Raw genomic sequence first — 72089 nt, 5'->3', positions numbered from 1 at the left:
AAACTTTGAGGCATTACTTAATACTCTCAAGCTCCCCTGCAGGATCATCTTTGCTGGACTTCTTCCCCTTCCCTGTCACATTCGATGACTCTCATTGTACTTGTGAGAAAATTAAAGCCCCAGAGTAACTTACCCCAGTTCACAAAACGGTAAGTGCCGTAACCTAGATCTCTCTGAACTTCACAGGCCTTCTTAAAGGTACGTTAAGCCATGAGAAGAAAGTAATATGTTGTTCAAAAGAAAACAAGGCCTGGGATTATCCCTCCAACACACAATGTATGAAATATTTGTACACCTTGTCTTCCTTCTTCCAAAGGGACTTTACTTTAGGAAACTGTAGACTTAGAGAAAAAGGCTTCATTAAGGAGTAAGATATTTTCCTTCTGTAAAGAGGCTTGCTTAGGAGTCCCTGGGAGGTACAAATGATTAATGAACTCGACTGATAACTGACAGATTGGAAGTTTGAATCCACCCAGAGGTGCCTCAAAAGAAAGCCTCTGGGGTTCCTCCAGTTTCTGTCAGACCAGTAAGTCTGGTCCTTTTTTGTGAATTTGAATTTTGTTCTACATTTTTCTCCAACTCTGCCTGGGGCCCTCTATTGTGATCCCTGTCAGAGTGGTCAATGGTGGTAGCAGGGAGCCATCTAGTTCTTCTGGGCCCAGGCTGGTGGAGGCTGTGGTTCATGTAGTCCATTAGTCCTTTCCACTGATATTTTCCTTGTATCTTTGATTCTCTTCATCCTCCTTTTCTCTGAATGTGAGGGGACCCATAGTTGTATCTTAGATGGCCACTCGAAAGCATCTGAGAACCCAGGCACTACTCACCAAAGTAGGAGGTAGACCATTTTCTTTATGAACTATGTTGTGGCAATTGACCTAGATGTCCCACAAGACCATGGTCCCCAGCCCTCAGCCCCAGTAACTCAGTCCCTCAAGGTGTTTGGATGTGTCTAGGAAGCAATATGACTTTGCCTTGGTCAAGTTATGCTGACTTCCCCTGTATTGTGTGTTGTCTTTCCCTTCACCAAATTAATACTTGTCTACTACCTAGTTAGTGATTTCCCCTCCCCAACCCTCCTCTCCCTAGTGACTATCAAATATTGTTTTTTTCTGTGTTTAAACTTTTCCTTGGTTTTTTTTATAATAGTGGTCTCATACAAGATTCATCCTTTTGTGATTGACTTATTTCGCTCAGTATAATGCCCTACAGATTCACTCATGTTGTGAGGTGTTTTCCTGATTCATCATTGTTCTTTATCAGTGCGTAGTATTCCACTGTGTGTATGTAACATAATTTGTTTATCCATTCATCTGTCGATGGGCACTTAGGTTGTTTCCATCTTTTTGATATTGTGAATAATGTTGCAATGAACATGGGTGTGCATATGTGTATTCCTATTATGGCTCTTATTTCTCTAGCATATATTCCTAGAAGCGGAATTGCTGGATCATATGATATTTCTATTTCTAGCTTTTTAAGGAGGTACCATATCGTTTTCCATACTGGTGGTATCTTCCCACCATCAGTGCAAAAGGGTTCCAATCTCCCCGCAACCTCCCCAACATTTGTTATTTTCTAGTTTTTTGATAAGTGCCAGTAATGTTGGGATGAGATGGTATCTCATTGCAGTTTTAATTTGTACTTATCTAATGGCTAATGATCTCAAGCTTTTCCTCATGTGTCTGTTAGCTACCTGAATGTCTTCCCTGGAAGTGTCTGTTCATATTCTTTGCCCATTTTTTAATTTGATTATTTGTCTTTTTACTATTGAGGTGTTGAAGTGTTCTATAGATTTTAGAGATTAGACCTTTGGCGGATATGTATAGCCAAATTTTTTTTCCCAGTTTGTAGGTTATCTTTCTGCTCTTTTGTTGAAGTCTTTTGATGAGCATAAGTGTTTAATTTTTAGGAAATTAAACAGTTATCTAATTTATCTTCTGGTATTTTGTGCATTGTTAGTTATGGTTTGCACTGTATTTCTGCTATATATTAGCACCCCTTGGAAACCCTGGCAGTGTAGTGGTTAAGTACTACAGCTGCTAACCAAGAGGTCAGCAGTTCAAATCCACCAGGCACTCCTTGGAAACTCTATAGGGAATATCTACTCTGTCCTATAGGATCGCTGTGAATCTGAATTGATTCGAAGGCAGTGGGTTTGGTTTTTGGGTTTATTAGGGCCCCTAGCGTTGTCCCTAATTTTTTTCCATGATCTTTATCATTTTAGGTTTTATATTTAGGTCTTTGATCCATTTTGAGTTAGTTTTTGTGTATGGTGTGAGGTATGGGTTCTGTTTCACTTTTTTACAATGGACAACCAGTTTTGCCAGCCCCATTTGTTAAAAAGACTGTCTTTTCCCCATATAATAGACTTTAGTCTTTTGTCACAGATCAGCTGACCACAGGTAAATGGATTTACATCTGGGTTCTCAATTCTGTTCCATTGGTCTATGTGTTTGTCATTGTATCAGTACCAGGCTGTTTTGACCACCAGGGCGTATAGTAGGTTCTGAGATCAGGTAGCGTGAGGCCTCCTACTTTGTTCTTTTTCTTCAATAATGCTTACTTATCCAGGGCCTCTTTCCTTTCCATATACAGTTGGTGATTGGTTTTTTCATCTCGTTAAAGAATGCTGTTGGTATTTGGATAAGGATCGCATTATATCTGTAGAAGGCTCTGGGTAGAATTGACGTTTTCACAAGGTTGAGCCTTGCTATCCATGAGCATGGTATGTTTTCCCGTTTATACAGATCTCTTGTGGTTTCTTCCAAGGCTGTAATCTTTCCAGAAGCATACCGCCACAGCTTTCTCCTGCGCAGTAGCTGGTGGGTTTGAACCACCAACCTTTTGGTTAGCAGCCAAGTACTTAACCACTGCACCACCAGGACTCCTTCTTCACAACTTACTTAGATGTTTTTACATCATTATATTTGAACCAAAAAATTTCGCTAAAGCTGAGTCGTTATATTGAAACTCTATACTAAGCACTGCAATAGGATTTGACGATATTGTTATGAACAAGACAGGTGTTATGGACTGAATCTTGTCCCCCCAAAATATTTGTTGATGTCCTAACCCTTATAGTTGTGGACATAACCGCACTTGGGCATAGGGTTTTCTTTGTTGTGTTAACGAGGCTCTATCAGTGCAGGGTGTGTCCTAAACTTAATGACTTTTGAGCTATAAAAGAGCATATTAGACACAGAGAAAAACCAGCACAAGTGGGGGAAAGGTAGGTACTACATGCAAATCACCCAGTAACCAAGTAACACCGGGGTCAGAGAAGCTGAGACAAGTATCTTCCTTCAGAGCCTACACAGAAAGAGGCTTCCATTAGAGCTGGTGCCCTGAATTCAGACTTCTAGCCTCCTGAACTGTGAGAAAATAGATTTCTGTTCTTTAAAACCACCCACTTGTGGCATGTCGTTACAGCAGCACTAAGAAACTAAGACAACAGTCCTCTGCAAATTTATGTCCACTGAGATTATTCCTCGAGGTACTGAAGATAGGATAGCCTTTCTGTTATTACATGTGAAGTAGGGGCTCCACCTTGCACCATGCTGTGTGTAACAACAGCAAAAGTAGGCTCTCTTGGTGCAGTTCCTTAGGTTCCATGTTTAATTTCTTTCTCCAAAAGTCACAAAAAAGCACAAACCTGTCAACTCCAGCCAAGCCCCAGCCATGCTCTTTTGCATCCTCCTTAACTACTTATTTTCTGTGTTTACACCTGGACTTCTCGGCTTCATGGAGGACAAAAGTATGAGTTAAATGATTAGCCCAAATCAGAAAAGACAAAGATTCCATTAGGAAGTCATCAGCAGAACCAGAACAAAGCTGAAAAAATGATCTGGTTCCTCTCATGTTTTCAATTTACTGCAAGTGCCGTGAGTTTTTTGTTTTCTAATAACAATGATAAGCCTTGGGTCCTTCCTAGTTGCCTTTTTCACTGATATTTTAAACAGAAACACAACACCATCTAATAATAATAATAATTTTTAAAATTGACTACTGCTTTCCAGGTACTTGCATGGCATATGCATTCCTATTTAAATATTAATTACTTAGAAATAAACAAAGGAGCCCTTATGGCACAATGCTTAAGCACTGGGCTGCTAACTAAAAGGCTGGTGGTTCAAACTCACCCAGTGGCTCTGCAGGAGAGAGACCTGGTGATCTGCTTCCGTAAAGCTTACAGCCAAGAAAACTCTGTGGGGTGGTTCTACTACATGAGATGGCTATAAGTCAGAATTGACTGGATGGCACCCCACAAAAACAACAACAGAAATAAACTTTTATTTTTTTCAATTTAATGTTACAGCAATAAAGTAAGGAAGGCATCATTGTCCTGATTTTACAGATAAGAAAATTGAAGCTCAGAGCGTTTAAGTAACTTGCCCAAAGCAACACAGTTCTGTTTATTTCCACTATGCAAAGCCCCAAAACCCACTGTAGCAGTCAATTCTGGCTCATAGCGACTTAGTAGAACTGCCCCATAAGGTTTCCAAGGCTGTAAATCTTTGCGGAAGCAGACTGCCCCATCTTTCTGTCATGAAGCGGCTGGTGGGTTCAAATGGCCGCCCTTTCAGTTGGCAGCCGAGTGCTTTAACCACTGTACCATCAAGGCTTCTATGCAAAGCCAGTTGTAAATAATTTTGATTGAATGGATATTTTCATTTGCTTTCATTTTTCTTACTTTCCTATGTATCCCAGAGGGTATTTCCTTCCATTGTTTATTTTCTATTTTATTCTGCCCCAATGAAAAGAAAAATCAAAGAAAATCTGCTTTGTTTTTTATTTTTGTCTAAGTATATAAGATTATTTTGAAATTAGGTTATAAGGACCATAACATTTTAATACTGTCCACTTTGCATCCATAATCGGACAATTATAGAGAATGCTCCTCTATTTCTGTTTCATTGGTCAGTAAATTACCTTAATAATTAATTATTTTTGCTCTTTGGTGAATTAGTGGAAGCATAAAGTTGCCCCAATATTGTGGCTGAAATTTCTGGTGAGAAATTGAGCTCAATCTCTTTATTATTGATAATAATAATATAACAAATATTTATATACTGTCAGTTTCATATTCAGTTAAAAAAAAAAAAAAGAAGACCCTTTTCTTGAAGCATTAGCCTATAAGCTGTATGGAGGAAGAAACCATGCCTATCTGTGTCATGAATCTAGTGCAGTGCCTGAGACAGAGTAGACCCTCTGCGCTCGGTGCTGAAGGAGAGTAGAAAAGGTAAGCAAATATATCTAATACAACGTGAAAGTGGTTAACTATACATGTGAAAGAAGTGCAGAAGACTGGCACAGAAAGCCAAAGGAACTGAAAATAAAATTATCTTAAAAGACTTGGTTAAGATGAAGGTGGAGCCCTGGTGGCACAGTGGTTAAGAGCTCAACTGCTAACCAAAAGGTCAGCAGTTCAAATCCACCAGGCGTTCCTTGGGGACACTATGGGGCAGTTCTACTCTGTCCTGTAGGGATGCTATGAGTCAGAATTGACTCGATGGCAACAGGTTTGGTTTTTGGTTTTTTTCTTAAGATGAAGGTTGGACTTACTATTTCATAATAGTCTTGAGCTCATTATGAAATTTCTCTTTCCACATCCCTTTTTCTATAAAATGGGAGTTATAGGATCCATTTGTTGTGAAGATTCATTGGAAATCCATTCTCTTAAAATTGGCCTATAAGACTGGATTCAAGATGGTGGCCTAGTCAGACACACCAAGCATTCCCGTATAGCAAAGACCCAAGAAAAAAGTGAAACAGATACAGACGACAACCCTGGAACCCTGAGCATCAAATGAAAGGGTGTAGAATTAGATCAAACAACAACTGGAAAAATAAACTGAATGACAGCAGTGGACAGGGAGAGACACAGAGTAAAGGCGCCCTGCCAGACAGCCCAGTAAAGTGGGGCCATTTTGAGACAAAGCCAACAGTGACCCTGGTTGAGAAGCATAGGAAGGCAGCATCATGAAAATCCCAATAGAAAACAGAGAAACTATGTCAACTTACCCGGAGCGAAGCAAGGTGAGCAGGACATGAACTGAAGCTAAGGAAGGAAAGTACTAGAAGGAGGACTAGAGCTTCAGGGATCCCACCATACACACACGTCCATTGCAGTATTGTTCACAGTAGCAAAAAGATGGAAACAACCTAAGTGCCCCTCAATAGATGAATGGATAAACAAGTTATAGTACATACACAGAATGAAACACTATACAACAATAAAGAACAAAGATGAATTGGCAAAATGTCTCACAATATGGTTGAATCTGGAGGGCAGCGTGTTGAGTAAAATAAGTCAATCACAAAAGGACAAATATTGTAAGTGACCACTATTTAAAAACTCAACAAAAGGTTTATACACAGAAAGAAACAATTTTTGATGGGGGCAGAGTGGGGAGAGGAAATCAGGAACTGGATAGCAGACAAGTGTTAACTTTGGTGAAGTGAAAGACAATACACGATATTGGGGAAGTCAACACAACTTGACCAAGGCAAAGGAAAACACATAGAGGAACATAAGGCAAAAAAAAAAAAAAAAAAAACAGGCAACCACAGTAAATACTATAGCATATACACCCCTACAACTATAAAAGCAAATAATGACTTACGAACAGATACTTAGACATACATGTGTGCTGAGTAGGGTAATGACGGCATATAGGAATACAGGCATATCTCGTTTTATTGTGCTTCACTTTATTGTACCTCACAGATTCTGCATTTTTACAAATTGAAGGTTTGTGTCAACCCTGGGTTGAACAAGCCTATCAGCACCATTTTTCTAATAGCACGTGCTCACATAATGTCTCTATGTTACATTTTGGTAATTCTCACAATATTTCAAACTTTTTCGTTATTATTATATCTGTTATGTTGATCTGTGATCAGTGATCTTTGATGACACTACTGTAACTGGGGTTGGGGGACACCATGAACCGCACCATTTAAGATGACCAGCTGAATTGATGAATGTTGTGTGTGTTCTGACTGCTCCCTTGACTAGCTATCCCCCCATCTCTCTCCCTCTCCTTGGGCCTCTATATTCCCTGAGACAAAACAATATTGAAATTAGGCCAATTAATAACCCTACAATGGCCTCTAATTGTTCAAGTGAAAGGAAGAATCGCATATCTCTCACTTTAAACTAAAAGCTAGAAATGATTAAGCTTAGTAAGGAGGGTATGTCAAAAACAGAGATAGGCTCAAAGCTAGGCCTCTTGCACCAAGCAGTTAGCCAAGCTGTGAATGCAAAGGAAAAGTTCTTGAAGGAAAGTAAAAGGGGCTACTCCTGTGAACACACGAATTACAAGAAAAGAAACAGACTTATTGCTGATATAGAGAAAGTTTTAGTGGTCTGGATAGAAGATCAAAACAGCCACAACATTCCGTTAAGCCAAAGCCTAATCCAGAGCAAAGTCCTAACTCTCTTCAAATGTATGAAGGCTGAGAGAGTGGAGGAAGCTACAGAAGAAAAGTTTGAAGGTAGCAGAGAGGTTGCTTCATGAGGTTTAAAGAAAGAAGCTGTCTCCATAACATAAAAGTGCAAGGTGAACCAGCAAGTGTTGATATAAAAGCTGCAGGAAGTTATCCATAAGATCTAGGTAAAATAATTTACGAAGGTGGCTACACTAAACAGCAGATTTTCAAAGAAGACAAAACAGCCTTATATTGGAAGAAGATGGCATCTAGGACTATCATAACTAGAGAGAAGAAGTCAATGCCTGGTTTCAAAGCTTCAAAGGACAGGACAACTCCCGTGGTAGGGGCTAATGCAGCTGGTGACTTTAAATTGAAGCCAATGCTCATTTACTACTCCAAAAACCCTAGGGCTCTTAAGAATTATGCTAAATCTATTCTGCCTGTGCTCTATAAATGGAACAACAAAGCCTGGATGACAGCACATCTGTTTACAACATGGTTTACTGGATATTTTAAGCCCACTGTTGAGACCTACTGTTCAGAAAAAAAGATTCCTTTCAAAATATTGCTGTTCATTGACAATGCACCTGGTCACCCAAGACCTCTAATGGAGATATGCAAGGAAATTAATGTTGTTTTCGTGCCTGCTAATGTATGTAAACAACATACATTCCGCAGCCCATGGATCAAGGAGTAATTTTGACTTTCGAGTCTTATTATTTAAGAAATACATTTCATAAGGCTATAAGCTGCCATAGATAGTGATCCCTCTGATGGATCTGGGCAAAGTAAATTGAAAACTTTCAGAGAGATTCGCCATTCTATATGCTATTAAGAACATCTGTGATTCATGGGAAAAGGTCAAAATAATCAACATTAACAGGAGTTTGGAAGAAGTTGATTCCAACTTTCATGGATGACTTTGAGGGGTTCAAGTCTTCAGTGGAGGAAGTAACTGCAGATGTGGTGGAAATAGCAAGAGAACCAGAATTAGAAGTGGAGCCTGAAAATGTGACTGAACTGCTGCAATATCATGATAAAATTTTAAGAGATGAGTAGCTGCTTCTTATGGATGAGCAAAGAAAGTGGTTTCTTGAGATGGAATCTACTCCTGGTGAAGATACTGTGAACATTGTTGAAATGACAACAAAGGATTCAGATTATTACATAAACTTAGTTGATAAAACAGTGACAGGGTTTGAGAGGATTGACTCTAATTTTGAAAGAAGTTCTACTGTGGGTAAAATGCTATCAAACAGCATCGCATGCTACAGAGAAATCTTTTGTGAAAGGAAGAGTCAATTGATTCAGCAAACTTCACTGTTGTCTTATATTAAGAAATTTCCACAGCCACCTCAACCTTCAACAGTCACCACCCTGATCAGCCAGCAGCCGTCAACATCCAGGCAAGAACCCCCCACCAGCAAAAAGGTTATGACTCTCTGAAGGCTCACATGATGGCTATCATTTTTAGCATTAAAACATTTTTTAATTAAGATATGCACACTTGTTGTTTAGAAATAATGCTATTACACACTTAATAGACAACAATATAGTGTAAACATCATCTTTATATGCACTGGGAAACCAAAAAAAATTCATCTGATTCACTTTATTGCAATGTTCGATTTATTGTGGTGGTCTGGAACTGAACCTGCAATATCTTCAAGGTATGCCTGTGTATAGGTTAGACTGTGGATATTTTTACATATGCATTTGTATGTATAGCACATATATTCATTTGTATAATACAGCACAAAGGGGACACAGTTATAGAAGCTCCCTAGACACATCCAAACACCTTGACAGACCAGGTTACTGGGGCTGAGTGCTGGGGACCATGGTCTTGAGGGGACATCTAGGTCAATTGCGACAACATAGTTCATGAAGAAAATGTTCTACATCTTACTTTGATGAGTAGCATTTGGGGTCTTAAAAGCTTTTAAGCGGCCATCTAAAATCCACCTGTCTGTCACATTCTGTCTGGAGCAAAAGCAGAGCAAACAGAATCAAAGACATAAGGAAAATATTAGTTCAAAGGACAAATGGACTACATGAACCACAGCCTCCACCAACCTGAGCCGAAAAGAACTAGGTGGTTTCCAGCTACCAGCACCAACAGCTCTGACAGGGATCACAACAAAGGGTCCTGGACTGAGTGGGAGAAAAATGTAGAACAAAATTCAAATTTACAAAAAAGACCAGACTAACTGGTCTGGCAGAGACTGGAGGAACCATAAAACTATGGCCCCCAGACACCCTGCTAACTCAGAAGAGAACCTACTTCCAAAGTTCACCTTTCAGCCAAAGATTAGGCAGGCCTATAAAATATGCAATAACACAAGTGAGGAATATGCTTCTTAGATCAATCAAGTATACAAGATCGAATGGGCCCAAAAGCAAAGGCAAGAAGGGATAGAAAAAACTGGACAAATGGAAATGGAGAACTTGGGGTGGAAAGGAGAGTCAACACTCTCCATGCTGACACATTGCAAGAATTGCAACCATTGTCATGAAACCATTTGTGTATAAATTTTTGAATGAGAAATTAATTTGCTCTGTAAACTGTCACCTAAAAAAAAATAAAATTAAAAGAAAAAGAGAAAAACCACTAAGCCCTTGGACTTCTCACTCCACCCTCTCCCTCTCTTACCTTCTACCTATCTTCTCTTGCTCCAGCCACACCGTTCTACTGGAGGTTTCTCAAATATGCCCAGCCTCTCTTACCCCAGGACATTTGCACTCTGTTCTCGCTCTTCGGAAATCTCTATCCCCAAATAACCCCATGTTTTGCTTCCTCGTTTCCATGGATGATCTGCTCAAATCAGAGACCTTCCCTAATCACATGTATTATGTAGCAACATCATACCACCAGCCCTACACCAACATTTCATATTCCTCTTGAAAAAAAAAAAAAAAAACCAATGCCATCATGTCAATTCCTACTCTGAAACTTGCTATTGAACGTAGAGTAGCTAAAGTGAATGGAAGAAATGATGAAGTAAAAGAGCTAAACAGAATATTTTAAAGGGCAGCTTCAGAAGACAAAGTAAAGTATTATAATGACATGTGCAAAGAATTGAAGTAAGAAAAACAAAAGGGAAGAACACACTGGATATTTCTCAAGCTGAGAACCTGAAGAAAAAATTCAAGGCTCAAGGAGCAATTTTGAAGGATTCTATGTTTTTTTGTTTTTTTTTTATGAGCAAAATACTGAAAAACACAGGAAGCATCAAAGAAAATTAAAGAAATACACAGAATCATTGTACCAAAAAGAATTGGTCAACATCCAACCATTTCAGAAGGTAACATATGATCAAGGACTGAAGGTACTGAAGGAAGAAATCCAAACTGCACTGAAGGCATTGGCAAAAAACAAGGCTGCAGGAATTGACAGAATACAGTTGAGATGTTTCAACAAATAGAGGCAACCCTGGAAGAGCTCACTCATCTATGCCAAGAATTTTGGAAGATAGCTACCTAGTCAACCAACTGGAAGAGATCCATATTTTTTCCCATTCCAAAGAAAGGCAATCCAATAGAATGTGTAAATTATTGAACAATATTATTAACATCACATGCAAGTAAAATTTTGCTGAAGATAATTCAAAAAACATTTGCAGCAGTACATTGATTGGGAACTGCCAGAAATTCAAGCCAGATTCAGAAGAGCACGTGGACTGAGGGATATCATTGCTGATGTCAGATGGATTTTGGCCAAAAGCAGCAAACACCAGAGAGACCAAGTTATTGGGGCTGGGTCCTGGGGACTATGGTCTCAGGGAACATCTAACTCAATTGGCATAACATAGTTCATAAAGAAAATGTTCTATATCCTTTTTTGGTAAATAGCGTCTGGGGTCTTAAAAGCTTGGAAAGAGCCATCTAAGATACTCCACTAGTCTCACCCCATCTGGAGCAAGAAAGAATGACGAAAACCAAAAACGCAACGGAAAGGTTAGTCCAAAGGACTAGTGGACAGTAAGTACCACAGCCACCACCAGACTGAATCCAGCACATCTAGATGATGCCCGGCTACCACACCAACTGCTCTGACAGGGAGCACAATAGATGATCCTGGACAGAGCTGCAGAGAAATGTAGAAAAAAATTCTAACTCACAAAAAAAAAAAAAAAAAAAAAAAAGGCTTACTGGTCTGACAGAGAATGAAGAAATGGAGATTGGAATATGGCCCCCGGACTCACTTTTAACTCAGTACTGAAGTCACTCCTGAGGTTCACCTTTATTCAAAGATTAGAAAGGCTCATAAAACAAAACAAGACTAAACGGGCACACCAGCCCAGGAGCAAGGATAAGAAGGCAGGAGGGGACGGGAAAGCTGGTAACAGGGAACCCAAGATCAAGAAGGGAATAGTGTTGGCATGTTGTGGGGGTGGCAACAGATGTCACAAAACAATATCTGTATTAATCATTTAATAAGGAACTAATTTGCTCTGTAAACACTCATCTAAAATGCAATTTTCAAAAAAAGGAAATTTAAGCCAGATTCAGAACAGCATGTGGACTGAGGGATATCATTGCTGATGCCAGGTGGATTTTGGCTAAAAGCAGAGAATATCAGAAAGATGTTCACCTGGGTCTTATTGACTACACAAAGGCATTCAAGTATGTGGATCATAACAAATAATGGATAACATTGCGAAGAATGGGAATTCCAGAACACTTCATTGTGCTCATGCAGAATCTGTACGTATACCAAGAGGCTGTCGTTCAAACAGTACAAGGGGATACTACGTGATTTAAAATCAGGAAAGATGTGTGTCAGGGTTGTATCCTTATACTTATTCAATCTGTATGCTGAGCAAACAATCCAAGAAGCAGGACTATGAAGAAGAACGTGCCATCAGGATTGGTAGAAGACTCACTAAAAACCTGCCACATGCAGGTGACGCAACCTTGCTTGCTGAACGTGAAGAGGACTTGTAGCACTTACTGATGAAGATCAAATACTACAGCCTTTAGTATGAATTATGCCTTGCTGTGCAAATGATCACTTTTGTGTGGCCTTTCTCGCCATGGTCTTGTAATTCACACCTAAGTGATTGGGTGGAACTGCAAATACTGTAATTGTGGTCCACTAAGGGAATTGGTCAGTTTTGTCATCCCACTGGGCTTCTAATGAGCCACCCCAGAGACAGAAAAGTGAGGATCCTACCACCACAAAGGAAGAAGATCCAGCACACCCTTTGGGCCCCATACCTGTGCTGAAAACTCCACTAAAAACCCACTGCTGTGGAGTCAATTTTGACTCATAGTGACCCTAGAGAACAGAGGAGAACTGTCCTGTACCATTTCCAAGGAGCACCTGGTAGATTCGAACTGCCTACCTTTTGGTTAGCAGCCGTAGCTGTTAACCACTACATCACCAGCGCTTCGTGTGCTGAAAGGCTCCTGGAACCAGAAGACTGAGAAAGAGAGCAAGCTGTAACCCTGAAGATGGTGAGAAGCAGTGACAGGAGAGACCAAGAGGAGACTCTGCAGTGGGATTCCCGAGCAAGAAAGCTGAGTGCCTGGAATGCCTCTGGGGACTTATTGGCAGGGACTAAAAGAGCTTTGTAACATTTGCCTGAGCAGGTCAGAGGCCTAGGGCCAGAGAGAGGTGAACCCTGCAAGCACAGCTGAAAAAAGAAGTACTATATCCTGAGAGTTCCTGAACCTGAATTGTAACCTGTTACTTCCCTAATAAACGCCATAATCATGAGTACTGTCTGTGAGTTGCGTGTGGCCATTGCAATGAATCATCAAACCCAGCAGAGAAGGAGAGAGTGCCGTGTGGGGGACCGCTGTCAGAATGGTAACGATGACAGGGAGAGGAGGCATGTCTGACTTCCACCTCATAGGAATCAGCCTTAGGCTGTTGATCTTGATTCTCCTTTCCCCTTGTGAAATTAGAGAAGGTCAGACTCTGACCCCACGCCATTTTTACACACCTCAATGTAAAGAAAACAAAAATTCTCCCAACTGAACCAATAAGGATCATCATGATAAACAGAGAAAATATTGAAGTTGTTGAGGGTTTCATTTTCCTTGAATCCACAATCAACACCCATGGAAGCAGCAGTCAAGAAATCATATAACATATTGCATTGGGCAAATCTGCTGCAAAAGACCTCTTTAAAGTGTTAAAAAGCAAGGGTGTCACTTTGAGGCCTAAGGTGCACCTGACCCGAGCCATAGTATTTTCAATCACCTCATATGCATGTGAAAGCTGGACAATGAATAAGGAAGACCAAAGAAGAACTGACACCCTTGAATTATGGTGTTAATGAAGAATATTGAATATACCATGGACTGCCAGAACAAACAAGTCCGTCTTGGAAGAAGTGCAGCCAAAATGTTCCTTAGAAGCGAGGATGGTGAGACTTCATCTCATGTGCTTTGGACATGTTATCAGAAGGGACCAGTCCCTGGAGAAGGACATCATGCTTGGTAAGGTAGAGGCTCAGCGCAATAGAGGAAGGAAGACCCTCAATGAGATGGACTGACACGTTGGCTGCAAAAATGGGCTCAAACATATCAAAGATTGTGAGGATGGAACCAGGACCGGTCAGTGCTTCATTCTGTTGTACGTAGGGTCTCTATGAGTCAGAACTGACTCGACATCGCCTAACAGCAGCAAATAATGGAAATTGGGCTCAAACATACTTACTTTTGTTGGGATGGCATAGAACCAAGCAATGTTTGGTCCTGTTACACATAGGGCCGCTATTAGTTGGAATCAACTCAATGGCACCTAACAATAACAACAAGGTAGAAATGGCATGGACTTTGACATCACAAGATCTAGATTCAATGCCTGATCCTACCAACTGAAGTTGAGGAACTTTGAGTAAAATTAACCCTCCCTGAGTTCTTTTGCTTTCAAATAATAGTAACTATTTTTTTTTTTATTGTCTTAGTGTTTCTGCTACATGTGCACTGTCTCTTTTGTGACAAATGAGGTCATGTACGTGAACGTGCTTTGCAAGCTATTAATCACTAGACAGGCTGGTTGTTGCTATCACAGTTTAGTGGGAACTATAGGTCCTACAGGTTGGCTTAACCTCAAAATATACCACTTAGTCATTCCTACAAAATTTTGACTTTGAGGCATTAAGTTATATTTTGCAAATTTCTTCACAAGTCTGTGACCTTATTTGCTTCAAGCTTTGATAGCTGTCTAGCACATTCACTTTTATACCCAGAGAGTACTTTTCTGGAAGAAACACAAGATGCTTTGTAGACAATGATCTCATTCATTCTTGCAATCTGAGAGTGAAGAAAGAAGGAAATTCTTTTAAGGTTGACAAAATGGAGAAAAGTAGATCAGAAGGCCCAAGTAGATTTCTAACCTGCACATTGACTTCCATTTCCATGTCCATGAAAGGAGGCCTTTTGGCCCTCTCTCTGGCCTGCTCCCATCTCTACCTGGCGTTTATGTCAGGGTTTCATCTAAGACACGTGGGAAGAAGAAAATTTTGTAGCAGAAAAGGAGCTCTAACTTATACCACCATAGCCAAACCAAACCCATTGCCATCAAGTCAATTCCACCTCATGGCAACCCTATGTGTTATAGAGTAGAGCTGCTCCACAGGGTTTTATTGACTTCATGGAAGAAGCTTGTCAGGCCTTTTTCCTGTGGCAGCACTGAGTGAGTTTGAACCTCCAACCGTTAAGTTAGTAGTTGAGTACAAACAATTTGTGCCACCCAGAGACCTTACTTATTCTACAGTAAAGAGGAAATGAAGTCATTCAATCTTGTTGGGCATTTCAGGTAAGGCCATGAAGCCTTCAAATCCTAACAGCTTATCCATACTATTGCACCAAACTACCTCATAGCCAAAGCCATTTGCTTAGATCCTTGGGTAACAAGACGTTGACTTGAGTCTCCAAGAGCCTTTCAGTCAGCTCTAAGATTATAAAAGTAAAAAAGCTTATTTGAAAAGTTCCTTATGAGACTGAATTGACTAAACACGCCATTATTTCTTGAGTTGTGCAAATCTAAGCAGATTCCTAATTGGATCCTAAACGCTAAATCACCCAATCTTTCTTGAATTACAATAGCCTACTTCCACCCTGCTTTTTTTTTTTTTTTTTTCCACTGGGCACTGGGTGACTGGAAAAGGTTATGGAAACATGGATACTTTGGCTCCAGTCAGCTTGACACTTTCTGAGTTGGTATGTCAGACCCAGAAACAGATTGGTGGGAAAGTACTTCCTATCAGAGGCTCAGCAAAATTTGGCCCATGTGTGTTTTTTTCCCCCAAAATAGAACTGTTTCCTTCAGGGAAATCCTAAATTCAGAAAGAGCAAGACATATGAGGAAACAAATGCTTCCTGTAAATGCTGGATTTTGTTTTTCCATAAACATTTACTTTTGTTCTTTTCAGCTTTTCTTTAGTCTTGGCTCTCATCCACCAAGTAGCTAGAAGGACAGGCTTCACCAAGGGCCCTAGTGGCCAAAGAAGTAACAGTGGTTCTATCTCTGCCAATGTCCATGTCCTTGGATGTCACTTAACCTCTCTCTGACTGCTTTTCCTGGTCTCTGAAATCAGCACAACACTACTTGATCTTCTGTAAATAATATAATTAATATGAGGGCAGAGCAAGATGGTATGTAACACAAATGTAAGCTGGAGCCACATTGTCCTTAAAGGGTCAAACGAAATTGCCTCAAAATCTCTGTTACATGGTATCTCACCTGATCTTCCCTGGGATTCTTATATTTCTTGGACAAATTTTCTCCTAGTTGGCCCTGGCTCTGAATTACTGCTTCTACCAAACTACTTCATTCATGGATCATCTTGCCACCCTGTACATGCAAGCCCCTGTCTGTGCTGTATCAGACTTTATGAGACAGCACCCCCGTTCATGCCAAAAAACCAGCCTTGCAAAAAAGAGAACAAACAAAAACAAAAAATGTGTAGAATCAGAGTTCTTAAAAATCCACAGACTAACCCTTCATCAGGAATTTCCCTCATCTTTTTCCCTAATACGGTTTATTAAGGTATTTTGCAAGACAAAAGACTATTACAGAGAAGTATGACACCTCTTAGCCAGGAGACTCGAGTGGCTACCATTAGTTATGTTTCTAACAACTCTGTATATGTTCGGTTGCACCATATTTGAAAACTGTATTTTTAGCAAGAAAATATTTTCCAATAAATTCTTATTTTTTCAGAAGTTTTTATCAGTTGCTATTCTACATGTCTAAAACTTGTTAATAACTGGCTTTCAAAAGAATGATTGTAAAACATCACGAGGTCCTGAAGTAGCTTATCTCACCCAGTTTGTGGAGTCAATAAGAAGGACATATTACTAACAGGAGAAAGACAAGGAAGAGGGCGTTACGGAGAGGGTACAACAATAAACTTCTAAACACCCCCTCCTTTCCCCACTTTCCTTCTTGCAATCCCTTCTCCACAGCGCAGCTAAAAAAAAAAAAAAAGTGATGCAAATCATATCATGTAATTCCTTTTCTTAAATTCCTTCAGTGGTTTCCCATATGCCTTACTCCTCCAGCTCCAGTGGCTTCTCAGTGCCACAAACATATCAAGATCTTCCCCACCTCAGCACATTTGCTCACCCACCCCCATCTCCTCTGCTGGAACAGAACTGCCACTCTTCACATCTCAACATGTCTGACCAATTCTTGGTCTCTTTTCTCCCCTTCATAGCACTTTCCACAACTTGTGATTATTTTATTTATTGTTTACTTTCTTTTTTCTTTTCTGTTTATTCCACTAAATCAGGCAAACTTTCTGTAAATGGCCAGAGGGTAGATATTTGAAGTTGGTGGTGATATAGTTTCTGTTGCAAATACTTAATTCTCCTACTGTAGCATAAAGGTGGCTACAAACAATCTGTAAACAAATTCGTGTGGCAGTGCTCCAATAAAACTTGATTTATCAAGACTAAAATTTGAGTTTCATATAATTTTCATGTACCATGAAGTATTATTCTTCTTTTGATTTTTATTACATGTTAAAATGTAAAAACCATTCTTAGCTTGTCGATCATTCAAAAACTGACAGGATGGATTTGACCCATGTGCAGTAATTTGCAATCCCTGAATTAGATGATAAGCCCCATGAGGACAGGATGAGGTCTATTCACCGTTGAATCTCTAATGCCTAGCACAATGCCTGGAACATAATTGCATTCAAGAAATACATTTTAAATCAATGAAGCAATGATGCCAAGTTCAAAGAAAAAGGCATGAACTGATAGGAAAGCCAAATATGAGACAAAGATAATAGAAAAAAAAACATGAACAGAAAGAAATATTCTGTGCAAAAAATTAAACACAAGTCAATAAATACTATGGCAAAATATGCACGCCCAAATGTCTGTCCTCCTAGGCAAATTGCCATGCCTCCAGAAATAATACGAAAGATCAGCAGATTTAAAGGAGGGTTCAGCATACGTAAGGCCCTATGAGGTTTAAGCACATAGGATGGAGTGTGGTGGGCTTTTTCATGCTATGATTTTGAAACTGGGAAAAATTTGTTTGATGGTGATGGAGGGAGCAAGTTAGTGGTACGCATAACCCAGAGGGTCCTTTAAGATTTGGGTAGCCCGGTGTCTTAGGCTGGGTTCTCTAGAGAAGCAAAACCAGTAAGGCATATAAATATAGAGAGAGAGGTTTATATCAAGGAAAAAGCTCATCTGATTGTACGGGCTGGAATGTCCCAAGTCCTTGGATTAGGACAGAACTGCAGAATATGGTGAACCCAAGATCAGCAGGTCGGAGAGAAGGGCTCTTGCTTACAGGCTGTGCAGGTCAAGGAATCCCCGAGTTCGGCAGACAAGACCACAAGTTTTCTCCTGATTCTCATGCCTGCAGGGGCTGGCAAAACCCAAGATCAGTGGGTCAGGAAGTAGGACTCTTGCTCACAGGCTGTGAAGATCAACAAATACCAAGATGGACAGATAAACTGCTAGCTCAAGTCCCAAAAACCAGAAGCCAGACAAGAGACAGCTGCTGGATCCAGAACAAGGCAATGACCTTGGCAGTGCAAGCAGGAAGGACGTAGATGGCAGAAGGTAGAGAGATGAAGGCTGAGGGGGCAGTGGACCACCACATGCCCCACCCCCAATAGTACCACTCAGCAGATTCTATCATGGGGGTGATCACATATCAAATTTCAACAAGGAAGTGATCAGAACATTATACAACTGCCAAACACTGAGAATCATGGCCCAGGCAAGTTGACACACAATCTTAACCATCATAGTCCACCTCTTGTCAGCTTGGCATCTCTACACATCTCCCCAAACCATTCCTGATCTCTGAGTAAACACAATTACAAAGTCATACTTGCACGTAACATGATATAACTAACACACTAAAAAAAAAAAAAAAAACACACACATACATCCAAAAATGCACTAGCCCCATTTACATCTTATTTTTATAAGAAAACAAAAATATCTGATGCACACATACAAAGCAGAAATACTCATAACAATTACAGTCCTTGTTTCTGCAACTGGTCATGTGACTTGGTATTTAGAACTACCTTCTTCCACAACCTATTCTGTATTCCCTTTGCCCTCAGCAAGCACCTCAGCTGATCATAGTTCTCTGCCTGGTGGGGTGGCCAAAACCTTCATTTTTGAAGGGTCTGGGCTATCAGTAGTCATGTTAGAATTGGGTTGCTGTAGTTTTCCATTGACTTTAATCACAGGACATGGTAGTACTAAAAGACACTGTCTTAGTCATCTAGTGTTGCCATAACAGAAATACCACGAGTGGATGACTTTAACAAAGAGGAATTTATTTCCTCACAGTTAAGTAGGCTAAAAGTCCAAATTCAAGGCATCGGCTCCAGGGAAAGGCTTTCTCTCTCTGTCGGCTCTGGAGGAAGGTACTTGTCCTCAATCTTCCCATGGTCGAGAAGCTTCTCAGGCACAGGGACCCCCAGGTCCAAAGGGCGCACTTTGCTCCCAGTGCTACTTTCTTGGCGGTATGAGGTCTCCCTGTTTCTCTGCTCTCTTCTTTCTTTTGTATCTCGAGATACAAAACACTCAAGACACAGTCCAATCCTGTAGGTTGAGTCCTGCCTCACTAACACAACTGCTACCCATTCCCCCTCATTAACATCATAGAGGCAGGATTTACAACATATAGGAAAATCACACAATACTGGGAATCGTGGCCCAGCCCAATTGATACACATATACACATATTTTTGGGGGGACAAAATTTGATCTATGACAGATGCTGTGAGGGATCTCCTGCATTCCAGACATACTCTTCTTTACCTACATTATATAATATCAGTATGATTTCCTCTTGGTAATCAGGATCAATCACACCAGCCATCACGGTAACTCCCTTCTTCTCCTGTCAATTCAGAGGCATAAGGAGCCCAAAGTGGCCAGGTGGCATTCTTAGTTTCCAGTTCAATGGAATCAGTGATGTGTCTCCAGGTGGGATCATTCCTCCCTTTGGAACTAAGATCTCTAGGCCTGCAGAGCGTAAGGTCATGGGGACAGGAAGCAAAAATCTTGCAAGTAGGTCACTAGGGGTAATAGTGAGTGATGCCACTCCAATTACAATGCCTTGATTTCTGGATCTATGAATCCTGGCTATGGGAGAAACCTAACCTAGGCCCTAGTGCCGTCTAGTCGATTCCAACTCATAGCGACCCTATAGGGCAGAGTAGAACTGCCCCATAGAGTTTCCAAGGAGCACCTGGTGGATTCAAACTGCCAACCTCTTGGTTAGCAGTTGTAACACTTAACCACTACACCACCAGGGTTTGCACCATATATTGGACACTGGTTTAGGGCATATACAGCCTCCTGGAGAACATTGCCCCAACCCCTCAAGATATTGCCACCTAGCTGGCACCATAATTGGTCTTTAGGAGTCCATTCCATTGTTCTATCAGGATGATGGGAAACATGGTAGGACCAGTGAATTCCATGAGCATGGGCCCACTGCTGCACTATATTTGCTGTGAAGTGACCCCCTTGATTAGAGGCAATGCTGTGTGGGATACCATGATGGTGGATAAGGCATTGTGTAAGTCCACAGATGGTAGTTATGGCAGAAGTGTGGCATGTAGGGAAGGCAAATCCATATCCAGAGTAAGTGTCTATTCCAGCAAGGACAAAACACTGCCCCTCCTATGATGTGAGTGGTCCAATGTAATCAACCTGCCACCAGGTTGCCGGCTGATCACCTCAAGGGATGGTGCCACATTGAGAACTCAGAGTTGGTCTCTGCTGGTGGCATATTGGGCACTCAGGAGTGGCTGTAGCCAAGTCAGCCTTGGTGAGTGGAAGTCCATGTTGCTGGGCCCAGACACCATCTGCAACCCCGCCATCGTGGCCACTTTGTTCATGAGCCCATTGGACAATGATAGGAGTAGCTGGGGAAAGATAATTAGTGGTTTCCATAGAACGCATCATCCTATCCACTTGACTGTTAAAATCCTTCTCTGCTGACATCACCCTTTGGTGAGCATTCACATGAAACACAAATATCTTCACTTCTTTGGCCCATTCGGAGAGGTCTATCCACATACCTATTCCCCATAAATCCTTGTCTCCAATTTTCCAATCAAGTTCCTTCCAAGTCCCTGACCACCCAGCCAAACCTTTGGCCACAGCCCATGAACCAGTATACAATTGCACATCTGGCCGTTTCTCCTTCCAAGCAAAGTGAACAACCAGGTACACTTCTTGAAGTACTGCCCATTGGGAGGATTTCCCTTCACCACTGTGCTTCAGGGAGGTCCCAGAAAGGTGTGGTAGTGCTGCTGCTGTCCACTTTCAAATGATGCCTGCATATTGGGCAGAACCATCTGTAAACCAGGCACGAGTTTTCTCTTCTTCAGTCAGCTGGTCATAAGGATCTCCCCATGAAGCCACAGGCCTCTACCCTGATCCAAGGACTTGGGACGTTTCAACCCCTACAATCACGTGAGCTGTTTCCTTGATATAAACCTCTCTATATGTTTTTTTTATATGTATTTATACACTTTATTGGTTTTGCTTCTCTAGAGAACCCAGCCTAAGACATTTGGTACCAAGAGTGGGGTTCTTCTCTAACAGATAAGTAAAATGTGAAAGCGGTTTCGAAACTGTGAATGGATAGAGTTGGAGCAGAGGCAGAGGGCCAGCAGCAGCAGAGAACCTGCAGCAGCGAAGTGAAAGCAACAGAGAACCAGCAGCAGCAGAACTAAGAGACCAGCTCCAGACAGCACCGGAGCTGACCCACAGAGAAAGAGAGCTGAGTGCCTGTGAGTAGAAGGCTTTCTGGCAGAGTGGGGTGCCTTTGGGCACTTATCGGTGGAGGTACAGAGCTTTGAAACACTCGCCCCAGCAGGACAGTTGTGGGTCTTGCCCAAGAGCAGAGAACCCAAAAAAATAGGAACCAGAAGCTGAAGAGACAAGGAATACAAGAAGCCAAGCTGCCTCAGTCTCAAAAGGTATGACCATGACCTCAGGGGTTTCAAAGGGCAGAGCCGTGGCCTCTGGTGTTTCTAAGGGTCGAGTCACCACTCAGATGGACTAGAAGAATGGCGCACTTAAAGCTGATGGAGCACAGTTGCTGCCCCAGTGGGTCTGGAAGGCAGAGGAGACTCCACTCAGAATCCGGAGAGTGTGGCCAATAGCCAGAGTCTGGAGGGCAGGTCCATTGCGTAAATCGTCTTAGAGAACAGAGGGTTATTTTCAAAGCTTTGAGAACTAATGTAATGTGTTCTGCTGACTTGCTTGGTGCCTCGTAGCCCTTCTTTTCCTCCAGTTTTTCCCATTTGTAGTGGAAATATCTAGCTTGTGCCTGTTCTGCCATTGTACCTTTGAAAGCAAATAACTTGTATCCTAGATTTCACAGATGAAAAGGAATTTTTGGATTTTGGACTTGGAGTTAAGACTTTTGCTATGATATGATGGAGTGAATATGTTTTGCATGTTGCAAGGATGTGATTTTGGGGGGCCAAAGCGTGGAATGTCATGTATTGAGCTATGTCTCTCAAAATATGTGTGTATCAATTTGGCTGGATCATAATTCCCCATATGGTGTGATTTTCCTATATGTTGTAAATCCTGCCTCTACGATATTAATGACGGAGAATGGGTGGCAGTTGTGTTAGTGAGGCAGGACTCAATCTACAAGATTGGATTGTGTTTCGAGGCAATCTCTTGAGATACAAAAGAGAGAAGAAAGCAGACAGACAGGGGGACCTCATACCACTAAGAAAGCAGTGCCAGGAGCAAAGTACATCCTTTGGACCCCGGATCCCTGCATGGAGAAGCTCCTAGTCCAGGGGAAGACCGATGAGAAGACTGACAGAGAAAGTCTTGCCCTGGAGCTGACACCCTAAATTTGGACTTTTAGCCTACTTTACTGTGCAGAAACAAATTTCTCTTTGTTAAAGCCATCCACTTGTGGCATTTCTGTTATAGCAGCGCTAGATGGCTAAGACACCTGGGTTCTACGAGAAAAATCTCAGGGTCCAGCTATTAAATAACAGCAATTTAAGTTGATTTAAGGAGTTAAATTACTGATTCAAAAATGTGACTAATTTAAGATCTGTTTTCCAAAACAACTGCACCAGTTTTTAACTTAAATAGCGGTGAATACGGTCTTCCCAGTGCCACTTGGCAGCTATTCTATTGTACATTTGTATGGGTGCGTGTTTTATCCCAATTTACAAGGCCAAAAAAGTTCATTTCTGTTACTCTGATTGCTTTGATTGAGGCTGAATTTTTCTTCAGATGTTTATCATTGCCTATCTGTTTGTTAAGTCCCTTGGGACTTTTCCTGTTAACTTGTGTGAGGCTTTTCTGATGTTATGATGAAGAAAAGATTCTTTAACTGAGGTCCACTGGGTCTGGATAGAAAATGGGGGAGGGAGGGGTGGCATCTGTGAACTCAAATGGGAAGAAATTGTGTCTTTATTTTCATTAATATTTACTGGAAGGTTTCCTTCCGCTCTGAACGCAGCCAACAAACCACGTTAATATTAGCAGTACCTGTGATCTTGCCACCAGTAGACATCATAGGTATTTTCTCATCACGTTACTTAACTCAAAATATAATTTGTGCTCATTACTGCTTCAAAATTGTGGTAGTTACTAGATCTGCTGCTAGGTCATGCTATTTAATGGGATAATTAAGAAGGGTGTATTTTACTACACCACAAATTAAAAAATGTATTTTTATTACTGAATTTCAGTATAATTGGCTTCCTATGTATTTTTTGTTTATGTATTTTATTGAATGAATTTTAAAGCATTATTCTGAGAAGAAGGTCCATAGGCTTCACCAGACGGCCAAGATGGTCCTGGCACAAAAAAATTGAGAATTCCTTCCCTGGAATAATACTCTTTCCACCCCTTCTCTTACTCTTCCTCACTGGGAAAAAAAAAAAAAAAAAAAACCCAACTCATCTGATTCATAAGGAGTTAGAAGAAAGAGAACATTGTCAGCTCATCCCCTGCTCCGTGGTCTGTCTTCATCTTTCTCTATTTCTTTCCCTCTCCCTGTCTCTGTCCCTCTTTCTCTCTGTGTCTCTCTCTCTGTCTCCATCTCTTTGTCCCTCTGCCTGTCTCTGTCTTTCTGTCTCTGTCTCTCGCCTAATTCTCAGTACCTCCTTTTTCACATATTAACAGTCAAACAAACAAACAAACCAGTTGCCATCAAGTTGATTCTGACTAATGGCGGGCGACCCCATGTGTGTCAGAGTAGGCCTGTATTTCATAGGGTTTTCAATGGCTTATTTGTCAGAATTAGGTTGCTAGGCCTTTCTTCCAAGGCACCTCTGGGTGGACTCAATCCTACAACCTTTCAGTTATCAGCCCAGCACCTTAACCATTTGCACCACCCAAGGGCTCCTTTTGTTACCGCAATTTCGCGAGTTAGAGCCGCCTGCCGCAAATAGCCAATTCTTGAGACGGGATGAGGTGGGTAGCATGAGCTTTATTAGATATACCAGTGTATGGAGACAGAGGGGAATGATCTCCTCCTAAAGTTGTCTGTCTCCCCAGACTACCGATGGGTTTGGGTTTTTAAAGGAAAGGGGGCCATAAGTTTTAGGGACTTGTGGAATGTGCGCTCTCTTTCTTCTGTTTGGTTTTGGTGGTCCTATCTCAAACATGTTGATTTTTTCCTGCCATTATCCCATTAGTTCAGGGGGTAACTGGCACCATCCTTTGTCTTATTTGACAGGCTTAGATCAATATCACTTGTTTTCCACAGTCTTAGAGGAAACATTGGTTAACACTTAACCATTTGGGGAGCTAACATCAGGATCTTACTTGGAGGCAGGGATGGGCTAGGAGAGGGAAAGGAGAGAAAGAAGAAAGAAGAGAAAAAATGGCTCGGGTACGGTTCAAGATATGGCTGAGCAGCCTGTTTCACTTTCACATAGTAACCTCTATGCAATTCAAGGTCTGCTTCTGAAGGGGTTTGTTACATATAAGTCTCATATTAATCTTACTACTGTAACCTGATAATACATATTAATGTGTATTATGGTTTGGATGACTCGGTTATTGCTGTGGAACAAGCTACCTCAAAACTTAGTAGCTTAAAACAACAAATGTTTATTATTTCTCATGATAATAGGGACTGATTAGGCATTTCTTCTGAACTTGGCAGGCTGGCTGGAACTGGATGATCTATGATAGCCTCAGTCACAGGGCTGGTGTTTTGTCTGGGACACTGGGACAGCTGGGACAGCTGAAGCCTTTCTCCACATGCCTCTTCCTCCTGGAGGCAACCCCAGGCTTGCTCATGTGATGATCTCAGGGTTCCATCCAGCAAGAGAGGGCAAGCTCCAGTGCGCAAGCACTTATCAAGTATCTGCTGTGCCACATCGCCTAGCCAAGCCAGGTGTCCATGTGGGAGGGACTACCCATGAAGAGAACTATGGAAACCATTTTGGAAACAATCTACTATAGGGCCCCAAACCCAGTGCCTATAGGGCAGATCCCTTAAAATGTTTTAGACACTTTTGAACATCTTTATTCTCTCATATATCACAGAGCAAAAAATCTGTAGAGCTTCTCAAGAGAATACTGTTGGCATTTTGTTGGGTTTGTGATAAACCCATAAATGTAATTGGGGAGAAACAAAAGCTTCATTGTTGTTATTGGGTGCCATTGAGTCAATTTCAAATTGGAGTACCATGTGACAGAGTAGAACTGCCCCCATAGAGTTTTCTAGGCTATAATCTTAATGGGAACAGGTCACCAAGTCTTTCAGTTAGCAGCTGAGTGCTTAACCATTGCACCACCAGGGCTCCTAATTGATTTGTATTCAGAGGTATAGTATGTATTGTCATTTAATCAAGCCTCCTTTTATTCTTTTGCTGTTTTATTTATATATTCCCTCACATTTCTAGGTATGGTTATTCTTAGGTATATTGTATTGTTCTTGCTATTTGCAGTATTCTTTTCAATTATGACCTCAGGTATATTTTTAGTATATAGTATGTAGAAAGAAAAATGAATATATACTAAGCCAGCCTCCTGTTAATCCTGTCAATGACTGCGTCTGCAGAATGGAACACTCTCTGGGGTAGGCAGGCTGGTGAGACACGGCAAAATGGTCCTCAAACCCAAGAAGTCTGAGACCAGATGAATTTGAAGAAGGGTAATTTAGTTATTTTCTGCCCTCCTCAACAGAAGTGAGCAAGGCTGGTATAACTGGCTTGGGCAGCAGAGTAAGTAAGAGAAATGTAAGATGGCATTAGTTAGGGTCCGGAAATACCACCAGCAGGAAAGAAAGAAAACCAAGGTCGTGGAGACTAGTGTTCATATCAGATGATGACTGGACTAGCGATATGAACAATAAAATTACACTGAGGTGAGAGAATTGGTGACGGCACTGGAGTTAGAGGACTTAAGTTAGTTGGGGACACACTACCCAAACAAATGTTTGTTCATTGTATTATGGGTGGGACAGGCACAGAATCATCCACTCAGAACTGGAGACAAAGGAGAAGTATAAACACGGACTCAGGTCTTTAGTCAGGAACTGGCATCGCTCTAAACATGACCTTTACCAGCAGAAGCCTGCTGCCAGTGCCACCTTTGACTTTTCATCAGACTGACCCTACTCAACCCATATTGGAAGACTACCAGTGAAAGTAGTCACTGATATTTCGCCATGGCCCTTCATGCCACATGCAATCTACATGTGGGAAGCTTACTGTGATGATCCACGAGTTGAAACTAAACAGGTTACCCTTGCACCATCTATGGAGCATCTGAGAAGAAACCAGTGTCAGGCTTTTCTGCTGCTTCTGCAGCATCACAGTCTGGAATTTCCAGAACTTCTCAGAGCCCCAAAAAGGCCATGTCACATAGGCCTCTGCCTTCAAGTGATACATACACTGAGAACACCCAAAATACCTGCTGCCACAGCTTCTGTCAGAGTCCCACTGCCTCCTTCTTCTTCAGCCCTCCAACCCCTGGCCTGCTCTACTCTGGGCATAAGGCCACCCCCACCATCCAAACCCATGACTCCTTTGTGCTCTGTGTTAATCAAAGAACCTCCATTCACCACAGTCGGCTTCCTTTCATCTACTTCTTGTTTTTTAAGTTTGCATTTTGTTTCTGTCACCCCATTTTTAGTTTACTTTTTGGAGATCTCATTGCACGTGTGTACAAGCTGAGAATGACCTCTGAGTCTCGGAACCATACTGCCAGCTCCAGAATGTTCCTGAATAAGTTCAGGACAACAAACTGAGATCTTTGTAAGAAGGAGGGTAAATGTTGCCCTCTTCGGTTTTCCCCAGATGTTTGACAGATGGATCCTAAGTGGAGGTGGGGAAGGAGGGAAGGCCTTTTCCAAAACATTTCTTGATTGGGTTGATTCTTGTCTAGAGTGTGCAACTCTTAGAGTGTTTGTGTTTCTCCTGCAGATATTGGAGGGAAAGACACTGAAGCCCCAATCTTCTGCACTCATCTCTCAATTCTTAACACCTGCCATCTACTCTAGACTGTTTACCTGCCTTCTCCACCCCACAGGAGTGGTGCATACAAATTCAGGTGGTTTTCTGAAAGTGACAATCCTCTACCTCGACAGCCCCAACAAGTCTCAGAAATCAACACAATATTGTGTCAGCCTTTTCCACGGTCCAGGATGCTCTGACTTTGGCACCCTGTCCTTCCCCTCCCAACCACCCCCCGCCCCACACACACACTGTAATGGTTTAGATTGTGTGTCAACTTGGTTGGGCCATGATTGTCAGTGGTCTGGCAGTTATGATGTAGTTTGGTAGGTATGTAATGATGTAATCACCTCCATAATGAGATATGATACAATGTAATCACCTCCATGATGATATCTGTTATGAGCAGCCAATCAGTTGAAAGGGAGTTTCCTTGGGGGTTTGACCTGCATCCAATATAGGTGGACTTTCTGGCAAAGCTCATTAGCTTTTGCTTACTCTGGATCCTGCTGCTGGCTCCTGTTCATCTGACCCCTGGTTCTTGGGACTCAAGCTAGCAGCTTACCTGCTGATCTTGGGATTCATCATCCTCTGTGGCCTGTGAGCCAGAGGCCTGCTGTCTGATCTTCCAGTCTTGGTTCACCATCCCCTCCAGCTACTTTTATCAGGAGAAGCCTCTAGCCTGACCCACGGACTTGGGACTTTCCGGTCTCTACAATGGCATCAGCTGTTTCCTTCATATAAATCTCTCTCTCTCTCTATGTATATATTTATGTGTTTCACTGGTTTTACTTCTCTAGAGAACTCAGCCTAAGACACACACACACAAAATCAATTGCCATCAAGTCGATTTTGATTCATGACAATCTTATGTGTGTCAGAGTAGAACTGTGTTCAGTTGGGTCTTTAATGGCTGATTTTTTAAAAATAGATCACCAGGTCTTTCTTCTGAGGTGCCTCTCGGTGGACTTGAATCTCCAACCTTTTGTTCAGCGGCAGAGCACATTAACCATTTGCACAGTCCAGGGACTCTTTCACACACATAGCTTTCCTCAATTCCTACCAGTGATTGTGGGCCCTAGATGATGTCATTGACCACTCATCTACTCTACTGCTGGGCAGCCTTATTTATTCCAGGTCACCTCAGCTAGGAAAGACCAACAGGAGATAAACTCTTTCATGCAATCTAAGTTCTAGAGGAAAGCACCTCGCTCCTGCCACAGCAACATGGACCAGTGAACAGAGTGTTAGAGAGAGTTTCAGTGTGAAGCATGTCTTTTCCTCTATGTGTTTGTTGAGGGTAGGGTCCCATCATCTCTGAATGTCAGCCCCTAGCACAGCCCTGGCACTTAGAAGGCTGAAAAATTTTAACAAGGATGATACCTGTGAATTTACCCGTCCTGAGTACTACAAGGTAGAAGCCACGTTGACTAACTGGAAGCCAAAGGAGAAAGACCAGGATGAGAAACAGCCTAGAATCCATGTGATATAAGGGACTGTTGAAGTCTGATTTGGAAAAAGAGAATATAAAATGGGACATGATGGTTATTTTCAAATACTTGAGGATGGCCATATGGAGGGGGAACAGAATTATTTTGGATAGTTTCCAGTGTGTGTGTTTGGAAGGCAGGGGGCAGAAATAAAACCAATAGGTAAGAGTTACAAGGAGGCAATTTTCAGCTCAATATTAAAGAACACTTTGCTAACAATTTGAGTGGTCCAAGATGGCTCATGCTGTATTATGCAGTAGTGAGCTTCCCACCACTGGAGATGTTTAAATAGACAATAAAACCCTCTCTATAGATGATTTTTACATTGCATAGTACAATGGAACAGATGATCTCTGAACTTCTCACAAACACTTGTATTTGATGATCATATCAAAGAGCAGAAGAGAAAATGGAAGGTAAAGTTCAGTTCAGATGAACATTTATCAAACCTCCATTATGTGCTGTGATATTTTGGTTATCAGAGCAACTGCTATGAAAAGGACTGGAGCTATCAAGAAGAGTAAGATAAGATTTCTTGACTCATTCATTTATGCATTTATTTAACAATAAATGAATTGTGTACAAGAAACAGAGATAACAAAGGAGACAATATAATTAACTCTGCCTGAGGAGGTTGGTAAGATCTCAAAGTTGAGATGACACTATACCAGAGCTTTAAAGAGGACTGAATCTTCACCAGGGAAAGCCATTCTAGAAAGAGGAGTTCTGCATGCAAGGCACCTGGAGAGGCTGAGGAAGTGTCGCTCTGTGTGCCGACATAACCTCACACACAACAGAAAATGCCAGTGTGACAAATACACACTCGTGACTGGCAAGCCAAGCAGCAGAAGTATGCAATGGTGGCATGAAAAAGCATGACCATGTAATTATTAAAGAGGAGGGTTTCTTAAATGGACCTCTGCTGAAGAGGGGCCAGAGCTTCTGGAAAAACTCTCACCTCTCTCTGTAAGCAGCTTTGTTTTAAGTTCTTCAAGGACCGTGTCTTCGTTCTTCTCTAGAATCAACACCTACCTCTCCTGAAATGAGAAAAGGAGAGCAGAAACTTTTGGTATTTTCCAAGCGAATCACCATGTAGCAGATGGAGTAAAGAGCATGGGGGAGGGGCCATCTGAAAAGGGATTCTATACTGAAAGGAGAACTTAAATATTCCACAGAATACTGCAGGCTAATGCTCACAAGTCAAGCAGACCTCTTTTAATTTGTTGAAGTTTTTTTCCTTTATTTTTTTTGGATATTTATTCTAATTCCTGCCTTAGTGAGACCTCTAAGTAAACTCTGTCTTTTCCTTTGTACTTCATACGGATGATACCAGTGACTTAGCCCTTGTTGGTCCCCTAGTACCTGTCCTGAGTACTACATGGTAGAAGCCACGTTGACTAACTGGAACCAAAGGAGAAAGACCAGGGTGAGAAATGGCCTCGAATTCATGTGACACGAGGAAAGTGAGGAATGACATGAGGGGGTTGAGCACCTACTACGCATATTTTCCACCATACTTTACCCATACTGCTCCTCTGTCACTTATTCATTCAGTCAACAATTTTTCATTAAGGGCATACTGTGTGCCAAGCACTGTTTTAAGAACTGGTGACATAATAGTGAACAAAACAAACAAAAATTCCATCCCTCGTGGGTACGTGACTTATACGCTCCTTTGCCCACTTTCTCGGCCCCCAGAGCACAGCCAGAAAGGATTAACACTTCTTTAAAAACACCATTCTCTAAGTGGATCTGCTTCTTGATTTTCCCGTTTGGGGTAAAATCTTGACTATAATTCTCAGCTAGAGCCCAACACACCCAGAGAGCTATTTATAACTACATCTGCAGGGTACTTTAACTGAAGACTTTATGGAATTAACAATTGAGGATGGTTGAACTTCTTGGTATCAGCAATTATTGCAATTTATAGAAAATTCTGAATCTCTGCTTCTATAATTGCTATAATTTTTGATTTTAAGTGTCCTCATCAATTGATTTTAAAGATACTTTTCTTCCCTCAAATCTACCAAAGGCCAGCCTCCACTTAACAACCAGAGAGAAATGGCTCCAGTCTGCTTTTGTTTGAGCCTGACAGCTTCTTGTCTCTTTCTGGGACCCTGCTCTCTTAACTTCTCCGGGGCTCAGTTTCTGGTCTGTAAAATAACAAAGTAATAGTTAACTATCCCACAGGATTATAGGGATGATCGCTTCATTTAACTTGCAAAGTGCTTTAAAGAGTAAATAAGCTCAGTTAGTGTTAGCTAATTATTATTGTTGCTGCTGTCCTCTTACCCCTCCTCTGTTCCATGGTTTTACTCTTTCGAACCCAAAGGCCAGAAAGTACAATGACTTGACTATAGTATATACCCAATAAATACCATATAGGATGAAGTAATAAATCAGTTCACAACCTGCAGGAGCGGCAGACATGTACTTAACCCACTACAGTAACAGGCAATCTGCAGAAGACCACAGTACGATGGCATAAAATGCTGTGAGAGGTGATGAATTCTTCCTGGAAAGATTAAAAAAGGTGCCACAGAGGAGAGCTGACAGTGAGAGCAGTTCTAAAATAAGTATTGTATAACTTCCCCCTGGGACCCTCCTGGCATATCATATTTGTTCAACATCTCTTCCAAAGACTTGATGAATGCTGAGTAGGAAAAGACAAAGAAGGAGTTGGGGACCCCACACTCAAATGTAGAGGTCCCATAGAGGAATTTTATTTTTGAAACACTATAGCAAACCAAACTTGCCCTCACGCTCAAGAATGACCACTTATTGTTACCGGAGCACAATTCTCAAGAATGTCATCCTCTCCCCAAATCCCTTACCAAAGTAACCCTTCAAATCACACTTCACACCCCCCGCAAGCAAACCCCTCGCTGTCTAATCAGCTCCAGCTCGTGGTTAACCCCATGTATATCAGAGTAGAACTGCTCTACAGGGTTTTCAACGGCTAAGCTTTAGGAAGTAGATCATCAGTCCTTTCCTTTCTTCTGAGGCACCTCTGGGTGGATTCGAACTGCCAACCTTTTTGGTAGTAGTTGAGCACTTAACTGATTTTGCCACCCAGGGACTGGGTAAACATTGATAAATACAACTGTCAACACCCAGCCATGTTTTAGGACCCCCATCAGTTGGTGCTTCCCAGAGATGATCCCTACATGTCCCTGAATTCCACTGTTGCGAAGAGGAAATATCCATGCCTAGGGACATGCCAGGGGACACTGGATGACTGGGAGCACTCCTTGAGTAAATAAACAGTGTATTCCCAAGGGATAGAGATTCCATAAAGACAGGTTCTCAGGACTAGGAAGAAGCACCACCTCCACCTCATACAGGACCAGGTTATCTGTGGTTAGGATTTACTCACATTCGACCAGCTGTGAGAGACAGAGGCAAGTGGCTGCTAAAGGAGAGTGACTTCAAGCAGTGGCTCCCAACAGTCATCTATGGGCCGCAAAAAAGTCACCTGAAGAACTTGTTGCAAATACAAATTTCTGTGTTCTCTAGCCTCAAAGATTCAGATTCAGAACATTCAGAAATCAGTGTGGTGACTGAGAAAGTGTTTTAATTCTCCTGAAACCCAGGTTTCTGGGTCGGCAGAAGCGGGGTGACCCACTCAGAACATTTGCCCTTAGGTGTCCTTTTGAACTTTGAGCCTTTAAGGAACTGGTTTTCCTGGAGTCACCTTCAGGTTAAACAGTAGCCTAGGAAGCAGCTTCTCAGAGACTGTTTTGCCTTAGGCATTGGCTCTTTTGGGAATTATCTACATGCAGCCAGTTTGCGAATCAGGAACTCCAGGATCTGATGGGAAGCTGTGTTTTAGGATGTATGGCATGTCTTTAATGATTCTGTTTTTACAACTGACTGACCCTGAGGCCCTGCAGTGCTCTGAGAAACCGACATGGGAGGAATTTACAATGACCCTCAGGAGGCTACCCTGCCCGGACCCCACCTGTATAACCTGTTTTTACTGTCCCCTCTTTGGAGTACCTTCCCAATATCTTGGGTTGACACTGCCCGATTCAAATCGTATCTACTCACAATAAATATATTCTGCTACTAATTTTTGGTGTTTCTCTATGCATTTAGATTTTTTTTTAACACTCCAAAGAGATTTTTCTGTGTGGACAAGTCTGGAAACCACCAGGCTGGAGACATCTGTGCACATCGAAGCAGCCCTGGCCCAGGTGTATTCACTGGCCTCCTCTGGGCCTGGGCCTGAGATGGACAGTCTGTAATTTCCCCTGGGCCCTCAGCAGCAAGCAATGACCAGGAGTGGGACCCTGTGTGTGTTTATTTGAATAAAGTGTACCACACCATTTGATCGTTTTCAGCAGCATTACTCTCAGGGGCTAGGGGAGCATGGCCAATTTTCTCAGACCTGACACCTTTGAGATTTTCACTGCTGCCTTTAGCACAGCTGAGCAACAGCTGCAAAGGCACAAAGTAAACATGTCTTATCAGAGGTCTGAATGTGCAAATGGCTTCTAGGGCTAGTGTGAGGGGCACTCAGAGAATTTAAGGAGCATTCCAAGGTCAGAGCTTGGAAGAGCTCACTACTCCTTCCTCCCAGTGTCCTTCTGTGTTGAAATTTTTCATTGTCCTCCCATCCTAATCACTCCCAGATGCTAATTTAAGGAAACAGTCTGGTTAAACCTGGAGAAGTATAGGGAACTGCTGTATTTGTGGATCAGGTCTGAGAGAAAATGTGGAATCTCTCCACCTTCCTTTCTGGACCTGTCTCCCTCTTCACTGTAGGGTGTGGAATCAAAATTTCTTTACCCATAGAATTTGATCTTTGTCCCAGTTCTAGGGAGGTAATAGCTAAAAACCAAACCCATTGCCGTTGAATCTGTCCTGACTCATAGTGACCCTACCTGGCAGAGTAGAACTGCCCCATACGGTTTCCAAGACTGCAAATCCTTATGGTAGCAGATTGCTATGTCTTTTTCCCACCGAGCAGCTGCTGGGTTTGAACTGCCAACCTCTCGGTTGGCAGCCAGGCACTTACCATTGCACCACTAGGGCTCCTTAACACACATACACACACTCACATACAAACCCATTGCCGTAGAGTCCAAGGGATGCGTGATGGATTTGAACTGCGATGCTTTGGTTAGAAGTCGTAGCTCTTAACCACTATGCCACCTGGGTTTCCAGGGCTCCTTAGATAATCTTTAAACCATTCAAATTTCTGGAATGATTAGAGTGTCTTCGTTATTCACGGAGGGTTCTGGACCACCCCTGAGAGTTTATGCTAACCTGACCTATAGGAGGGGGAGGGAACTAGAGATAGAGTTCAGTCACATAGCCAACTCAATCAGTCATACCTATATAGTGAAACTCCAATAAAAACTGTGGACATCAAAGTTCAGATGTGCTTCCTTGATTGACAATATGTCGATGTGCCATGAGAGTGACCTGTCCTGACTCCATGTGGAGAGGACGTGGGAGCTTCATATTTGAGACCCTCCCAGACCTCACCCTGTGAATCTTTTCTTTTGTATTATTTTTTGCTTTAATAAAACCATACTCATGAATATAACACTTTTTTGAGTTCTATGAGCCATTCTAGCAAATTATGGAAACTAGGGTCGCTATGAGTCGGAATCTACTTGACGGCACTGGGTACTGGGTAAGGTAATGAGAACCCTGAACTTGTAGCCAGCAGGTCAGAAGTGTAAGTGGCCTGGGGACCTTTGAGCTTTCGGCTGATCTCTGGAGTGAGGACAAGCTTGTGGAAGACTGTACCCTTAACCTGTGAAATCTGACTTAACTCCAGATAATTCATGTCAGAATGGAATTAATCGCACTAATTTTGTACAGGGCATGCTCCGACTAGGGGTCCAAAGGAATAAGTGCCCTGAAGGATCTGAGGCTGAAGAAGCTTTCCTTTCACGAGTGCTCAAGACAGGTCCTGCCCACTGTGCTTTCTTAATCTCCAAAGATCACATGACCCCTCCCAACCCAGCATGCACCTTCAAAATAAGTACCCAGCCACCTGATTATCTAAACAGTCCAGAGTCTCACCAGCACAGATCACGGTAGTTGTAACTTCATGATACACATTTTGTTCTGTGTAACTCCTAGTAAAATTGACAAGAATATTAACTCCTTGGCTCTCTGACCCTGCCGTCTGGTCTAGATTGGCCTCAAAGCAAAGAAACAACTGCCAGTAAATGCTCTTAATATTTTTGCATGAAGACTGAGCCTTCTCTAAGTAGAAGGTGACTTTTTCTGTCTCTCTTTTTACCAGGACCTTTTGGGTTCCCTTCTTCCCAAGCAGACTCTATACCTATGACCCCACTACAGTCCTCTGCCACAAACCCCTAAAATTCAGAGTGATGATGCCCCAAGTAATAGATATAGTTTTGTTTTGTTTTTTAAGAATTTTGAATGGTTACAGTAGTCTAAGAAATGCTCAGCCCACAGTGGCCTTTGCAATTCATGGAAACTAGCAAGTCGGTCTTAGTTATCCTGAAGGAGGGTTTTGGGTGAGGGAAGTGAGGAGAGACATACAGGCTGACTGTTTTCTCTTGGGGAGGAGGAGATACAGAAAGCAAGTTAAGAAATTCCTGCACCAGTTTCTCAAGGGTCTGGCACATAGCCATCCAGAGAGACTGCCATTTCCCGGCTTCTGTTCATGGTCTCCCAGGCCTCTGGCATCATGGAAATTTCCTGCACTTGTGGAAAATCTCCAGCAAGGTAGAATTGTGAGAGTTCTAGCTATGCTGGGCTGAAGCATGCCTTTCTGGCTACCCAAAAAGCAGGACTTCAAACCAGTACAACCCCGTTCGGTCATGGCAGACTAAGGGAAGTCAGAACAGACCCAAATTTTTACAGTTTGAGTGATCTGGAATGATAACTGGAATGGGAAAAATTATGGGTCAAAGCCCTGGAATGGGAGACTGGGAAGAGGCATAAGCCCTTTCAGGAGCCTAATGCATGAGATTAGGTTATCGGCTGGACTGTGGAGAGTAAAAAACATTCAAAATGGTAAGATCAGCTGCCATCTTTGAGTGGGGCACTACTCTTTCCAACTCTGCTCAAAATCCAATAGGCAAGAGATTTGGTTGCTAAGCAATGCATACACTGCCTTGTTTTCCAAAAAAAGATTAGTTTTCCAGCAGGGCTACTCATCCCAAATTTTTTAAATTTGGGTCTGTTCCGGGTTTGCTTCCTCGGTCATGACTGAACCGAGAAGAGCCAGTTTGAAGTCCTGCCAAAAAGAAAGGTTTAGCTAATTAAATTGACATGGGTCAACTAGATTTCCAGAGTCTAATTTAACCTACTTAAAAGGAAAAACACTGTTCTTAATGTAATATGGTACATTGCCTAGCACAGAACAAATGCTCAAAAACATTAGTCCTCTTGTAATCTGACTTGAGGAGCCCTGGTGGTACAGTAGTTTAAGTGTTCTGCTGCTAACCGAGTTGGCTTTTGGAACCCACCAGCCACTCTGCAGACGACAGATATGGCGGTCTGCTTCTGTGAAGACTACAGCTTTGAAAATCCTATGGAGAAGTTCTACTCTGTCCTATGCAGTTGCTAAGAGTCAGAATCGACTCAACCGCAATAGGTTTGTTTGTTGTTTTTTTGTTGTTGTTGTTAGTGAATGAAAGGGGGATGAATGGAGGTTCTGGAGTTCTGATAAGGTTCTGTTTATTCATCTAGATGCTGCTTATACAGGTATGTTCAGTTTGTAAAAATTCACCTAGCTATACACTTGGGATCGCTACACTTTTTTCATATATATGTTTGCATTGGTTAAGGTTGTGTGTCAACTTGGGTGGGCCATGATTCTCAGTGGTTTGGCAGTTATGATGTAATTTGGAAGTTATATAATGATGTAATCACCTCCATAATGAGATATAAAATAATGTAATTACGTCCATGATGAGATCAGTTATGAGCAGCCAATTAGTTGAAAGTGAGTTTCCGTGTGTGTGAGTGGCCTACATCCAATATAGGTGGACTTTCTAGCAAAGTTCACTGGCTTTTGCTTGCTCTGAATCCTCATCTGACCTCTGGTTCTTGGGACTTGAGCTACCATCTTATCTGCCAATCTTTGAGTTCACCAGTCCCTGCAGCTACATGAGTCAGGAGAAGCCTCCAACCTGACCCATGGACTTGGAACTTTCCAGCCTCTACAACTATGTGAGCCATGTCCTTGATGTAAATCTCTCTCTCTGAATATATATACTTGTGTGTGTGTGTGTATTTATGGATTAAATCGTGTCCCCCAAAAATTGTGTGTCCACTTGGCTAGACCGATCGTGTGATTGTCCACCATTTTGTCATCTGGTGTGATTGTCCCATGTGCTGTAAATCCTACCTCTATGATATTAATGAGGCAGGATTAGAGGCAGTTATGTTAATAAGGCAGGACTCAATCTACGAGATTAAGTTGTGTCTTAAATCAATCTCTTTTGAGATAAAAGAGAGAAGTGAGCAGAGAGACATGAGGACTTCATCCCACCAAGAAAGTAGTGTCAGGAGTAAAGTGAGTTCTTTGGACCTGGGATCCCTGTGCTGTGAAGCTCCTAGACCAGGGGAAGATCATGACAAGAACCGTCATCCAGAGCCAACACAGAGAGAAAGTCTTCCCCTGAAGCTAGCGCCCTGAATTCGGACTTCTAGCTTACTAGCCTGTGAGAGAATACACTTCTGTTTGTTAAAGCCATCTACTTGTGGTATTTCTGTTATAGCAGCACTAGGTAACTAAGACATATATATATTATATATATATATATATCTTATATATATATATATACTTCACTGGTTTTGCTTCTCCAGAGAACCCAGCCTAAGATAATGTTATACTGAATTAAAAGTTGCTAAAATTAAAAATAAAAAAAATGGTGCTAATTACAATGAGTGATCTGTTCATTAAACTACAGCCACCTCTATTGGAGTTAATTAAAGCAATTGAAAGCTTTAAATTTTAATTTTTTCAAATATTCAGAAATTTTAAATTCCCTTCAGTGCAGACATATACACACTAATTAGAATTCAAGCTTAGAACAATGTGTATTTGTTGAAATGCTGAATGAATGTCTCTTCCCTTTTCCATTTTTTCTCTTTTAGCCCTTAAACACAAACCCCATTGTCAACTAGTCAATTCCGACCCATAGCTACCCTAACAGGACAGAGTGCCTTGAAGAGTTTCCAAGGCTGTAATCTTTATGGAAAGAGACTACCACATCTCTCTCCCATGGAGCAGAAGTTGGGTTCAAATGGCCAAACTTTTCGTTAGCAGCTGAGTGCTTTAATCACTGTAGCACCAGGGCTCCTCTTTCAGCCCCAGCCAATATTTTTCAGGAGCTTCTTTAACAAGTAAGTGTAGGAGTAGAGACTCTGTATATTATTCTTTCTAACACCATGGTTGTAATTATATAATTATTTACGAAGTCTCCTTATCATTGGTCTCTCCTGTTAGATTATAAGCTTCATGAGAGCCAGGAGCATTCTCTCAGATTCATCCTACATTCCCAGCAGGTAGCAAGGTGCCTCGTACATAGTAGCTGCTATGAGTGAATGAATGAATGAATGAATGAATGGATTGAAGGAATGGATAAATTTAAAATCCACTGTCAGTTTTAGCTGGATAAAAAGTTAGAGGATACTTTGGACAAACCCAGGATAAGACATAAGCCTGTGCCGCTGCTGCCATAAAGAATGAATGCAAATACAGAAAAAAAAAACTTTCAGGTAGGTTATGAAGCTCTTTATTGTGTAGATTGTTCAGAAATAAATAGGATGTCAGCTTGTTTTGTCCATATTTTCGTTGCTCAGAATTTTCCATCTTAGTAGCATTTGCTAACACTGGTTTTCCAGTGTATTAGTGAATTTTTACATTTATACTTAATAAAACTTTATGATAAGGTCACAAAGAACCCAAGTGAAGAATAAATAACATATGAAAGTCAAAAACTGGCTTGTTAATAATAAGGAAAGAAAAGAAATAGCCTTATGCCGAGGAGAGAGAAAGCACACATTAGCACAAATGAAAAAAGGAGAAAAACGTTATGTTTAAAGATACAGAAGCCAGCAAAGAAGAAGGCTTTTTGACGTGAGAGGAAGAGCCAGGGGAAAATACATGCCTTTAGATTCCCGGATATAGGTGTGGGTGAAGTGGCAAGGAGATCCGTATAGAAAGCCATGCTCACGTGCAGATCTGGCCCCAGGCGGGGCGCGACACAGACAGAGTCGGTCTGCAGGTCTCCCTAGAGCTGTCTGGTTGTGCTTCCTTCTCCATCTCTGGACGTCTCCTTCACCCCCTCACCCACCACCAATGCCCACTGTCCTCACATTCCCTCTGCCCACCCCGGCTGCCCCGCGGAGCTGTATTCCAGTGAGCTCCTCCTCCCTGAGTTGCTTCTCCTTCCTCTCCTTTCAGCTCTCTGGAAAAACAGAAGAGTCCCATGTCTCATTTCACCAGGGCCCAAGCTCTGTTCTCCTTTCAAAGTATTTTCTTAGTGTTCGTTTTTTTGTTTTTAACAGTTTTGTTAATATACAGTTCACAGACCATGGGATTCACCTGTTTAAGTGTATAATTCAGTGGTTTCAGTATGTTCACAGAGTTGGACAAGCATCAACACAATTTTAGAACCTTTTTGTCAAGCCAAACAGAAAGCCCATACCCATGAGCAGTCACCATATGCCATTTTCCCCCTGCCGCCCCTTCTCCCAGCTCCTGGCAACCATTACCTACCTCTGCCTCTGTGATTTGCCTATTCTGAACATTTCATATAACTGGAATCACACAGTATGTGGTCTTTTGTGACTGGCTTCTTTCACTTACCAAAATGTTTTCAAGGTTCATCCATGTCGTAGCATGTGTCAGTACTTCATTCCTTTTTCATGGCTGAATACTATTCCATTGTATGGGTATGCCACCTTTTGTTTATCCATTCATCAGTTGATGGACCTGTGGATTGTTTCCACTCTTTGGTTATTATGAATAATGCTGCTGTGAACATTTGTGTAGTATTCTTTCATAAGATCTTAGAGCTGCAAGAAAGCTTAGCAGCCATCCTGTCCAATCTCTATACAATTAGGAATCTCTCCCACAACATTCCTAAGATAATACTTAGCCTTATTTGAATAACTCCCAAAACAGGAAACTCACTATTTCCTCAAGAATAGTGTTAGACAGCTAGAATAGTCACAACATATTTCTAGTCCAGTGTTGGACAGCCAAAATACATTTTTCCGTAGGTTTTGTTTATTTCCAACTTCATAGATTTTGTTCTAGCTCTTCCACCTGGGGCCAGCAAAAAAAAAAAAAAAAAAAAAAAACCCATTGCCATCGAGTCGATTTCGACTCATAGCAACCCTATAGAACACAGTTTAATTCCTTTCCCACACAACAGCACTTAAATATTTTAATGTAGTTATTTTGAGTTTTTATCAGACTCTACATTAAGAAGACTAGACTAGATGATTTGAGGTCTGTTCCAACTTTAAAATTTGGTGAGGGTAAACACCGCAATGGAAACCCTGGTGGCGTAGTGGTTAGGTGCTACAGCTTGAATCCGACAGGCGCTCCTTGGGAACTCTATGGGGCAATTCTACTCTGTCCTATAGGGCTGCTATGAGTCAGAATCGACTCGACAGCACTGGGTTTTATTTTGGTTTTAAACATCCCAATATGTCTTGACATTGTTCCACATGGCATATTAGACATGTGTTGGTTACTTCTCCAAGATGCCAACAGTACTCGAATTTTCCTTTGAGGAACAGCTATAGTTTGGCTGACTTAGAACTCACTCTTAGCTCCAGGAATGAACCCCAGCTGGCTAAGCCAACCAATAAATCTTATTCTCTCTTGCCCAGTATTGGTTTGGTGGGGCAGGAGGGAAGAAGAATGGAGAACGTGAGCTAAGCCGATTCACTCAGAGTGGACCTGTGCACTTTTGCTGGGAATGAGGGGACACGGAATTTCCTCTTCGCTCTGTGCTTGGCATGATGGGAGACTGGGGCAGCTACCAGGGAACTTCAACAAGAGACCTGAAGCTGAGGCTGGCACTGGCACAGCAGGAAGCGGAGATGAGAAATGCGTCCTGGTGACTATATTTGAATCCTGGATAAGACATACACACAGCCAAACGTACCCCTGAAGTCTTCAATGCCATGAGAAACAAATTCTTTTCTTTTCTTTTTTTCCTTCAGCCAGTTTGGGTCAGGTTTTGGTACATGCAATCATGCAATGGAAAGAATTCTCATACAAATATCTTGGTTGAGGACTTAGTCTCCTCATTCTACTACACATTAAAATGTTGTGACCAAAACTGAATGCAATACTCCAGGGACCTGAGTAATTTTTCCCAGTGGTCTAAGTCCATCTCCTCGTTGTTTTAGTAACCCATAACACTTGTTTGAATTATATTGCACCTTTTTTTTTTAAGACAATGCAAATGCCACCTTTCTCAGTGCCTTGTACACAGTAGATGCCAAATAAATGGTAGCTGTTATTATTCTCCACAGCCTCTGCTGAACAAAGAAATGGATAGTTTCTGTTCGCCTGTTCGGAGACAGTAAATGAGATATTAGGCTCTGCCTGAAGCATTACAGTGACAATCAGGAGTATAGCCAAAAGAAATCTTTCAAAATGTGTAAGGCCTCATGAAATGAAGCAAAAAGAAGATGTAGAAAGGGGTGATAGTATAAGCCTGGATCCTACCTTCTGTACCAGTATTGTACTTGGTAACTATGCAACTGACCACTTAGTGAACTCGATCGTGTGCCATCACCACTTCAATTCTACGTGTTCTCCTTTCTTTGACTTCTGAGTCCTCAGTTGAATCTCACTGAACCTAATGGTCTTCTTCTGGTGGTATTAGGATCTCAAGAAGCAAGCTGCTTTCAAGGACTCCCTCAGACTCCAGTGCAGTAGCTCAAGTTCAGCACCTCACAAGCATGGCTTTCTATCCTTCCTGCAAGTACTGCAGTACAGCTCCTTGTAGCCCTGCGCTGCTCTTCCCCATCCCTGCGCCTTTGCGTTGTTGTGTAGCTGGGCATCGCATTACGCTGCTAAGAGTGGAAATTTCCCCCACCTACTCAGGAAACCCAGGCTTCACTGTTATCAGCCGCACTTTGGACACTAAGTTAATCTGAACTGGCCAAAGTTTCCCAGTTTTATATTAAACTCTTGGCTGGTGAAGGAGCCCTGAGAGTTAAGCACCCAGCTCCTAACCGAAAGGGTGGAATTTCAAACCCATTTAAGGCTCCATGGAAGAAAGACCTGGCGATCTGCTTCCATGAAGATTACAGCACAGAAAACCCTACGGGGCAGTTCTACTCTGTCACATGGGGTCACTATGAGTCAGAAATTGACTCAACAGCACCTAACAACAACACTGACTGATTTTAGCCTGAGATCCTTTCTTACCCTTTCAGGTATGCAAGCTGCTTCTTAACCCTAAACTTTCTCTGAGGTCTCTTACGAGTGACTCCTGGTTCCCTGAGTTCCTAAGTCACTAGTCTTAAAACTGGAGTGTGAACTGGCGTACAGAAAGACTTCCCAGGGAGTATGCATTAGTGCATGGTTTCAAAGGAATTGATTTCTAGACCCTCAACTTCTATCCGAACTCTTTCCTGAATTGATATTCATGAGCATGGCTGTTCATCCTGTTTATTCCTTTACTGCTGAATCTTTTTTTATCATCGTGTCCAACTTAATGAACAAAAGACTTACTTCAATTCATTGCCCAGAGTGTTAAAAAAAAAAACAAAAAAAAAACCTCCAGGGCACCAAAGTGACAATTTTAAATATTATTTCTGTGCTCAGAAAGTGAGTGTCTCCAATGACCTAGAGAAAAGAATCCTCATGAATGAGGTGGTTTCCAATTCTTTGCTGTCTATAAAACTTAAGGAAATATTAGCTGATGAATTAAGAACCATTTTTTAAATTATGGTGAAAATATAGACAGCCCAACGTACAGCAATTCAACAATTTCTACCCGTACAGTTCCGTGACATTGATTACTTTCTTAAAGTTGTGTAACTGAGGAGTCATTTTTGATAAATGATAACTATTGACTGCTACTAATATAACTGCTTTCAGTTACATCTACTTATTTATATGAATAAACTCTCTCAGTAGTTATACCTACAAAAAATTAGAAACATTAGCTCATACTAACAATAACTAGTATTCATCCAAGAATATTGGGGTAAACAAATTGAAAAAATGAACTCATCTCTCTTGTCAGATATGCACCTGCAATTAGAATTTACTCTTTCTTGAATAGTTATCAACATTTATAATATATTCCCACTGTTTTGAACAACTGGGTAATAACAATATAAAGAATGGTAATTCAATTTAAAATAGATTTTTTAACAGCTAGAATCTTATGTACATAAAACTAAAATCTTAACTATCAAAAGAGACAGAGAGAATTACGTGGAGTGATTAACAAGATGCATTAAACCATAAAATTACTTTACATTTGGATAAAATTCTGTGGGGGGTAGAAAAATGAAAATTTTATTTCGAGGAGAAAAGAGAACAATATAAAACTTCAGACTATTAAAGGGGGATTTGTTTAAGTATTTTTTAAATATTAAATCACTATGATATTTAAATTCAAATGGATATACTGAAAATGATGTAATAATTTTGTTTTTTCTTAAGGTTTTCTTAATATTCAATAAAACTCACAATTACAAGCCTATGTTTGGATAAATTTTAATTGTTGCACACAACTGGATAACTACATCACAATCAAGATATAGGAATAGTTCCCTCACCCTAAGGTGTTTCCTGTATCCTTTGCACTAAATCCCCGACCCCAGCCCCAGGAAACCACTGATTTGCTTTACGACCACATGAGATTCTCTAAGTACCGTATAAATGGAATCATACATTACAAGGTCCTTTGTGTTTAACTTCCTTCACTTGGTAGATTGGTTTTGAGGCTCACCTGAGATGTTATATATGGATACACAGCAATTTGTTTATCCATTCAAGTTCGTGGAGCTATGAGTTGCTTACATTTTGTGGCTACTATGAATACGGTTGCTATGAACATTTGTGTACACATGTTTGTATGGAGATTTCACTTCCCTTGAGTATTTGCCTAGGAGTCCAATTACTGGGTCATAAGGTAAATGTATTTTTAATTTTATAAGACACTGCCATGCTATTTTCCAAAATGACTGTACCATTTATATGAGAGTTCCAGGTTCTCTGCATTTGCAACTTACAACTTAAGCAGTTCTAGTAAATCTGGAGTGGTATCTTATGGTTTCAATTTTTTTTCTCTAATGACTAGTGATGTTGGACATTCTTTCATGTGCCTGTTGGCCATTGCATATATTCTTTTGTGGAGTATTTGTTCAAATATTTTGCCCTGTTTTTAATTGGGCTCATTGTCTTTTGATTGATTCCATAGAGTTCTTTATATATTCTGTATACAAGCACTTTTTTTGATATTTGCTTTTCAAAAATTCTCCCCAGTTTCTGGCTTCCCCTTTTATTTTCTTATGTCTTTTGAACAGCAAAAGTTTGTAAACTTAACAAATTACATTTTATCAACTTTTTCTATTATAGTTTGTGTTTTTCATGTCTTTTTTAAGAAAATATTGTATAACACAAAGTTGCAAAGATTTTTTTTCTTCTATGTCTTTTTTGAAAAAAAAACTTGTATGCTGAGGAAATAGTATGAGAAGCTGGGCTATATAAAAAAGAACAGGGCATCAGGATTGGAGCAAGATTCGTTTACAACCTGCCATATGCAGATAACACAACCTTCCTTGCTGAAAGTGAAGAGGATTTGAAGCACTTACTGATGAAGATCAAATACCATAGCCTTCAGTATAGATTACACCTCAATATAAAGAAAACAAAAATCCTCACAAATGAACCAACAAGCAGAATTATGATAAACGGAGAAAAGACTGAAGTTGTCAAGGATTTCATTTTACTTGGATCCGCAATCAACATCCATTGAAGCAGAAGTCAAGAAATCAGATGACGACAAACACCAGAAGAGAAATTAGATAACTCAGAGCTCCTAAAAATCAAACACCTATGCTCATCCAAAGACTTCACCAAAAGATTAAAAATATTACCTAGAGACTAGGAAAGAGTTTTTACATATGACATTTTCAATCAGCATCTGATCTCTAAAATCTACATAATACTGCAAAAACTGAACTATAAAAAGACAAATAACCCAATTAAAAAATGGACAAAAGACATGAACAGGCATTTCACTAAAGAAGATATTCAGGTAGCTAACAGATACATGAGGAAATGCTCATGATCATTAGCCATTAGAGAAATGCAAATCAAAACTACAATGAGATTCCATCTCACTCCAACAAGGCTGGCATTAATCCAAAAACACAAATAATAAATGTTTGAGAGGTTGTAGGGATACTGAAACACTTATACAGTGCTGGTGGGAACGTAAAATGGTACAACCACTTTGGAAGTCGATTTGGTGCTTCCTTAAAAACCTAGATATAGAAGAGCCATAAGATCTAGCAATCCCATTCCTTGGAATATAACCTAGAGAAATAAGAGCCTTTACACGAACAGATATATGCACACTCTTGTTCATTTCAGTACTGTTTATAATAGCAAAAAGATGGAAGCAACCAAGGTGCCCATCAAGAGATGAATGGATAAATAAATTATGGTATATTCGTACAATGGAATAATAGGCATCAATAAAGAACACTGATGAATCCGTGAAACATTTCATAACATGGAGGAATCTGGAAGGCATTATGCTGAGTGAAATTAGTTGCAAAAGACAAATATTGTATGAGACCACTATTATAAGAACTCAAGAAATAGTTTAAACAGAGAAGAAAATATTCTTTGATGGTTATGGGGGGGGAGGGAGGGGGAGGGAGGGAGTACTCACTAATTAGATAGTAGACAAGAGCTATTTTACATGAAGGGAAAGACAACACAAAATACAGGAGAAGTCAGCACAACTGGACAAAACCAAAAACAAAGAAGTTTCCTGAATAAAATGAATGTTTTGAAGGCCAGTGTAGCAGGGGAGCAGGATTGGGGACCATGGTTTCAGGGAACATCTAAGTCAATTGGCATAATAAAATCTACTAAGAAAACATTCTCCATCCCAGTTTGGTGAGCGGCATCTGGGGTCTTAAACGCTAGCAAGCAGCCATCTAAGATGCGTCAATTGGTCTCAACCCACCTGGAGCAAAGGAGAATGAAGAACACCAAAGATACAAGGTAATTATGAGCCCAAAAGACAGAAAGGGCCACATGAACCAGAGACTACATCAGCCTGAGACCAGAAGAACTGAATGGTGCCTGGCTATAACCAATGACTGCCCTGACAGGGAACACAACAGAAAATCCCTGATGGAGCGTAAGAGCCATGGGATGCAGACCTCAAATTCTCGTAAAAAGACCAGACTTAATGGTCTGACTGAGACTAGAAGGACCCCAGAGGTCATGGTCCCCAGATCTTGTGTTAGCCCAAGACTGGAACCATTTCCAAAGCCAACTTTTCAGAAAGGGATTGGACTGGACTATAAGAAAATGATACAGGTGAGGAGTGAGCTTCTTGGTTCAAGTAGACACGTGAGACTATGTGAGCATCTCCTATCTGGAGGGGAGATGAGAAGGCAGAAGGGGACAGAAGCTGACTGAATGGACATGGGAAATACAGGGTGGAGAGGAGAGTGCTGTCTTATTAGGGGGAGAGCAGCTAGGAGTAAATAGCAAGGTGTATGTAAATTTTTCCGCTATTACTCATAAGGTTTTCACTGGCTTATACTTTTCAGAAGTAGACTGCTGGGTCCTTCTTCCTAGTCTGTCTTGGTCTGGAAGCTCAGCTGAAACCTGTCCTCCATGGGTGACCCTGCTGGTATCTGAATACCGGTGGCATAGCTTCCAGCATCACAGCAACACGCAAGCCCCCACAGTACGACAAACTGACAGACACATTGCAAAGAATGGGAATTCCAGAACACTTAATTGTGCTCATGAGGCACCTTTATATAGATCAAGAGGCAGTTGTTCAGACAGAAAAAGGGTATACTGATCGGTTTAAAGTCAGGAAAGGTGTGCGTCAGGGTTGTATCTTTTCACCATACCTATTCAATCTGTATGCTGAGCAAATAATCTGAGAAGCTGGACTATATGAAGAAGGACGGGGCATCAGGATTGGAGGAAGACTCATTAACAACCTGCGTTATGCAGATGCCACAACCTTCCTTGCTGAAAGTGAAGAGGACTTGAAGAACTTACTAATGAAGATCAAAGACCACAGCCTTCAGTATGGATTGCACCTCAACATAAAGAAAACAAAAATTCTCACAACTGGACCAATGAGCAACATCATGATAAACGGAGAAAAGATTGAAGTTGTCAAGGATTTCATTTTACTTGGATCTACAATCAACACCCATGGAAGCAGCAGTCAAGAAATTAAAAGATGCATTGTATTGGGTAAATCTGCTGTAAAGGACCTCTTTAAAGTTTTGAAGAGCAAAGATGTCACCTTGAAGACTAAGGTGCGCCTGACCCAATCCATGGTATTTTCAATCACATCATATGCATGTGAAAGCTGGACAATGAATAAGGAAGACCGAAGAAGAATTGATGCCTTTGAATTGTGGTGTTGGCGAAGAATATTGAATATACCACGGACTGCCGGAAGAAGGAATAATTATGTCTTTGAAGAAGTACAACCAGAATGCTGTTTAGAAGCAAGGATGGCGAGACTGCGTCTTACATACTTTGGATATGTTGTCAGGAGGGATCAGTCCCTGGAGAAGGACATCATGCTTGGCAGAGTACAGGGTCAGTGGAAAAGAGGAAGACGCTCAATGAGGTGGATTGACACAGTGGCTGCAACAATGGGCTCAAGCATAACAACGATTGTTAAGGATGGCTCAGGACCAGGCAGTGTTTCGTTCTGTTGTGCACAGGGTAGCTATGAGTCGGAGCCTACTCAACGGCACCTAACAACAACAACATATAAATTTTTGTATGAGAGACTGACTTGATTTGTAAACTTTCACTTAAAGCACACTAAAAATTAAAAAAAAAGAATATATTTCATGCAAGGATTGCAACCAATGTCCTGAAACAATCTGTGTATAAATTTTTGAATGAAAAACTAATTTGTGCTATAAACTTTTACCTAAAACACAATTTTTTTAAAAGTTTATATAAAAAGAAATCAAATGACATATTGCATTGGGCAAATTTGCTGTAGAGGACCTCTTTAAAGTGTAAAAAAGCAAAGATGTCACTTTGAGGACTAAGGTGCACCTGACCCAAGCCATGGTGTTTTCAATCGCCTCATAGGCATGCAAAAGAATAAGCAAGATCTAAGAAGAATTGACGCCTTTGAATTACTATGTTGGCAAAGAATATTGAATACACATGGACTGCCAAAAGAACGGACAAACCTGTCTTGGAAGAAGTACAGCTTAGAAGGGAGGATGATGAGACTTCGTCTCACATACTTTGGACATGTTGTCAGGAGAGACCAGTCCCTGGAGAGGGTCATCATACTTGGTAAAGTAGAGAGTGAGCAAAAAAAAGGAAGACCTTCAACAAAATCGGTTGACACAGTAGCTGCAACGAGGGTCTCAAGCTTAACAACTATTGTGAGGATAGCACAGGACCAGGCAGTGTTTTGTACTGTTGTACACAGGGTCACTATGAGTCAGAACCAGCTCCACAGCCCCTAACAGCAACACTGTTTTCTTCAAGAAGTTTAATAGTTTTAGCTCTTATATTCAGGTTTACGATCCATTTTGAGTTCAATTTACAGTGAGGTGAGAGTTGAGATTCATTTTCTCTATTCAAAAATCCAGTTGTTCCAGCACCATTTTTTTTTTTAATTTATTGTGCTTTAGATGAAAGTTTACAAATCAAGTCAGTCTCTCGTACAAAAAGCCATACACACCCCGCTGTGCACTTCCAGCTGCTCTCCCCTTAATGAGACAGAATACTCCTCCTCTCCACCCTGTATTCCCCGTGTCCATTCAACCAGCTCCTGTCCCCCTCTTCCTTCTCATCTCATCACCAGACAGGAGTTGCCCGCATAGTCTCATGTCTCTACTTCAGTCATGAAGTTCACTCCTCACCAGCATCATTATCTTATAGCCCAGGTCAATCTCTGTCTGTAGGGTTGGTTTCAGGAATGGTTCCAATCTTGGGCTATCAAAGGGCCCAGGGACCATGACCGTCAGGCTCCCTCTAGTCTCGCTCAGACCATTAAGCCTGGTCTTCTTACGAGAATTTAAGATCTGCATCCCACTATTCTCCTGTTCCATCAGGGATTCTCTGTTGTGTTCCCTGTCCGGGCAGTGATCGGAAGTAGCTGGGCACCATCTAGTTCTTCTGGTCTCAGGCTGATGGAGTCTCTGGTTTATGTGGTCCTTTCTGTCTCTTGGGCTCATAATTAATGACCTTGTGTTTTTGGTGTTCTTCATTTTCCTTTGCTCTAGGTGGGTTGAGGCCAACTGATGCCACACTGTCCTGGTTACTATAGCTTTATAGTAAGTTCAGGATCCCCAGTAGTGCAGTGGTTAAACAATGGGCTGCTTACCTAAAGATCAGCAATTTGAACCCACCAGGCTTTCCTTAGGATGCAGTCTGCATCCATAAAGATTACAGCCTTGGAAGCCCTATGCGGCAATTCTACTCTGTCCTGTAGAGTCGGAATTGACTCAGTGGCAGCGGGTTTGGGTTTTTGATTTAGAGTAAGCTTTAAAATGAGGTAATTTAAGTCCTTCAACTTTGTTCTACTTTTTCAAAATTGTTTTAACTTCCCTGGGTCCTTTGCCTTTCTACAGAAAATTTAAAATTAACTTGTCAGTTCCTTCAAAAGAGCTTGTTAGGATTTGTATTGCATTGTCTTGAATATATAGATAAATATTCAGAGGCTCAACATCTTAACAACATTGAGTATTCCAGATTACAAACATGGTATATCCCTCCATTTATTCAGGTCTTTCTTTGTTTTCCTTTCCAATGTTGTGTAATGTAATCTTCAGCGAACAGATATAGCACATCTTTCACATTTATTCTTAACCATTTGATTTTTATGCTATTGTGAATGTGGTGGTTTTTTAAATTTTCTTTTCAAATTATTCTTTGCTAGCATATAAAATTACAATTGATTTTTGTATATTGTCTTTATATCCTGCAACCTTGCTAACTTTATTAATTAATTTTAATAGCTTTTTTAATGGATTCCTTAAGATTTTCCATATACATTATTGAATCATGTTTATGCCTTGTATTTTCTTCCCTTATTACACTCTAGTATAATGTTAAATATTAAAAAAATCTTGTTAAAAATCAAGAATATGTTTAAGTCAAGGAAGTTCATAGTGTTATTCAAATTTTTTATGTCTTTATCAATTTTTTTCTAGTTATTCTACCAAACGCAGGAAGAGTGGGTTAAAATATCAAACTATGACTGAATGCCTCTTTCTCCTTTTTGTTCTGTCAATTTTTGTTTCATGCATTATGACTAGTATTTCTTCCCATTAGGCTGACTCTTTTAGCATTAGGAAGAGTCCCTCTTTATCTCTGGTAATACATTTTGTCTAAAAATCTATTTTATCTGATATTATTATAACCATTCTAGGTATCAAATACTAATTGCATAATATATCTTTTTCTATCCATTTATGTTTACCTTACCTGTGTCTTTATATTTAAAGTGCACCTCTGTTCGATCATATATAGTTGGGTCTGGTTTCTTGTATTCATTCTGTCAGTCTCTGACTTCCAGTTGGAGCCTTTTTCCGTTAATGCTTAATATTATTAATATGTTTGCATTCAAATCTGCCAATTAATTTTGTGTTTTCTATTTTTTGTTCCCTTTTTGCTCCATTGCCACCTGTGTTTCTTGTTTGCTTCACTATATTTTAGAATTCCATTTTAATTTCCTGTCTCCTTTTTACTTTTTTTTTTTTTTTTTGCATTATTTTTATAATAGTTTCTCTAGGGAGTACAATATTTATTCTTAATTTTCACAATCCACTTATAGCTTATAACGTATCACTTTACATAAAGTATAGAAATCTTGCAAACTTGTGATCCTATATCCCTCTGTCCTTAATGTTATAGTATTATGCATAATACATTTACAAAAGGTGTAAACCCTTCAGGACAATGTATAATTTTAGTTTTGAACAGCTATATAGTTTGTAAGGAAGTAAAAAGGAAAATGGCAGAACTGTAATCTTTTTCGTTTATCAAGATGTTTACTATTTCTGATGTTCTTCACTTTTCCTGATCCATGTTTCCATCTACTATTGTTCTTCTTCAGCCTGAAGAACTTCCTTTAGCATTTCTTGTAGTATAGGTCTGCTGGCAATGAATCCTCTTAGTTTTCTTTTGTCTGAAATTGTCTTTATTTTGTCTTCATTGTTGAATGATATCTTCCCTAGTCATAGAGTTCTGGGCAGGCAGGTTGTTTTTTGTTTGTTTGTTTTTTCCTTTCAGCACTTTTAAAGATGTTATTTCACTCTTTTCTGGTCTCCATGGTTTCTGATAAGTCAACAATTTATCACTCTCTTATTCTCCCTTATATGATATGTCATTTTTGTCTCATTGCTTGCAAGATTCACTCCTTTAGCTTTCAACATCTTATTATAACATGCCTCAGACTGGGCTTTTTTAGTGTTTATTCTGCTTAGTATTCATTCAGCATCCTGTATCTGTAAATGCCTGTCTTTCATAAAATTTGTAAAATCTTTGTCTACTATTTCTTCTGTTTTTTTGCTCCATTTTCCCTCTTCTTTCCTTCTGGTACTTTATTTACACATGCATTTGACTGTCTGATATCATTAACAGATCTCTGAGGTTGTGTCATTTATTTGTAATCTTTTTCTTTCAGTTCTTCATCTTGGATAATTCCTATTTATCTATCTTCAAATCTATTTACTATTCTCTCTGTCATGTTCATTCAGCTGTTAAGGCCATCCAGTGAAATTTTTATTTCAGAAAGTTGTTTTTGTTCTAAAATTTCCATTTAGCTCTTTTTTATTGTTTTTATTTTTCTGGTGGGACTTTCTATTTCTCTGCTGAGATTTTCCTGTACTAAAAACATATTTTGTTTTACTTCATTGCGCATAGTTTAAAAATCGTTTTCTGTTAGCTCCAACATTTGATTAATCTTGGAGTCTGGCCTTTTAACGTTCTTTTCTCTTGAGAATGTGCTTTATTTTCTTTGTTCTTCATGCGGCAGTTAACTTTGGCGTCTATCCTGGACGTTATAAACATTATGTTGTGGAAATTCTGGATCTTGTTATCTTCCTCACATGGGATTGTTTACTGTGTCTTAGCAGGTAGTTTTCTTGACGGGACTTGAATCGCAAACTCCGTTTCCTGTATGACACCTCCAGTCACTGTTGAGATTTTTTGTCTTTCACTGGCTGCGTTGAGTCTGTTCTGTCCATGGGTAATTCAGGGGTCAGCCAGAGTTGTGGGTAGATGGCTCTTTCCCTTCCAGAACTTCTTCAGTGTTCAGTTAACTGGTTTCACATTTTTTGTTCTCCAGGCTTAACGGATTGGGTGTTTTGTTATATGAGCTACTGCCACTACTGTAGTCTCAAGCAGACTGTACTTAGCCCCAGGCTAACAGCCCCAGAGACAGGAACTTATTTGTATTGTCTGCAATCTCCTCTGTCCAAGCAAGTATGAACTTCCTAGCAGTATGTGTGCTTCCGTTCACTCTCCAGTACCTTCAAGGTAATTGCTTTTTGTTTATGTCCAGATTTTACAGTTCTTTTCCACAGAGGTGGAGGTAGGGTGGCCATCCAGTAGGGCCTTAGCTCACCAAACCTGGAAGCAGAACTTAATTTTATTTTAAAATGTCAACATGTATGATTGGCCAAGAATTATACCCTTTGCCATTATTTAAACAAACGATGAAAAGAGTTTAGGTGTTAACTTTAGAATTTGTAAGAGGGACATATTTTAGGGGCGTATCAGACAGCTATTACATGCCATTTTGGGTCCTCTCACCATCATCTGATTCTTGTTCCAGACAGCACTGTAGCTACCAGCTCCACCTAGGCTTTGGCCAAGTCCATACAGGTAAACTCTGACAGTTTCTCACCTCGTGTCTGTACCAAATGCCTCTTGTCTCCCACCCTGTTGACAGTAGGACATGAGTTGCTGTAGGACCCAACTTGGATCCCACATGTGCATGACACAGGAGTTTAGGGAAGTTTATGTTCTGTGGGCAAATCTTTGGCCAATTGGCATTGGAACCAGTAAAGAAACTTTTCCTGCAGGAGCACTGTCCTAAGATGCACTCTTCGGCTTTACATGGCTGGCCCAGCAGAATCAAGCAGGCAGCCATACTGAGCAGAAGTCAACTCAGTAATGCACTGTTGTGTTGGCTCTCCCTGTTTCCTTGACTTATACCCATTTTCCCTTATTCCTGTTTCCCTGAGATGGCAACTAATCCACAGTAGCACAGAAGCTCTTTGTCTCCAGCTATGTTTTCTGGGGTGTACTGGTTAAGACAGAAGTACATGAATCCCACCTTTGGTTCTATGGACACAGATTTAATACCCACTAATCACATCTGATTTCTGGTCTTAGTCACTCTGACCTATGGCAACTCTAGTCAGCCTAGTCTCACCCTGCTGTTAAAACTTGCTCAGGTTTCACCAATCCATTTCGTTCACCAGGAGGAATTTTATATCTGACCTACGATTTTGGAGGCAACAGAATATCTGCCCGGCCCAGGGCCACTGGAAGTACTACTCCCTAAAGAAATAGTAGAGTGCCACTGAATTGTACCTGTAGAAATTTTTTAATTGGTGGATGTTTTGCTGTGTATATTTTCAACAACATCAAAAATAAATTATTAAAAAGAAGAAGAAGAAATAGTAGACCCTTGACGCCTGACTCGTAAGTCTTTCTTTGTTCCCCTTTTCAAATATGTTCTTTTCTATCTGACTTGTGGGGCAAAGGGAAAAACATCTGTGATGACTGTACCAAACAGGCAGCTGGCATTCAAACTGCACATGTTCCATCAGACAAGCTCTTTTTAATACTTTAGCAATTTCCTGCTCTTGATCATGTGAGTTTCAATTGCTACGTGCAACTATCGGCTGATGGGACAAAGGGCAGAACTAGAACCAGTGAACAAACACCATAGAGAAGCAAATTATACTCCAATATAAGGAAGAGCTTTCTAACAGTTAGTGGAACCAAGCAAGTAGAAGAGAGAGAATGACTGGCCTATGGGATAGTAAAGCTCCTGTCTCTGGAAGTCTCAACATGAAGGCTTGTATAACATGTTTGAGGGCTTTAGGTCAAACTTGAGTCCCCAGAGTTTCTGATTCAGTAGTTTTGGGCAGCCTGGGAATTTGTATTTCTAGCACATTTCTAGGTGATGCTGGACCAAGGACCACACTTTGAGAACCGCTATAGGGATGTCCTGGTAAGATCATTCTTAAATTGACAGGCAGTTATGAAAACAGGTTTTAGAGTCAGATTAGACCTGGATTTGAATCAGCTTGGCTGTATATTAGCTGTGGGAATTTTTTAGTAAACCTCTCTAAGCCTGCTCCTGCATTTGTGTAATTGGAATATCTATAGGACCTATCTCATAGGGTTTTTGTGAGAATAAATATATCAAAAGGAATGTAGACATTAATATTATCCTTCCTTATTTGTGAGGAGCTAAGTTTTTTTTTTTTTTTTAAGATGTGAGGAGCTGACTGTCTTTACTATCTGGCTATCTTCACTGTAGGAATAAAGCCCCTTTCCTTTCCAGGGTAAGAATGCCCATTTCCACGGCCCCTGAAAAAGCCAGAGAAGAAGCAGGGCCACCTAGCCACAGCAGTAACCCAAAAAGCATATATGTGAGAAAACAGCATCAGGCACTATTACCTGAGGAGCATATATCACACACAAAAACATTCACCTCCATCAAACCCACTTTCTGGAGAAATGTGGCTTCTCCTGTGCTAGAAAATACAACAATCGAAATAATCACGTCTCTACTTGGGAAAGTCAATATTGACCATTAAAGGGGAATCACTATAACTTAAATGGATGTTCTAAAAATAAAAACCAAGCTCTGTATCAGGATACCACACACACACCACATTTTCCTTTGCAGGGAAGAGCCCAATGAGATTGCTTTCCTGTTGACGCCATTGGGCATTTCAGACAGTCCTGGAGCCTGAAAGCATCTCTGCTGACTGGAGGAAAACCTCGGCAAGCTGGGCTGTTCACTCAGCTCCTTTAAATGTCCTTGCTTGATGAACCTTTGTGCCAGCTTTCCAAGCAGGAGGAGAGAATCAGTGACTCATTCCCACACCTCCTCTCCTCCACAGAATGAGGGCAGCCCCCTGTAGACCCAGCTCAGCCTTTTGATTCACATTCTGGACTTCAAGAACAAGAGCATTTGGATGAGTAAGCCTCATGGGAAAAACAAAAATAGAAACAAAAACTGGCTTTGTAAGAAATAAGATCACCCAGCAACTATAGGCCACCTCCTGCCCCCACGGTTTCTTGCTGAAACACACAAACTATAATTCCCCTCCCCACTCTCATGGGATCCTGGGAAGCGAGGGAAGCCCTCTCCAAGACAATATCCCTATGGAGGTGGAGAAGGTTCTGGGAACTGTGAGTACCTGAGAGACAGACTCCTGTTGTCTTAGAAGGAAGTTCAGCCCAGACCAGGGAAGCCCAGTCTCCATGTAGCAAGCTTTGATGGAGCACTAACCATTTGTCAGTTGTGATGACAGGCTTCTGTGATATGAAAAGAAAACAACACTTGGTTCTGCTTTCAAGAAGGCCCAGTCACCTATGTAAGCTTCTGAGGCAGATATAGTTCCAGAGGCAGATGTCAGGGAGATAGAGGCTTCTGTGTGTCTTTTTAGGAGAAGACACAGGGAAGCCTGAGAAGAGGCTTCTGGGCCTTGGTGCAGCTCTCTTACTGATTTCCCCAGGACAGATGTGAAAGCAGCAAGAGCAGCCACTCCAGTTTCTCCTTCAGGGCCTTGGAGAACTACAGCTATCCGGAACTTCCTCTTCCGGTGGAGATTGGGTAGGGCCTTCCACTTCTCCGCATCCCAGAGCACTGCCACTTGCCAATGTGTGTCAAAGTAGAACTGTGCTTCATAGGATTTCCAATGGCTGATTTTTCAGCAGTAGATCATCAGACCTTTCTTCGGAGTCACTTCTGGGTAGACTTAGATCTCCAGCTTTTGGTTAGCAGCCAAGCTTGTTAACTATTTGCATCCTCTGGGTCTCCTCCCAGGGAGCTAGTCACCTGAAAAATGATAAGGGCTAAAATCAAAACAGAGGCACCTGACCTATTTGTAAAATGACTGAGCTAACTCTAAGAGCTCGGTGTAGCCTTCCTGTAGACTCTACCTTTGCTGCCTAGGAACCAACCCCTATTACTGTTGAGGAAGTAAGTTTCTTTGTGGTCAGGCTAAAGAATGTGAGCTCTTAATGGAAATTTTGACCTCAGCCTCCTCAGTTCTGACACACAGAGCAAAATGACAGAGTGTGGAAACTCTTTGTTCCCAGTGTCCTCTGGAGAGTGACACTCTGAATAAAGTAAATTATCAGACCACTCCTGAAACTTTCCATCATGTCATCGCTTTGTAACCAGCAGGAAGCCTTCCCTTGACTGCATGTCTTTCAGTTATGTCTTTTAGTCAATGTACTCATGTAACCAATAATGTCGAAGATTATGCTTTACTTTGTCTTGCCTTTGACTGACCTCAATCGCTATCAACCAATCAGAATATTGTGTTTTGTACTTCCTCCTCCAGCCCTACAACCACAAGCTCCCAAATGTCCCCCCTTGGATTCGTGTGTTCCGTTTGCTGGGACTCCACGTTCCCCCATTGCAATGTTCTTTTGTGCTGCAGCTGTCTCTATTTTCTCAACAAAACTCTTCATACTCAATTTTAACCAGACTCCGTGATTTTGCCCTATGACAAAAGCAGTATGCAAGAGACCAGCACATTTGGGCCTCTAACAACATATGGGTATCTCCACTCTCACAGCCTGGGGTTCTGAGGTCAGGTGTCTCCACTCTCACAGCCTGGGACTCTGAGGTCAGGTCAGCGGGAGAACATGTAAACACTTCATGTTTGTTTAACACTGTGTACTTTACCAAAGGAGTCCCTGCGTGGTGCACATGGTTAAGCCCTGGACTAGTAACTGAAAGGCTGGCAGTTCAAATCTACCCAGAGACACTTCAGAAGGAAGGCCTGGTGATCTGTTTCCAAAAGGTCACAGCTATGAAAGCCCGTAGAGCAGCTCTACTTTGCACACATGGGGTCACCATCAGTCAGAATTGACTCGATGGCAACTGGTTGGATGAACGGAAGGAGAAGTAGGTATAAAGTCCATTTTTGAGGTGAGTAATCAGAGGCTTGAAAAGGTAAAGTAACTTTACGGAGCTCATACAGCCAACAAGTGACAGAACCAAAGTCTGCCTGATCCTAAAACCTCTTCTCTGACACCCCACTTGATGTCTCAGGCCCCGCTCACTTTAAAGGAGAACCGTCCTTCCTGCCTTATTCCAAAACACCAGATTGAGGATTCCCTTGAGGAGGGAAACATTGAGAGTATCACACAGGAGCCGGCACTGGGAATTTCAAAGGCAAAGGCTTAGCCAAGATCTTCCATTCGGAGGCAGTCTAATTGATAGCTGCAATATTTGCAGAAAAGCAAGGCGGAGTACTATTTCCCGGCCTCCTCTTTTTTCTTCAGAGGAGAATTTGTCACTTTCTCTGGGTTCGGAGGACACAAAGACTGATAATGGACTCTGAGCTGGAAAAAGCCCCAGCAGGCTCTTTGCATATCTGTCTGTAGGCTACCTAGTCAACACTAGTGTAGTGGGCAAAAGTGCTTCGTTTGTAAGCTACATGATTCAAATGTGGGGAAAAAATTGTATTTTTTTTACTCTTCTGTAACTGCTATTCCATGCACTAATTCTGCCTTTTGGTAAAAAAAAAAAAAAAAGTAGTCACTTCAAATTTAAACTTCCATATTCCCCTTCCCCAGCTTCCTCTCCCCGGTGTGGCATCCACATTCTGGGGGTTCACATGGCATGATGGGAGTCCCTGGGTGGTGTGAATGGTTAATGCTCTCCACCGCTAACCAAGAGGTTAGAGTTCCAAATCTACCCAGATGCACTTCGGAAGAAAGGCCTGGCAATCTACTTCTGAAAAATCAGCCACTGAAAACCCTATGGTGCACAGATCTACTCTGACACACATGGGGTAGCCATGAATGAGAGTCGAAAGCAACTGGTAAGATGGCATGACGGCCTGGGGTGAAGGTGCCGTTGGTCGTTGGTGGCTTTCAATGCTGCCCTGGTTCTCATGGGTACCTGCCCCACTGGCACTTGCTGGTAAGTCTCAGACCCCATCTGGCTCCCACTCGGGTCTTTGTGTTTCCCTCAGCCACGTCTCAAGTTATAGCGGCCAGCACTGTGGTAACTGGAGCCCAGAGGCTATGCAGCCCTCCCCCTGCTGGAGGAGCCCCGGGGAACGGCCTCTGTGGCGCCGCCTCAGGCCCGTGTGGCCATGGCTCGGGCAGCCATCTCTCCTTCACCTCCAGAGGCGTAGCTAGTTTCCTCAGCCAGGGCTCTGGTGCCTGGGTTCTTCTCTTAACAATCTCTCCTTTTTAGCAGATTATGAAAAGGGATTAGACTGTTGCAAATCCAAGCCTTGGCTTTTAGGGCCATTGTTTCTGCTTTGCATTTCAAGAGTTTCTAAGCCTCTGAACTTCACCTCAGAAATGGACTTTATACTTAACTTTTACAGGGAAATTATAAGAATGAAATGAGCTTGTTTTAGAATACAAAAGCCAAGAATCTGACCCTTTGCTGTCTGTAGTTTCTGAAATCTCCACCTGATATAATGATGCTACTGAGTGAATAGAGGTAAATCCAGGGGTAGCTTTGCAAGGAATTGGAAATAGAGGAAAGATTTAGATTAATCTAAATCTATATTAGGTTTCTCTGTCACATATACAGTAGGACATTGTTTTCAGCTGTGTTCTGCCTGATAAACCAAACTAGTTCTATTGAGTGGATTCCAGCTCACGGCTACCCCCTGCATTAAGAGTAGAACTACGCTCCGTAGGGTTTTTGAAGGCTGATTTTTCAGAAGTAGATTGCCAGGACTTTCTTCTGAGGTGCCTCTGGATGGACTTGAACCTCCAACCTTTCGGTTGACAGCTAAGCATTGAAACTTTTGCACCGCCCTGCTAAACTAGTTGATAGTTTCTGCTGAGTCAGTTCCAACCCATGGTGACTCCGTGTGTGCAGAGTAGAACTGCTCTGTAGAGTCTTCAAGGTGTGACCTTTTGGAAGCAGATCACCAGGCTTTCTTCCTACTCACCTCTGGGTGAGTTCAAACCACCAAGCCTTCAACTAGTAGTCGAGCACTTAAGGGAGGCCCATCCTGCCGGACTAGGCCCTCTTCATGGTGCAGCACCCTCGTGTTATGCAGTCAGACACTTCACCCAGAGGTCCACACACTTGTTCCTTGACTTCATTCAGGTCACTTTCATTCAAATGTTGCCTCTTCAGTGAGACTACCCCAACTCCTGTCTCAGATAGCACACACCCCACACCAATCACCCTCCTTCTCCTTGCCTGCCTTCATGTCTCTCCATTGTTCTTATCACTACCTGATGTTCATTGTAAGACTCCTTTTCTCGTATGCATTGTCTACCCACCCCTCACCCAGAAGGTGAGCTCTGTAGAGCACTGCACGAACCTTTGACTGCTCAGTATCGCATCCCCAGGGACTGGCACATTACCCTCACCTAACGGACCCTCGGTAGCATTCACTAGAGGGAGGAAGAAGGCCCCTGGGTGGCCAAATGGTTTGTGCTTACCTACCTAACCTAAAAGTCAGTTGTTTGAACCTACCCAGGGGAACCTTGGAAGAAAGGCCCAGCAATCTGCTTCCATAAATATTATAGCCAAGAAAATCCTGTGAAGCAGTTCCATTCTGTCACATGGAGTCACCATGAATAGGAGTAGACTCAACAGCAATAGGTTCATTTGTTTTTTGTTTCTTTAAGGAAGGACGGTGGCTAAGAGACTGTACATCACCCTCCCTCTCTGGTATCCCAAGCAGGACCTCCAAAGGTGAGACAGATACGGTTAACTGTGCTGGCAGAACAAAAGAGCTGTTAAAAGATTACCATCTAGAAGTTGGGTAAACAGGAACCCACTCTGTCAACATGAGATAAGGTTGAAACAATCCTAGAATTACTTTTTCTTTGTTTTTCTAGTCCCTTCTCCCTTTACAGGCTCCGCATGAGCAGAAGAACTAAGTGTGACCACTGTTTAACCTTTCTTCTTAGCCCTCCGAAAATGGAGATGTAGTGCTGAAGATCAGTGTGCTTGTGCTATATCCCATAATAAGTGATGTCAGGGGTTGCCAAGAGGACTCCATTTTGAATATCAGCAGGTTCCATCTTGGATTCCAGATGCGCACACAACCTAATTAACATGCACCTCCATTCTGAGAAGTACTTGCCCCTTGAAAGAAGCCCACTGAATATTCATTACTCTATTGTCTCTACCAAACCCATATAAGCCCTAGCCTTGCTTCCCTTTTCGAGTCAGCCTTTTGGAGAGGCTTAATACCCCGCTGACTCCTTTTGCTTAACTCAAGCAAAATAAAGCTTACTGAAGATAAAGTTTGTCTTTCGTGTGTATTCTTATTTGAAAAAACACAAGGTCCCTTTGTGTCAGATTGGCAATTGGTAACAAAGTCTCCAGCCCAAAGGTGCCCACGGAGTCTTGAAAAAGGAGTTTTCTGAGGCTTGTCATCTGCCTTCTTTCAGGAACCAAAACCTATGTTCTTCTTTTCCCTCTTTTCTGCTCCTGGTGCCTCCTCAGCACAGCTCTCGAGACGGCTGCCGTAGCCCTCCCTGGAGATGGTGAACTCAGGGCTGCCCTGTGCTGCCCTGGCTCCCTGTCTCAGAAGCCCCAGGCAGGACCACCCTGAGCCTTCCTCTCCTCTGCCTCCCTGTAATAGCTCAGAGACAAAGGGACACGTGGAGCCAGGGACTGGGGTCATCTGGATATGCAGCTTTCATTCTCTTCAGGCAGAACTACCCTGCCTTGAAGTCTGCAGGTTGACCCAGAGCCAGAGGAGGAAGTAAAGCCACCAACCACGCAAGGACAGCCAACCACTCTGCCAAGAAGCCAGTTTCTCCACTGGCCTGCCTCACACATCACGTGCTAGCCACTTCCTTTCATCTCCATTCTCTTCCCCTGGACTTTTGTACATGTGGAGTCATCTCTCTAGAATTTGCTTTCCAATCCCTTTACCCAGCTTTGCTTGTCCTCACTTTTGGGGCTAACCCAAATGTCACGTTCCCTGACAGGCACCTCCTCCTTAGTCTGGGTTAGTCCCCTGTGATCTCATGATCCCTGTTTTGCTAGATCAGCATTTGTCGCTCTCCATGGTATTTGTTTTATTGACCATGCAAAGGCATTCAACTGTGTGGATCATAACAAATTATAAATAACATTGCAAAGGATGGGAATTCTAGAGCACTTTGTTGTGCTCATCCAGAACATATACATAGATGAAGAGGCAGTCGTTCAAACAGAACAAGGGGATACTGTGTGATTTAAAATTAGGAAAGGTGTGCATCAGGGTTGTATTCTTTCACCATACCCATTCAATCTGTATGCTGAGCAAATATTCAGAGAACCTGGACTATATGAAGAAGAACGGGGCATCGAGCTTGGAGGAAGACTCATTAACAACCTGCCATATGCAGATGACACAACCTTGCTTGCCGGAAGTGAAGAGGACTTGAAGTACTTATCAATGAAGATCAAAGACCATAGCCTTCAGTATGGATTACACTTCAACATAAAGAAAACAAATATTCTCACAACTAGACCAATAAGAAACATGAAAAATGGAGAAAAGATTGAAGTTTTCAAGGATTTCATTTTACTTAGATCCACAATCAACACCCATGGAAGGAGCAATCAAGAAATCAAACGACCTATTCCATTGGGCAAGTCTGCTGCAAAAGATCTCTTTAAAGTGTTAAAAAGCAAAAATGTCTCCTTGAGGACGAAAGTGAGCCTGATCCAAGATATGGTATTTTTAATCACCTCATATACATGTGAAAGCTGGACAATGAACAAGGAAGACCAAAGAAGAATTGATGCCTTTCAATTATGGTGTTGGAGAAGAATATTGAATATACCATGGCCTGCCAGAAGAACAAACAAATCTGTCTTGGAAGAAGTACAGCCAGAATGCTCCTTCGAGGCGAAGATGGCGAGATTCCATCTCACCTACTTTGGACTTGTTATCAGGAGGGACCAGTCCCTGGAGAAAGACATCATTCTTGGTAAAGTACAGGGTCAAGAGGAAGACCCTCAATGAGGTGGATTGACACAGTGGCTGCAACAATGGCCTCAAGCATAATAACAATTGTGAGAATGGTACAGAACCCGGTAGTGTTTCGTTCTGCTGCTATGAGTCCAAACTGACTTAACAGCACCTAACAACAACAACATTGTAGTTGTAATCTGTCTCCACCACTTGTGAGTAAGCCTATTGAGAACAGAAAACACGTCTTATTTCTTTTGTACCTCCTGGCCCTAACCCAGAGTCTGGTACACGGGGGCATGGAGAAATATATGTTTGGCCATTCACTTGTCCATTCAACAAGCATTAGAACAGGCTCTGAGCTAAATGCTGAAGGAACTAGAGCAAAGGAAGTAGGTAAGAGCTCTGTCCTCAAGGAGTCTGTATTCTAATGAGGAGACAGACAATAAACAAGTAGACAAATAATTGTAGATTATTATTAGTGTGTCATGAAGAAAAGAAACAGAGTGCTTTGATAAGCATCAGCAGGGGGATCCTACTTTAGAAAGCTTGATCAGGTGAGGCACTGCAGAATAAATGAATGAAAGAATGAATGAGTGAGATTACAAACACAAGGAAGCTAAGTCTAGAACACAGTCTAGTCACCAAAGGCCCCTTCTATCTTGGGAGGGGCTCTGTCACCTCAGAATCAGCCAGCAGTAGAAGCTTCAGTCTGGTCTTATGTGGAGGTGACACTGCAGATTAACTATCCAAGGATCCCCCTTCCAGCTGCTTTCCTTTCGGGTTAGGGAGAGCGGAAGCACTGGGATTGAAGACAACACTATCAGAATAAAATGCAGTCAGTCCGGACAGCCCATCGTGCTGGAGCCCTGCAGGTGGCCTCGGGGACACAATTAAAGACCTGTAGAGCTCACATTCGAGCCCAAGAGGAGGCGCAGAAGTAAACATCCATTGTTGATGCAATAAAACAGAGCGTGTGCAGAAGTAGTTGAAGCACAGAGGACAAGTAGGTTACTTCTGTGGGAGCAGGTGGGGAAGGTAACAGGGACAGGCAGAAAGCTTCTGAGATTTATTTTGAGCTGTGCTTTGACTGGAATATTAACAGAAGGGAAATTCAGCAAGAATATTTCAAGCAGTGAAGAAAGGCAGGAAAAAAAAGGCAAGCAAGGATGGAAGTGCAAGGGGAGGCCCGAGGGGTGAGTAACACTGTGTGGTGGTGGAGGAAGGCAGAGGAGGATGACTCTACCAAAGTATGCAAAGGCCAAGCTGGAATGTAGGACTGCAAAAATGGCGTGGTGGAGGCGTCTGACCTCCTCTAACTTCACAAGGGGTGGGGGCAGGGGGAATCATTGTTACCATCAACAGCCCAAGGCTGAGCCCTAATAGGTGGAGGTCATGCATAGCTCCTCTCTCCAACCTTTTTGCCGATTCTGACACCAGCCATTCCTCCCACAGCACTCTCTTCTTCTCTTCCCGATCTGATAATTCATTGCAATGGCCACACAGAAGTTACAAATCAGACTTAAAGTTATGGGGTTTATCAGGGCAGTAACAGATTACAATTCAGGATACAGTTCTTTAATCAGGACAGCATCTTCTGGGTTGTGCCTGCAGGCAGGCCTCTCTCTGACCTTTGGCCGCTCAGCCCCTCAGCCCAGCCTCTGCCCTGCTCAGGCAAGTGTTACAAAGCTCTTTAGCTGTCCTGGTAAGTGTCCGGAGGCACCCCATTCCACCAGTAAGCCTTGGCTCGAAGGCATTCAGCTCTCTGGCTCTCTTGGTTGGTGAGCCTAGCTCCACCATGTGCCTGGAGGCACCCCACTCTGCCAGCAAGCCTCCTGCCCAAAGGTGCTCAGCTTTCTCACTCTGAGGGCAAGGGAGCCCACCCACTTTTTCCTGCCAGTCTCCTGGTTCTGCTGCCTCTGCTGTCACTGTTTCTGTGCCGCTGTTTCTTGCTATCTCTCAGCATCTCCCATGTTACAGCTCCTCTGTCTCCTGGGTCTGAGAGGTTCGCAGTGCAGGGACCCTGGGTCCAAAGGATACACTCCACTCATGGTTCCTCTTTCTTGGTGGTAGTGAGATAAGCCCTCTCTCTGCTTGCTTCTCGCTCCTTTTCTCTCTTGTTAGGTGTGACTCAAGTAAGGGCATGACTTGAATAAGGGTAGTAAGGATGGTGACTGAGGTAAGGGGGATGATTTGAGTCATACCCTCTAATAAGGCAGTGGCTCAAGATACAACCCACCCTAATCTCGCCTCGTTAACATAACAGACAACTCATTCCCAAATGGGACCACAACCATAGGCATAGAGGCTAGTATTTACAACATATTCCAAAATGGAAGCTAGTAACATCAGATCACAAAAGGGAAGATGACCACATTGTTACTTAACTACCAAATTACATCATTACATAACTGCCAAACCACTGAAAATCATGGCCCAACCAAGCTGACACATAACCTTAACCATCACAGGTTCCATGCACCTTATTTGTACAGTCCCACCAAATCATTGTGTGAGAGTCACAAAGACCATGGCTCGAAGGGCCATGTTAAGTAATTTACTGCACCACAAGGACCCATTCTGTGATTCTAGAATACAGCAAATAAAGGATCAGGAAACTCAGATTCAAATTCAGACGCAGCTTCTAGAACAAATGCCGAGCAAAATTCCCTGCCCAGGGGTGGCAGGGCAGCCCCAACCCCCAGAGGCATCCCAGGCTGAAGGAATACACTCCTCTGAAGGGAGATACCTGAGAATTTAAAGAGAGGAAATAAATAAATGGAGCAGGTTTCTAGCTCATTCAGACCAATAAAAGATGACAGCCATTCTGAACCCCTACCGAGACAGCACTGTCAGGGGCTACATACCAAGAAAGGAGGGCTCCCGGAAGGGACCCTTCTCACCTCCTCTGAGGTGCTGTCCTGCCCCATACAGGTGCAGGTGACAACCACATGGAATTCCTTTATCAGCAACAACACTTCCTGGGTCCCCTAAGAACCCAGCCTGCAGCCAGCTAGGGGTGACAGCTGTGTTCTCCAGGGGAGGAAGAAATTGCCTCCAATTGTCTTGCCAGGTATTCTGACAGGGAGGCCTCCTTGTGAGAGGTCCCAAAAAGCCAGGCCTTCTGCCTACTCTGAAAGGAATCTTATGACAAATGAGGCATACAGCAGCTATAAGGCTACTCTTTTCTAATAATAAAATATAGTTTTACCCAACATGCACTGAGTGCCTATGGGGCAGTGCTGTTCAGTGGTAGAATTCTCACCTTCCACATGGCTGACCAGGGTTTGATCCCCAGCCAATGCACCTCAGGAGCAGCCACCTTCCATCAGTGAAGGCTTACATGTTGCTACAACACTGAACAGGTTTCAGTAGAGCCTCCAGACTAAGATGAACTAGGAAGAAAGTCCTGACAAGTCTCTTCCAAAAATTGGCCACTGGAAGCCCTATGGATCACAACAGTCTGATCTGCAACTGATCACGGGGATGGTGCAGGACTAGGCAGTGTGAGTTCCTTTGTAACAGGGGTCCTTGAGTTGGGGGCCACTCAACAGCAGCTGACAACAACACTGAGGCTCGAAGATAAGTGCTCAGTACCTGCTTGTCAGATTGAATTGTGCAAACAAGACTAACTGGGACGGCCTCTCAATTTTGCCCGGGGCATGGTGCATTGAACTGTAGGTTAGATACCTGACACCTTCGCCTCTGGGTGTGAGGGCCCGTCTGGGAAAAGTCTCCATTCCCACACACTTAAGCTTCTTCCTCGGTAAGATATGTGGGCCGCTTTCTTAAAAAGTCTCCATTCTGACAGACTGAGGACACGACCCGTTCTGAAAGGTGGAATAAGCACTTGGGAATATGTCTAGGAAGAGTCTATTCTACAGTGCACACCTGTTTCTCCGTTTCTCGTTAGCTCACCCACATACAAGTCACTGAGAAGGAAGGAAACAGGTGTGCACCGGGCTCCCACCCTGCCCTCCCCTTCACCATGGGCTCCTTGACCCACTTCCTCTTGGAGTTTCCTGGTCATAAATCACACCCTTCCTCCCCTCCATCCCTTGGAGCTGTGCATGCCCCCTCAGTCCCACTTTTGGAGTCTCTGGCCTCCCCAGATGACGTCTGTTCTCTGATCAGAACGCTGATCTCTGAGGCCTTGAGCTCCGCTCATGTCCCATCTTGCCTCTGGATGCCTCTTACTGCCCCAGACCACTTTGGAGGGGGCGGGATTGGTACAGTGGGTGAGAAACAAGGGAGAGAAGGTGACAGCCACATGGAACCCTCTGTCAGCAACAGCACTTCCTGGGCCTCTTAGAACCCAGCCTGTACCCAAATGGGGGTGATATCTGTGTTCTCCAGGGGAGGAAGAAGAAGAGACAAAAGTAAGAGCACAAAAGAGCAGCAAAGAGAAAAGAAAAGGAAAATTGGAAGGATGAAGAGCAACAAAGGATAGAGGAGAGTAGGGGATAGAAAGGAGTCCTGGTGGCACGGTTGTTAAGCACCCGGCTGTTAACTGAAGAGTCAGAGGTTTGAATCCACCAGCCACTCCATGGGAGAAAGATGTGGCAGTCTACTTCTGTAAAGATTAAAAAAACCTTGGAAACACTATGAGGCAGTTCTACTCTGTCCTATAGGGCCACTATGAGTCAACTCAATGGCAATGGGTTAGGAGACAGAAAAGAGAGCAGCAGGGGAAATGTGAGCTGGGAACACCCAGGACAGTATTAGGCTGAAGTGGTTGGGTCTAGGAAACCAAAAGGAAAGATAGGTAAAAGAAAGGTGTTAGGGAGTAAGATGCCACTGCAGAAATCTGCACTTGTTCTGGGCTTTGTTGTGGCTGTTAGATGCTGTCCTCGACTGAATTACATCCCCCCAAAAATCTGTGTATCAATTTGGTTAGGCCACGTGTGGTTGTTCCCCATTTTGTGATTGTAATTTTATGTTGAGAGGATTAGGGTGGGATTGTAACACCACCCTTACTCAGGTCACCTCTCTGTCCAAGGTAAAAGGTGTTTCCCTGGGGTGTGGCCTGCACAACCTTTATTCTCTCAAGAGATAAAAGGAAAGGGAAGCAAGCAGAGAGCTGGGGGCCTCATACCACCAAGAAAGCAGCTCTGGGAGCAGAGCACATCCTTTGGACTCAGGGTTCCTGCCCCTGAGAAGCTCCTCGACCAGGGCAAGACTGAGGACAAGGACCTTCCTCCAGAGCCGACAGAGAGAGAGAAAGCCTTCCCCTGAAGCTAACACCCTGAGTTTGGATTTGTAACCTACTAGACTGTGAGAAAATTAATTTGTTGATTGTGAGAAAATAAATTTCTCTTTGTTAAAGCCATCCACTTGTGGTATTTCTGTTATGGCAGCACTAGATGATTAAGACAGGTGCTGTTGAGTCGATTCTGACTCAGAGTGACCCTATCTATGTACAACAGAATGAAACGCCGCCCAGTCCTACGCCATCCTCACAATGGTTGTTATGTTCGAGCCCATTGTTGCAGCCACTGTGTTAATCCATGTCATTGAGAATCTTCCTCTTTTTCACTGACCGTCTACTCTACCAAGCATAATGTCTTTGTCTGGTCCCTCTTGATAACATGTCCAAAGTATGTGAGATGAAGTCTCCCTATCCTTGCTTCCAAGGAGTACCATAGCTGTACTTCTTCCACGACAGATTTGTTCACTCTTCTGTCAGTCCATGGTATATTCAATATTCTCCACCAACACCGTAATTCAAAGGTGTCAATTCTTCTTTTGTCTTCCTTATTCATTGTCCAGCTTTCGCATGCATATGAGGCAACTGAACATATCATGGCCTGGGTCAGGCGCACCTTAGTCACTTTGAGGACTAAGGTGTGCCTGCCCTGGGGTAGTAATTCTCAAATTTTAGTGTGAATAAAAATCACATGAGCTATGTATTAAGATAAAGATTCCCAGTCCCTGTTTCAGGGTTCTTATTCCTTAGGTCTGGACAGGGTTCTGGGAATCTAAATTTTTTTAACAATCAGCCCAGGAGCTTCTGATGGAAGTGTTAGCAATAAAAAAAGAATACTCAGAAATACTGACCTGGGCTGTTAGAAGGACATGTTGTGGCAAATCAAACTCTGTGGTCATTACCCTCTGAAATTGAAATTTTTAATGTCCAACTTTGGGACTCAACTTCCTTGGACAATGTGTGCAAAAGCTGGACTCCAGTGGTTGCCTGTCTGCTATCTAGGTACCTGTCTGAATCTGGGAGGATAATGGAAGCTGTCTGAATGACAGACATCTGTGGTATGGAATATTAGGCTAGATAATCTCCAAGGACACTTTCATCTAAAAGAATTCCTCTATTCTCCTGGAGGAGCCTCTGGATGGTGCAAACAGCACACTTGGCTACTAACCAAAAGTGGAAGTTTGAGAGATGCCTCAGAAGAAAGGTCTGGCAATTTACTTCCAAAAATTCAACCACTTAAAACCCTACAGAGCACAGTCCTACTCTGATACACATGGTGTTTCCATGAGTTGGAATCAACTGTATGGCAACTGAACTGGGTTATTCTCCTAGAATTTGATGTCCAGCTTGATCTAAACAGATAGATGCTTCTATTCAAAGACTGAACACTTGACCAAAATATTCATCCTCTAACTGTAAGAGTTAGACAATAGAGATGCTTTTCTTTTTTTTAAAGAAAGGTTTTAAGAACTGATTCTGTGCTTAATAGCCTCCTGTAAAGTTAATGCCAACTATGCACAATCGCGTCATTGTTTTATTCAACTTTTCTATTTGAGTATTTCTAATTCCTTGTAAGGAAGATTATATTGTTTTTTAAAAGCAATTTCGAAGAGAAGATGACCGAATCTATGGCACAGCTTGGTTGTCTTAGTTGATTGGTGGGTGCAGTATATTTAATATAAATAAGTTAACTTCTAAAATGATAAAGTTCCTTTTACCTCCCTCACGCCTATTATCTTTTGATGGAATCCTTCTAAACCATGAGGCTCACATTTCTGCCTTGGAAAATAGAGTTTACTAAATCTACTGTCTGCCTGACTTGTAAGGTCCAATAGTATATGTAATCTAGCACATCCCACTTCTGCATCCTCACTTCTGCTCCCTCTGGCTATACCTTCCACTTCATTTCAGCAAATCTCCTCACCCTTCTCCATTATTCTTTCCTCTCTATCTTCACCATCAGACTCTACCCTTTAGGAATGCTCTCCTACCTTTCTGCCTATCCATACTCGCTGTCCACTAAGAATCCCAGAGGCAAAGACTATCTGTCTCATCTCTTTATCCCATATCTGGCCCTTAATAAGCATTCAACAGATATTTGTTGAATGTAAACTTTCACCAAAAACACAATAAAGTATTATTTAAAAAAATATTTATTCAATGAATGAATAATTTTCTGTTTTCTCTAGAGAAGTTGGATTTTCAGCCTTGTAATTAGAAACGCCTTTAATAGTAATATAACTTTTTTCTTTCCCATAATTATGCAATTATTCTAATGAATGATTATACCTGTGCCACACTGTAGCTTAAAAAAAAAAAAACTGCTATTGGTGAATCTTGGGATACTTGAAGGGTAACTTGTGCAGATCAACCCTGAGAACCATGAGAGTGCAAGCCAATTTTTAAGGTTTTCCATTACCTGACTCTACCTCATCTGGCCAATCTTGTCTTCCACTAGCTCCTGACATGTTTGGGTCTGCCCTGCACAGAACCACTTCTTCACTGATGTTCCATGTGTCTCACTCAGCCTTACCCAGAGTGCCCTTTTACCTCCCTCACGCCTATTTAGATCCCACCCAATTTAAGAGGTACAATATATATCCCATCATTGTCATAAAGGTCACCCTCATTGCTAAAATCCACATTGAGTTCCCCCTCCTCGGAATTTTTACAGTGTAAATACTGTATCATATAACTTTCTGCTTCATATGGTTTGTTACTTAATTATTCCCAATATTCGAGGTGGGGCAAAGATGGTGGAACAGTCAGACACTTCCTATGGTCCCTCTTACAACAAAGACCCCCAAAAAACAAGTGAATTGATTATATATGACAATCTAGGAGCCCTGAACATCAAAGACAAAGTTGAGGAGATGGATTGAGTGGCAGGGAGAGGGAGAGACAGTTCAGAAGCAGTGAAGAAGTGCTCGACCTGACCTGGCTGCACCCTGCAGGCTGGATTGTTTGGCAGATGTGGGCTGAGGCCAGCAGTAGTGCACAGGATGCACTTTGCCACATCAGGAGAAACCAAGCAGCAGAGAGCCTGCACAAGCCTCCAGAGACAGCTCGATCTGGGAAGCAATGCTGGATCTGTGAAAGTTAAGTGAAAGCGTCTAATCTGCCTACGGGATCAAGATAACCCTTTCCCCTGGGACTTTGTAAGGGAGAAGTGCCTCTCTTTCACTCACGTACCCCCTCCCCGCTCTGCTCCAGTGCCGGCCTGGCAGTGTTCAACAGTTGCCACACCCCTGTGTCTGGAAGTAGGACTCGATGCACCCGAGCCAGTCACCAGGCTTTGGGGAAGGAAAAAAATAAACAAACTAAGCCAAAAAAAAGAAAGAAAGAAATGACCAGCTCCCCTAAGCTGGGTGCTCAGGACTCACCATGCCAGAACCAGTCTCACAGCTTTAAAAAATCTCCACGTCCCCTAAGCCAGGAACTCAGGGCAGGCACTACCCCTTTGCATAGACACAGGAACAAGGGGTGCACAGACTTTGAATGCCTTTCACCCCTACATAAACCTGTGTGGCTCCATTCAATAGCATAGACCCTCATTAGCACAGTACAACTGAGTGTATACATAAAGTCTATTTTCAACTGCAACAGCTAAGGGGGAGTGGTGAAACAGCAAATAGGAACCCAAAGATTAACAATAAAATTTCAGAATTAGAAAACTCATAGAAAGTCATAGGAACAGAATTGAGGCAATGGAAGTCAGAATTAGTGAGATTCAAGATAAAGTACTTGACACCAATTTATTTGTGGAAAAATCAGATAAAAGAATTTAAAAAAATGAAGAAACCCTAAGAATTATGTGGGACTCTATCAAGAGGAATAACCTACTAGTGATTGTAGTACCAGAACAGGGGAGAATAACAGAAAATATACAGATAATTTTTTTGAAGATTTGGTGGCAGAAAACTTCCCTGATATTGTGAAAGATGAGAAGATATCTTTCCAAGATGCTCATCGTACCCCACACAAGGTAGATCCCAAAAGAAAGTCACTAAGACATATTATAATCAGACTTGCCAAAACCAAAGATAAAGAATGAATTTAAGAGTGGCCAGGGATAGATGAAAAGTTACCTACAAAGGAGAGTCAATAAGACTAAGTTCAGACTACACAGCAGAAGCCATGCAGGCAAGAAGGCAATGGGATGACATATATAAAGCCTTGAAGGAAAAAAATTGCCAGCCCAGAATTATATATCCAGCAAAACTGTCTCTAAAATATGAAGACAAAATTAGGACATTTCCTGATAAACAGAAGTTAAGGGAATTTTTAAAAACCAAGTCAAAATTACAAGAAATACTAAAGTGAATCCCCCAACTAGAGAATCAATAATATCAGATAACAACCCAAGACTAAAACACAGGACAGAACAACCAGGTATCAACCCAGATAGAGAAGCCACAAAAATAAGTCAAAGCTAAAACACTAAAGACAGGGAAACAGAGACATCAATATATAAAAGATGATGACATTAAACAAAAAAGAGGGACTCAACAGTGTAGTCACAGAACTTTCATATGGGGAGGAAATTAAGGCGATATTAAGAAATAAAAGATTGTTTTAAACTTAGAAAAACAGAGGTAAATTTTAAGGTAACCACAAAGGAAATGAATAAATCTACACATCAAAATAAAAAACAAGAAAAACATAGACTCAGCAAATACAAAATCA

At 41.9% G+C, this 72089-nt stretch overlaps 1 long non-coding RNA gene across 1 annotated transcript; it reads right to left on the bottom strand.

Annotated features, from left to right (window-relative positions):
* Positions 1 to 29282: 29282 nt before the first annotated feature.
* Positions 29283 to 56830, bottom strand: LOC111751991 (uncharacterized). Its single transcript, XR_010321605.1, has 3 exons — positions 55481 to 56830; positions 39657 to 39782; positions 29283 to 29880 (listed from the first exon to the last, which is right to left on the bottom strand). It is a non-coding gene; the product is annotated as an uncharacterized LOC111751991 (long non-coding RNA).
* Between the last annotated feature and the right edge of the window lie 15259 nt (positions 56831 to 72089).

Source organism: Loxodonta africana, chromosome 3 (assembly GCF_030014295.1).
Source record: "Loxodonta africana isolate mLoxAfr1 chromosome 3, mLoxAfr1.hap2, whole genome shotgun sequence".
NCBI lineage: Eukaryota > Metazoa > Chordata > Mammalia > Proboscidea > Elephantidae > Loxodonta > Loxodonta africana.
The sequence above is the reverse complement of the archived record's forward strand: the minus strand, read 5'-3'. Positions and strand labels throughout refer to the sequence as shown.